The sequence below is a fragment of the Pygocentrus nattereri genome, chromosome 24 (genome assembly GCF_015220715.1).
Source record: "Pygocentrus nattereri isolate fPygNat1 chromosome 24, fPygNat1.pri, whole genome shotgun sequence".
In the NCBI taxonomy this organism is placed as follows: domain Eukaryota; kingdom Metazoa; phylum Chordata; class Actinopteri; order Characiformes; family Serrasalmidae; genus Pygocentrus; species Pygocentrus nattereri.
In genome coordinates, this window is record NC_051234.1 from 29,034,397 (window position 1) to 29,103,736 (window position 69,340).

Consider the following 69,340-nt stretch of genomic DNA (forward strand, 5'->3'; position numbering starts at 1 on the left):
CCCCAAAATTGACCCCTGCACACATTATTTTAATCAGGTCCAACTGGTCTGACAACACATGCGGTTAAATAAAGCGCTCCAGTTAAAAGCAGCTCATTCATTTAAGTAAAACTAGTGGATTTATGTCAACAGAGCCATATCAGTATTAGGAAAAAGGGATCTATGAATATAACAGTGGCAGCCCTACTGGCCACTGGTCAGCCCTGTTACACGTGGCCTGGTAGTCAGAGCAGCCTACTAACCCACTAGCCATACAAGGACACTGTAACTGCTGCCCACACACACACACACACACACACACACACACACACACACACCACGGACACTGCCTCACAGGAAGTTTAGCTTTGGGGACGAGTGCACACAAAAGCTGATATACAAAAGGCATCATCACTGACAAACTGTCTATGTGAATGTATATTGAGGTCAACACAGCAGGCAAACAGAGAGGCAGGCTTGGTTTACACGGTCATACATTCATCACGCCGCTCCACACACGGACGCTCTCACTCTCTTCGGCCCAGGAAACCACATCTGGGCTCATCCCAAAGCCATGTTTTAATGTAAGGGCTTAAATAATGACCCAGCTAAGCTGGGGTGCAGCCCGCCCACCCTGAAGTCACAACACTCCAGCGATATCCCACCCAGCTGAACTCAAACCCACAGATGTGTGTTTTAACCACCGTTTGTCATAAGGACACGCATTATTTATGCTTCAGGCTTTTGAATTAAAGGGGAACTCCACCGATATTTCAAGATTTCTGCATAATTACACCATTAACATGTAAACAAAGTCATTCAGAGCGGTTTGCTGTGAAACGCTCCGTTCTAGCTAAACTTAAGAGTCCTATTTGTTCACAGTGGAGGTGATGGGAACCAAAGCTCCCTCACGGAAAGCTATTATAGCTACGAACACACTCCCCAGTGCCTGAAATACGGTTATACATCAGACTGAGAAGGTTTTGACCTAATATTTTAAAAATATACGCAGGCAAAGCATGTTTTCGGATTTACGAACATTTTACCACTATCAATATTAAACTCAGGAGATGCACGTAGTTTCACTGGTGGTTTTAGACAGTAAATAAAATGTTATATTTATGCTGCAAACATCACTTTCCTATCATAGCAATGTAAAGAAATAAAGTCGGTTAGGTAGGTTTCTCTATAATGCACGATTTCAGTGGAACCACTCAGTGACTTTATTCATCTCTCATTCACTGGATTAGTAAAAATGTCTGGAAAATCAGCGGAATTCTCCAACATACAACCGAATGCCAAACGCCTCTACACTGGGCACTGAAATCCCCTATTTTTATGGCAATGACTGCATTAATTACTATTTACAGTACCAAATATACTGAAAGTGCATGACGTGCATTACCAAATATCAATACCTCAGCAGTCAATGCCATCAGCATCGGTGAGCCAATCAGCATGCTCCGAAACCTAGACTGACTGAAGGACTACAGCACAGTCTGCATGCGGGTTATTATGGTCAGCGTATCTTGATTAGAGGACCACTGCAGTCAGGAAACACTCACATCCTGCATTTTACACACGTTTAGGGTTAAAGCCACACCCACTTCTGGTTTGCGATTTAAGGTAAGGTAGTAGTGTTAGTACCACCGAACAATTCACCACACCTCAGCTTAGATCTCACCATTTAAGACTGTTTAAAAGGCCCAAATCATGATAAAAACACTTTCAGCGTCAAAACCCCTTTCACTCCTTACCGCCCATCTACAGACACTAAACTGCAAAAACAGCTGCTTTGAATTTACAATTTTTATGAGGTCATAAATCTTCAGCCTACAGCCGCTAAGCCCCACCCATTCACACTACATCCGAAACACTAGGCGCTTTTATGTTGACATCGCAATTAAAAAGAGGGCAATTTTCAAACAGCAAAAGCCGCAATTTTAACGATAACCTACATTATCAACAGGCACTCAATAATCTGATCATTATCAGATTTCTGCAGTTATCTGATTATTCAAAGCGACACACTCCCATTTCTTAAATCCGAGTGAGGTCTAGAAATCTGACTGACAAATCTGATGGAGAGCTGGATTTCTGCTCAGTACGCAATGTAAACTGATTTCTTCACATGCACTGAGAAATCTGATTACGGAGCTAAATTCCAGCTCTCATTATCAGACCTGAAGCCAAACACCAGAACACACGCTTGACGAAATGAAGGATTTAAATATTCATCTTCTCGATGATGTGCGCTATATTTTCAGGCTTAAGTGGTGGAAGTCTAAAAATAAAAAAGTTTTACATTAAGTTTACGTCACGTCTCCTTCTGTGAGTTTATTGGCTGGTTGCAAAGCAGAAATCTGATCACTGTCCGACTCATATAGGCCCGGAGTTTCCCCATTATCTGATCACTCAAGCGCACATAAACGTGTCGATCGGATTACTGCCAAAACCTGATTTTCTGCAGTTATCGGATCATTATGTACATGCAAACGCACTCAATGTTGCCTTAATCAGGGAAAATCAACCCTGATATCAGAGCTTCTGAACTGCATGCAGATGAAGCAACCAAACACCTATACACTGTGACATCACAACCACAACCGACTGGCAGTCCGGCATGTTCAGCGTTCAAGCCTGAACAAGAATAAGTGGATGTTCTAGTCTTTGGGCCAAACTAACAGGCCTGGACTTCAGTTTACAGAAAATAATCACAGTCACAATATTGATCAGAAAAATCCCAATTAGATTTTCCCAAAATCAATCAGCCCTAATTCAGAGCTCACTTACACATCAGTCTTTAATGCTCAGTTAGAAAAACAACCTGTTTAATACTGAGAGAGACGTGAAAATGAACTGTGTGGTACTTAAAACAACTTGTTGTTAAGGTGGCGCCACGGATAAGAAAAATGTAGGATTCAGACATTCAAAGGCTTATGGGTACACTAATATAAGACTGCCTTTATAAACACTTTATAAATGGTTTAAAACTAGTCGATTAGTTAGGTAATAAACACTTCATTAATTATTAATAAACATCATCGTTTATTTATATAGCGCCTTTCCTATGCTCAAGGACGCTTTACAGTCTATACACACACACACACACACACACACACACACACACACACACACACATATATATATATATATATATATATATAAAATAATGCTGACTGATGGCAAAAAGTGAGCATTAGCAGATATACTATGACTGTGGTTCTCTATTAGGTAGCCAACAGACCACCGTTGCCCTTTTTGTGTGTTGTAAATGTTTACCAATGATTATAAGGTCTTTCAGGCCTAATTAATAACAATTAGTACATTTGTTTTAAGCCATTCGCGAACGCTTTATAAAGGCGGTCTTATTTTAAAGTGGTACAGCACCATTTAAAGTAAAACCCGAGTCAGTGAACAAACACTAAGGTGAGTTCTGATATCCGTCTCTCCAAATGACCACTCCCATCCTGACTCAAAACCTGACCCACTTTCTGCATGCGCTGTAAGCTCACACTTCATGCCCAGCAGCAGCGACACTGTGAGCAAGTGCAAGAGCTTAAAGACAGGACAATGCAACAGAAGAAGAGGAGGAGGAAAAAGGATTCCCAGAATGGAGCTGGGGTATTGCATAACTAGCACCCCCCCCCCTACCACACACACACACACACACACACACACACCCCTACACAAACGGAACATGACACCGCCTTGAAGACTAGGAGCCGGGAGCATCTAAACCAGGTCAAACCGTTCCTGAATCACTCTCTCCAATCAAAACACACGGGACAGTATCGGGATCCCCCCGGAGCAAATCAATCACTCACGCACTCCAGCATGGCGTGGAGCTCTCAGAGAGGAATGAGGGGACGCAGCAGGTGGAGTTTGAGGAGGGGGGGGGGGGGGGGTTGCGAGGGGGGCTGGCCTGGAAAAGAGGGAAGTCGATGACATCACTAGTCAGTTCTGTGGAAAACTCCGAACAGACTATTTATATTATGGCGTTAAACTTCAGTTCATTATTTAGTTACGGTACTTGTTTATTCCGAACACCAACAAAAATGAGCTGAAGAAATAAAAAATTCCGCATCACATTTTGAACATTTAGAGAAGTATTTCCACAGCATTTTCATGCTATGTATGTTTCTTTTCCTCTCTCAGGTCCGCTTATGATGTTTGTGCACCTTTATGAACCAAAAGCAGTCTTGATTAATTTTTACATGACCATTTTCCAAACTCTTGATCCCTTAAAATTAAACTGGCTATTTTTGTTACTGTGCCTTTAAGACATATATGTAAATAAGCTGTTCTGACTGGATGCCCTGCACTGCACCTTTTTTTTTTTAAAAACAACTCGAAACACTGCTTATAACGTCGGCGTGAATAAGAGCTAAACAGTCTCAGGCTAAAGAGGCGAATGTGTGTAAATAAATAGCTTTTTTTTTTAATGACATCACAAATGCACTCTAACTAAAAACAGGCCGTTTTTCCAGCTTAGCCTCGATAGTAGACTATACAGACTCAGAAGTGAAGAGTATAAGGCTTTACAACATTTACCCACTACATCAAACTCTAATTACAAAATATTTGGTTTTCCATGATGCATGTGCCCTTTAAATTGTTTCCCTGGATTCGTGATGTATCGTCAAGCTCCAAGTAATGAAGTATAACGCCATATAGATTTCAGATCACCTCCTTTAAGTAACTACAATCAATATTTTGTTAACTACTGTGAAACTACTCTGGAGGTTAAGAGGAGTTAAGGCGAAGTCTGCAGACAGACCCGTCTGAATTCTGTCCGTTTCACAGAGCAGCCATGCTCACTCCTAATTAAGCAAAGGCCAACATCCAAAAAGCTCTCCGAGGAGAGGAGAGGGCAAAAACACCTCGGCCATGCGACACGTCTACATGCAGAGAAGCACACAGCGCAAACACCCCCCTTCCCGCTCCTCCCCTCTCTCTCCTTAAAAAGGTCAACAGGTCAAATTCCTCATCCTCATTCGGGCCTCAGCTGCATTTTACACACCAGTAAACTGGCTCTGGGTGGGTGGGTGGGTGGGTCGGTGGGTATGTGTACCCAGGGGGAGTTCTTCCCCAGCGGTGGCTGCAGTGTTTGGAGAGGACAGTATTTTAAGGGGCAAAAGTACTGCAGTTGAAGAAAATGACACCAGGGAGTGCAAAAAAGCAAAAAACGGGAACCGAAAGGCGGCCTACTGAGTTTGTCAATAAGAACTGGAGTGTCATGCAGGCTTATTTTGGTCGTAACCCAAACAGTTTGACAAAAATCTAAGCTTAATTCCACAGAACAAAACCTCGCATCTCCAAAACGGTAACTTCACAGGAGAAGGAAAAAAGCTGCTTTGCTTTTAATGCAAGTCAATGGAACCAGACTTTTTTCTGAGTCATTTTGGGCCGTTTCTTTTAGTCCATTCATCATGACATTTACACACAGTGTAAAGGACAACAGCTACTTTCAAACTACCACAAAAACTGAAAAACGACAAAAATGGAGATACAAGGTTTTCTTCCGAAAGCAGCGATATGTTGTGCTACAGGCCAGCCGTGCTTGCATTTGCCTGAATGCACAAGAGAAAATTTTGCATGCAAAAAATATATTAATTCCAGTAGAACTCGCTGTAATGTGCAGATTTGCATCCCAAACGTTTGGGGCAAATATATTTAGCGTGAAAACAGAAGAAATGTTTAACAGCGCTTAAGCACAAAGCTTAAACATTTCACTCCTCCTGGCTACATATGAACACATGACAGAGGGACTGTATTATTATCATCTTTACTTCTTTGGTGAACGAGTTAGTCAGCTTACTAACTGCTATGTTAGCTGCTTGGCCAGCTGCAGCTGCACACTAGCCACCTGTTGCTGTCAACCTTGCCAGTTACCTCAATCAGAGAGACTGTACTCTCGCGAGTATATAAGTGGGCACGATGGCAAAAATTGAACTGCATGATACTTCAAGACATTGCGTACTGACAATGTGCACAATATTTAGGGTTTGAGATTTAATAAGTGGAGACAGACGAAGCAGAATCTACAATGACGTTTATCCAATGCTTTCCGAACTGCACTAAATCTAAACAGGTCTAATTATGCTCACCTCATTAGTCAGTGGGCTCAGAAAAGCAAATTGTGACATAATTTATCACAACAATAGTGTCGCATTGCCCACCGCGAGTCTATGATATGATTTTGTTTTCTTTTGTGTCGTTAGTGTTTATGGTTAGCAGGTTAGCTGCCATGCTAACCACACAAACATGGAAGGTTTATCCTCATTGCTGATCTTCCAGTCCGAGACCCAAGGCAAACTGAAAATACCTGAATATTTAGGCGACAAATCGTTGAAAAGAAAAAAAAAATTAACCTAATGCTTGGCGAAAAAATACAATATCACTAAATTACTTACACACAGCAGTTCAATGCGTCTCACTCGTTTCTAATCACGTGGTCAAAGAAAGTATCAAACAGGTCCACCTGCAGGAAACACTGACAATTTACACTCATAACAACTCAAAGCCCACCCCCCCCCCTCCCCACCACCACCCACACACACTCTCCTCTTTCGATGCACTATCTGGAACGTCGCTGCTAATACAGTGTTTACTCTCTGTTTACTCCAGCACTGCGTATATCCTGCCTCAGGAACTGCTGTTCTCACGTACGCTATCTGACAGCGTCTACTCACAGATCACGGCATGTCAAATAATCTTTGCACCTTATTTCACAACCAGCCTCGCGCTCAGAAACGCTGCGTCGGCGCTACACCGTCCCGTCTCTTTACTGTGTCCAATGTTGGTTTTATTTATATTTATTGGTTTGTTTACAGTCTGATTGTTCCACACTTACGTCTGCACGTTGCACTTCGTACTGCTTGTGTACAAAGACGGAATGACAAAAGCCTCGACTTCATTTCCACGGATTTAAAACTTTTCTTTCAAAACAATCTGAAACGTTCCGCAGGCGAGCTAAAAACGGGACCACGCAAGAGAGACGCCACACAAAGCTCACCATCTTTCAAATCTACAGACAAACCGAACAACATGAAGTACCATATATCAGTACAGACAACGTTACAGCGCTGCGGTGCATTTCTCGTCGTATGCCATCAGGGTCGGACAAACACCTGTAGAAAGGACAACAGTCTCAAAGCTATGTTACACACCTGGCTGCAGCAGCTGCAAATAACACACTACGACTGAAAAAAGCACATCAACAGGTCGGCAGCATTAGCCATCCAATATGTCAACGATCCGACTTCATTTTTTCTGATGGAAGGTGCACATGCTAAATTATAGGGTCCATGCAGGCTTGTTTACACGTCCCAGGACATCGAATGACAACCAGTGCTGGCACATGTTAAAGGATGCTGTTTGACTTCAGGCTTATTTGAAATGCTGCAAAACTACTGTCCTGGCAGAAGAAAGCAAAATGACACAGCATGTTCGCCTGATAGAGCGCGAGTCTCGTTTACCTGTTTACTTAGCCATTATTCCCGGTGTTGAATGGGCTGCTGACCTTAATCTGACTCCTCTGCACCAGTTTCTGTACTCATACAAAAGGTTTTTCCACTCATTAGACCAGCTATTTAGACTTGTATTCTATTGAGAATAAATCTAACATGCCTATGATCCCCAAAAAGGCAATATATGAGCTCAAACGAAGACAAATATAACAGCAAAGCGACTGTTGACTCAATGCCAGCGGCTCGATTTAAGGCGCGCTCTGAAAAGGCTCATTAACAGGTGAGAAATGGGCCGTCTGCTCCAGCCACTTCCGGAATATTCAGAGCTGATCTGAGGCGACTCTGTCTGATCGTCTGAAGAGCTCACGGGCAGTTCATGCTCCACTGGTGCCGCTTTATGGGCACATAATTAGGACATGTTTACCGAATCCTGTTAATTAGGTCTTAAACCTTGTTAATGACCGGTCGCATCAACATCACCACAGCAATGATACGGCAACGCACCAACCTTCAAAAGGCCTGTTTTTTTAAAGAGGAAGGTAAGGATGATCTTAATTTAGATAAACGCCCTGGTCAAAATCCATAAGCTCTCCCTAAATTCTCCCCAAATGTACCATCAGGTTCTCATAAGGTAAAGTCTTCTAAAGCCGTGGAAGTGTGCCTTCGGGGCGACTGGCATTTACACTAACTTGGCACAACCTGCCCCGTAATATCAACAAAGGCAACAAAGGCAGCTCAGCAGACACTTAAAATCTCTCTCAGGAATTGATGGAGACAGATAGGGGGTCAACACCTGACCTTCCCTTGCCATCAGCAAAAAAAAACAGCCTCGGATGTCTACGCCCGCTGCTCGGGGATAACATCAACGCTTTTCAAAGAGGAATCCCTGAATAAAGACTCCAGCCTCAGGGAGGAGAAAAGAGGGGGAAACGACTGCCGCGAACCAGGTGGAAAACAGACGACATTCCGGGACGAGGAAAGCCACGACCACTTGGGCTGCAGTAACAGAGCAAAGCCTGTCCAGCACCAGTAAAGGCTGTGCTGGGATAGTTTTGGCATCTGATACACGGAGTTCTGTAAGGACATCTGGGCCTAACCGGGTCCAATCGCTCCAATCAGCAGTCAACAGAAAGTCTGGCCTACACAAAGACGGTCCGCGGCGAGACGCACTACCTTCAGGTAAGGCATTGTAAAATGGATATTAAAGGGAATTTGGCAAACACAACAGTATGAATTCTGTTCGAATTCCCACCTCGTTTTCTGAACACGCCCTTCATGGCTGTGATTTGCTAGAGAAAAATTACAGACCACCCCTAAAAACAGGGTCCAACTCCTTCCACAGCAGTGGCTACATGAATATCACCGGATAATATTATATCACCTGGAATCCAGGGTCACATGCTCCACTAACCTGGATGCAATAAAGCAGCTCCGGTGCAGGAAAGCCTTGCTCCAGCACGGTTTAATGATTTCCCTACCTATAGCTTTAGTTGGTGCGTTTGCGTATGGAAATCATCAAAGTGCTGAACCCAAAGCAAGCAGAAAAAAAAAAATCCTTCACCTTATCTACATGTGGCTGCTGCACTAACTTTGTGGCCAAACAATTCAACCGCAAAGCAAATCTGCAGTTAAAAATAGCCGCCCGAGGTGCACCCCAAGGAGAGCGGCGTGTTATTATCAGATTTGGATAGCGGAGGCAGAGAACGCCGCTGCTGAAGATTGCCACAGGCTTCGCATTCTTTCAGCACTCAGGTCAGGGGCCCTGGGGCTGAAGCTGAGGTGGTTCGGCGCAGGGAAGGGTTTGGAGGGGGGTGAACTAGGTGCAGATGGAAGATACGTCTTGGCTGCTTGTTCAACGGCTCAACTCTGCGTGTCCTTGACGTGTGACGACACAGAATTAGACAATAAAACATTTCACATCTGCTCCAGCCCTGAAGACAAACAGCAGCCGGTATCATTCCGGAGAACGGAATGAAGGCGAGTGCTGAGGAAAACTAGAGATCAATTCCTCCAAAAATAAAAATAAAGTCATCACATAAATGCATCACTGCTGACTTGGGGTGGCAAAGGGGAACTCCATCGATTTTTCTAAATTACTGCACAACTCATCGGCTGAGATTTAATCAAAGGCATTCCGAGTGGTTTGAAGCGAAATGGATCATTTGCAGAGAAACACACCGACTGATATCTTTACAGCGGCGGCGATAAGAACCAGGGACGCCACTGTCTAGGACATAAATACAGCCAATTTATTCACCGTCCAGACTCATCAGCGAACCTACTTGCGTCTTCCGAGTTTACATATGCAATGCAGAGCGGATTAAAACACATTTCACACCAAGAACCACCACAGCAGCACCGCAAAGCAATGTTTCAGGCATTATGCCGAGTATTCATAACCACTTCATGCAGTAACTTTCTGTGAGGGAAGGATTTAGAGGTGGACGTCTGGTTCCCATCACCACCACTGTAAACGACCCTGACCATGTAAGATTCTCCAGAACAGAGCGTTTCACACCAAACCCCTACGACTACGACTGGTGTTAACCATTTCGTTATTTTTGAAAGGAAATTTTGAAAAGGCGGAGGAGCTCCCCTTTAAGCTGCAGGGGCCACGGCGCAAACCCAGAGGAAAAGTGGCGCTTTCTACACCTCAGCGTTGGCTCTGGAATGCCGTGTGACGTCATGTGTTTGGGATCAGATTTCCTCTGCTGTGGAAAAAAAAAACTTAACAGAAAAAGTGTAAGAGCGACTCCACGGTCGGATATTGTCACTTTTATCGTTCACGCACATTAACACGTACCAAACGCGTGCGGCTGCGGCCGGACGCGAATAGCCCGTATCGGCGAAAGCCTGATAAATCGACTGATATCGACACGTCTGTCTTCGAAGCAGCATCACTCCTGAACTCACTGGCTGGCTGAACTGAACCCTCCGGCTCTGGCTTTTAGCTCGGTGGCTAACTGGCTCCGTTCGGCCGAAGTTTTACGAGGCTTAAGTTCGTTTCCGAGTCGAATTTTCCCGTTCCACCTTAAATGGTGCCGCAGTTACATAAAATAAGCGAACATGCGCATTTTACCTCATGAACGAGTTCGTTGGCTCCAACACGAGCAGCTTTTTTACGGCTAAATTCGCCTCGCTCGCCAGAATAAACGTAACTGCTGCACCATTTAAGGTGGAACGGGGAGATTCCAACGAGAAGCTAGCGTATAGGTAGCCAACTTCCAGCCTCGTCGAAGTTTTGGAGCTTTCCGTTTGCTGGCATGACTTCATCTCTCCGCTATCTGCCTGTGATTTGACGTGTCACCTTAAAAAAAACACATTTTTAATTTTCTTTAGCTTATATTTAACGCCACAAACTGGGGCGACTTTAAACCGAAAGCGTTAAAACGCCTCGAGGCCCGTCGGTTTCGTGTTCCAGAACTTTCCTTGAGCCTCGAGTCCAAAACAGAAAGCTGGCTTCCTATTCACCAGCTTTTTTTTCCCGAATTCACCAGTCCACCTTAAACAGCGCGCCAGCTCCATTCTAGAGCGAGAGCAGGCGGCAGAATTGAACTGCCGTAACGCTACCTTTTTAAGGTGGAACGGAAAATTAAAGTGAGAAGCTGGCGAATACGAAGCTAACTTCTGCTGTGTAAATGGGACAGTGTTTCAACGTGGAAAGGGGCATTCGAGGGAATAATAACTGGACCAAACGAGTGAAGTCAGGCTAATAAAAGGTTTAAAACCGTGGACACGACACAGACGACGCGGAGCACAAAGCAGCGTGAAGCGTAAGGTTAAGTTAAGTCTCGCTTAAAAGAAACGGGAACGAACGCGCTCGTCAAAGCGTTTAAGTTTCGTTTCTCATTCAGTTCCAGACTTCCTTTTGCCATCAGCAGCCCAGACGGACAGCCGGCGTCTCCTCCTGCTTTTCTGCAGCTCTTTCTAACTTGGCCAGATGTTCCTCACATCTCCAAACCCCTCGTGTAAAGGACGGCGTCCTTTCTTCGACTGTAGGCGAAAACAAGGTTTACTCACGTTGGTGTTCTGTGAATCCCGCTAATCCACGTTTTAAGTCCTCCGTGCCTGAATTTTAAAGGCTCGCCATCCCCGAGCTGCTGCTACGTCCACAGTGGAGCGGAATGTGGGATTCCGCCATGTCAATTATGTGGCAGTGAATGAGGGGGGGGGCGGCCGGGTCTTACCGTAAAACACCGAGAAGCTGCATACGTGGGAGCAAAACTTTCCGCTTTACCGTAACACATCAAAAGCTGCGCAGAGGGATGTATGCTCCACCAATGGCTGTGTTTACATGCAAAGATTTTTGCCAATCCGATTGAATACAACAGAGATTAACAGAGGTGGACGAAGTACACAAATCATGTACTTGAGTTAAAGTAGAGACCCCCAAGGTAAAATATTACTCCAGTAAAAGTAGAAGTTCCTCCCTTTAGACCTCCACTTGAGTAAAAGTACTAAAGTATTTACCTTCAAATGTACTTAAGTATAAAGTAAAAGTACTAAAAGAGTAATTCTGGCTCTGATGTCCTGTTATCATTTTTATAACCAGACTGGCTTCATGAACTCATTTCAGGTGAAAGTCCTCCAGCGTCTCTCTTGGTAAACCAGTCTTTTAATAGAATGTCATTAATTAGTGACGCTGACGTCTATTAAAATGATCAGAAGCACAAAACACTGAAGGTAAACAGTTTCCATCAGGGAGAACCGAGTGGCTCTGAAATCACTTTTTACACACAAGCAAAGTTTCAGTTTCAGATTTATTTACAACTTAGTTCCAAGTTTAAGTTGAATAAAAACTGGCTTTAAACTCAGGATCACAGATGAGCTCCTTTACTATGTTGATCTGTAGGCGTCTGTTCATAAACATAAACCAGCCCAAACTCATTTACTATAAAATGAAATGGTGTTTGTAGAAATTCAGAAAAAAGCCGCGTCAGTCTCGACTGCATATGTGGACATATTTCTATATTGTGCTCTATTTACACAAAGTTAGGTTAGTTCATCATTTATGTTGAACAGACTCTCCCAAAGTTATACGCTGCTGCGCTGAGAACGCAGCTCTAATTATTTAGAGGTTCACCCACCTCTTTCAATCAGATAGAAATTGTATTCCGAATGGCCTCAATCGGATTAGTCTATTCCGATTGAGGTGTTTACATGGACGTATTCTATTCCGATTGAGCTATTAGTCGGATTATTTGCGGATTATCAGGCTGCATGTAAACGTGGCTAGTGTGTCAGAATTTCTGCATTTTTCACTCCTTGAGGTGTAAACAGAGCCATTCAGACTGATTTGACATGCAATGCTTCATTGTACACTCTTTAAAAGACGGTTCTTTAGTAGAGGCAATGGTTCTATTTAGAACCATGAGTTCTAACATTTCATGCTTAAATGGTTCTTTGCATGGTGAAACTGTTCTTCAGATTGGTGGCGAATGTGTTGCATATGGGTTCTGCTGTTGTTCCATTGTCAAGCGTACATCATATAGACCCTTTCGGATGCTATATAGAATCATTTTCGAAAAGGTTCTATGTAGAACCATGTACAACACATTTATGCGTGAAATGGTTCCATACAGAACGAAACTGAACCGTCCCCAGTCTTTTTTAAGAGTGTAGTTTGCAAGTTGTCGGCCTCTGCTGACATTATTTGCGTGGTGGTTACAGCAGTGACATTGATCTGGAACTGACAGGGAAGTGTGATCAGTGTCACTGTTAGGCTGAGAGTGGTCCACAACCCTAAAATGTCCTGCCAAGAGTGGATCTGTGGTCAGAAACTGACCCTCAGTGAAGGGCTATAGGATGGTTAACACAAGCTGTGCATTAGCAGCCAAGGGTTTAAGCCTTACGGTTAAATTGGGTGAATCGTCAGCACGATTAAATATTGTCTTTGGAGTCTGACAGTTTAGTCCAGGCTTAAAGATCCTGCAGGACAGATATAACAAGAAGCCATAAATTATGAAAGCCTTTTATGTCTTCAGGCGTTTCCAGACATCTGAATAAAATATGCTGTCGAATGTAATACGGCTTGGCCACCAGGTATCATCCGATGGGAGCATGTGACCTCTCTTATCGCCCCGTCACACTCAGATCCTTTGATGGTGAGTACAGAAGGGAATCCATGATTCAATTGTGGCTGTGTCTTTTCTTTAATCTGCTTTGATCTAAATGTTAAGATTATTGCATGACACAGTTTCCCTTGGCAGCCGTTCTGCAGATCCCCCGGGCAGAACAATCACTTTAACTCTACAGAACAGGAGGAAATCTGCAGGGATCTTTTTCAGCCTCTCCAAAGTTCAGTCTTAGAAGCTGGTTGATGATTTTCTGAAGTGATCAAACACATTCAGTGGTGTTGAGGTCTGGACTCTGGGGTGGTCTGGGGTGGTCAGTCCAATTTTCAGCTTCTTTGTTTGATGTGTCCGTCTCCTTTTCTCAGTGAGGTTCTTCTTGATCAGCTACACATACTTTCAGTTTTTCTTTGACTTTCCTTTTCAGTATATCTGATAGATAATCTCCTCAGAAATACTGCCTAAAAATAAAAATGAATGGCTGGAAATTGAATAAATGGAGGGTGCTCTCATACTTGTGCGATGTACTTATAAATGAGTATAATGAAACATAATGTGATAATATGGCATATATATGAGTGTCCATCAGGCGCTTATTGTAAGAGAGCCCAGTAAGGGAACAAATTCACTGAGGGTAAATTTGAATAGAGTTTAAATATTATTTTTGACTGATTGAGTTTTGTTTAGTGTGACGGCAAAAGACTAAATAACATCTGCCATTCAGAACAAACAGTATCCATAAGCAGGGCAACATTTCTCAGACTGACTTAATAAGAGATCACCTTTTGTCTTTAAAGGGCCCAAATTATTGAAAAAAAAACATAAATCTACATTTACCTTTTAATAATAATAATAATAATAAGTTCAATTTATATAGCACCTTTCACAAACCCAAGGACGCTTTACATCATCATAAAAAAAATGTAAAAATAAAAGAGTAGTTTGAAGCAATACAAATGGTAAATTGAAGTGAAATGATCTTAAATGTAGTTGATATACAGTAGATAGATAGATAGATAGATAGATAGATAGATAGATAGATAGATAGACAGGCAGACAGACAGATACATAGATAGATAGATAGATAGATAGATAGATAGATAGATAGATAGATAGACAGACAGACAGACAGACAGACAGATAGATAGATAGATAGATAGATAGATGAGAGAAGTTTACTCAATAAAATCACTTCTAGATATTAGGTAAATAATCTTAAATGAATCTTATAACAATGTCACCAGGAGAAATATTAGATTTATTGACCATATTTAAGGTCATTGTACTTGACAGGGTATCATTTTTTGCCACGTATGTCAACATTGTTCACTCACCTGCAAACACAGTCCACACACAGGAGTGAAGCTGCATCGTCTTTTTGAAGTCAAGGTTTTTGTGATGCCATGAAGACCAAAACATTTACATACACACTGGTCAGGCATAACATTCTGACCACCTCCTTGTTTCTCCGCTCATTGTCCATCTTATCAGCTCCACTTACTGTATAGCTGCACTCTGTAGTTCTACAGTTACAGACTGTAGTCCATCTGTTTCTCTGATACTCTGTTACCCTGTTCTTCAGTGGTCAGGACCCCCATGGACCCTCACAGAGCAGGTACTACTTGGGTAGTGGATCATTCTCAGCACTACAGTGAAAGGGTGGTGGTGTGTTAGTGTGTGTTGTGCTGGTCTGAGTAGATCAGACACAGAAGTGCTGCTGGGAGTAAAAGTGCTGTATAAGGGCCTTTAACCGAGTTATAGGTAAGAACAAAAGAATGTTGCTTTTTGCTTAGTGGCCTACTGGGAAAGCTGCTGACCCATATGCAGTCATATGAAAACATTTGGATGGATTCTCAGTCAAATTACATGTTTTGTTGATTTTCTAAAAGAAATGAAGTAAATCCTCTACAGACAACACATGTAAATCTGCCCTTCCTCTGCAAGTTTTAGTGCCCATTTCTGTTTACTTGCTGAGTTTAAAGGGAAAGTTCACAGATTGTTCTGTATGTCTCCATAAATGAAATGGTTGAGATGTGAACAGAGGCATTCAGAGCGGTTTGGTGTGAAACACTCTGTTCTAGAGAGACTTACACAGTCAGAGCTGTTCACAGTGGTGGTGATAGGAACCAGACGTCCACCTCTAAAAGCTGCATCACAGAAAGTGGTTTGGAATGGTTATGAATACTCAGCCTGATGACTGATACATTGTCTTATTATAGATTTATAAACTCCTCTCCTTAAAATCCTCTCATGGCAAAGGGGCATACGCAGGGTATTGTGAGGCAAAATAGTCCCCAAAAAAATCATATTTTTTCAGCTTTACCACTATTTTACCATCATTAGCATCACATGTAAGACATGTATAGGTTCATCTAAGCACATTTTTAACAATGTACCTCAGCAGTGAGCTTATCACAATATACATTAGAATAAATTCATATTCATAATTCAAATAAACATAAAAACAATAAAAAGTAACAAGAATTTCTTGCATCCATATTTTTCTATGACACCTTCACAGCCGCCACAGAGACTCGTTAATATCATCAATTACATCATGAGCTCAATTTACTGAAGCACTGATTCAAACCAGGAGCTGCTTTTTAACTACATATAATACTGGGCTTCCTCGAGGAGAGGCTTGGAGATGGGTAAACAAACACACCAACATCCAGAAAATCACTAATTATCATATATATACGTGTGTGTGTGTGTATAATCATTTTTAATTAACATTCTATAAACTTTGTTTATTCAAATATTAACACTTTTCTCAGCAAATTGTAACGTGGAGCGATGAGGCGGACGCATGCTCTGAGATAAGCAAGATTTATTCTGGGCAAATCACTGAAAATGAAAATGAAAATGACACAAAACACTGAATTCCAAACAGCACAAACAATACATACAATACAATCAGCACATCAAACACAGTCAAACCAAGACCAACACAGACCAGGGCAAACACGGGGCTTATATGTCACAGGGATGACGAGGGACAGGTGGGAAACAGGTGGAAACAATCAGGGGCGGAGTAGCAAAACAAGGGGACAGGACATCAAAGAATCAAAACAAAGAGACACGTGGACGACCAGAAACAGAAAGCACATGGAGGACTGGGAGGAGCCTATCATGAGACAAATAAACACAAACTACACAAATAAATAGATTTTGAGAATGTGTCTTGGGTGCCTAAGACTTTGCACGGTACTGTATGTATATATATATATAGATAGATAGATAGATATTATATATTATATATATATATATATATATATATATATTATAAATATATTTTTTTGTCTTTCCTATTAAAGTAATTCATTTAAATGAGGACTGAAATAAACAATAAGCACTTTCTGCAATTTCACACCAAACCACTCTGAATGACTTTGTTTACATTGCAGCCATTGAATTACTGTCACGATAGGCCCCTCTCAGTCCTGTCCATGTGTTTGTGTTGTTTTGGTCTAGTCCACATGCTTTTTGTTTTGATCACCTGTCTGGCCCCTTGTTTTGTGACTCCGCCCCTGATTATTCCCACCTGTGTTTTCCCCTGAGTCCTGTTATCCCTTGTTAGCTTTCTTGTATTTAGCCCTGTGTTGTTGCAGGTCTTTTTTTTGTTGATGCTTGTACTGTTTGAAGTTTTACGTTTTGGCCCTGTTTGGATTCTGTGTTTCTGTTCGTCATGTCAGACTTTCGATCTCTCCGTGTCATGACCACGACCCTGGATTTGCCCTTATTAAAAGTCGCTTATCTCCGCATATTCGTCCGCCTCCTTGCTCCATGTTACAATTACACAGAACTGTTTGGAAGAGAAGCAGCATTTCCCTTTAACATACGAAAAAAAGTAGAATGTAAAATAATAAATGCTTTTTAATAATAAATTACTTTTGCACAGGCCACATTTCTGTTTGTTTTTCCCAACAGTAATTATTCTCTACAGTGTCCGCCTCTCGACTCAGCACATGGATTTGTTTTCACTTCATGTATTTAACAATATGTAAGCACTGTAAGGCCTTTTAATGCACTCCTGACTCTTCTGATTGAAGGCTATTGAGTCCTGTGAAGGAACAGCTCAGGCTGACCGCTCACGGTTTCCGTCATCAAGTATTAATCCGCTCTCCCTGGTCTTATCCATCAATCAGACATGTGGAAAAACAGAGGTGATTTAAAGGCAGGTCTTGAGACGAAAGCAGACAAGACAGCTCACGTCCCTCACGCTCCGGGCCTGGAGTGGAAACCCTCACAGATACACACACACACACACACACACACACACACACACACACACACACACACACACACACACACACACACAAACATTTGTGGTGTCTGCCCTACTTTCCATGCAGCTGCATTTAGGCGTCATGTCTACACAGATGTGCATGGCCGCAGTTCGAGGAGGAGCCCTTGAGCAAAAAGGAAAAAAATCCTAGTGCATCTCAATCATTTGTTGAAAATTTACCTCCAACGAATGCAGTCCATGAAATATTAAAGGGCCCATATCATTTAAAAAGAATTTTTACCCCTTTTACGAAATAAGAGTTCAATGTTATGAAAACACGTTTCATTTTGAAGACATGCCATTCATTCCACCCATATAGAAAGTAGAAATTGTTGCTTTTGTGATGTCACAAAAAACAACTCACTTACATTTTGCTGCTGTCAGCAGAAAACCTCTTATCTCCATTTTTGTTGTTTTTCAGTTTTTGAGATCATTTGAAAATACCTGTTGTCCTATATAATTGTTGTACATTGTGTATAAATTTCATGACCAATGGAACAACAGAAACGGTCCAAAATGATTTGGAAAAGCCTCTGGTTCCATTGACTTACATTACAAGTAAAGTAGGTGTTTTCCTTCTCCTGTAACGTTACCATTTCAGAGATATGAGGTTTTCTTCTGATAACAGCGATATATCCACCTATTCAGACCACGGCAGTTCAGTGCTGCTCATTCTCAATGTAGTTGTAGGAGCCTGAACTGCTTTGTTAATAAGACACGATGTAGGACAGCCAATGAGAACCCGTGTTATTTCCATACATCAGTCTTTAAGGCATAATAACCAAAAACAGTCCATTTAGTTCTAATGGTTAAAGAGAAGTTGGAAAATGATCGAGTAAAAGTGATTTGATGCTCTATTTAGTACTTAAAATGGTACAAATGTCAAGTATAAATAATACACAAAAGGTGGGCTATGGGCCCTTTAAAATAACACAGCTTTTAAAATAAGCAGAATTAGTGTTTTACTTGATGTTTTATTGTGTTTATTTGTGTTTTATTGGTTATAAAACCATAAAGAGAGACACAGAATGGTGCTTGATTTAGTGACTACTGATATATATTTTTAAACTGAAAGACTATTGCCAAAAATGACAAACATATAAATAAATCCCTTTATTAATACCTCAAACTGACGCAGTTCTTTCCCCCTCACAGTAACATAAACCCTCTTTTTTACTTTATTCTCAAAAGATCAGATCTCAATAGTTTCAAGCTGTCCAATCAAGCTGTTCTAATCAACCCCAGCCTGGGTGGGTTTCATTAGGAGGAGAGCAGCGTCCCCTGCTGACTCCCCTCTGTCACCACAGCTCCCGGTGTTAAACTGAGGATTCAAACAGCGCTTTAAACTGAACACTACAGCGTCTTTCACAACCCTTATGTTGGTTTCAGGGTCTTTTATTAAACTTCTACAGCTACTATACTTTATATATATATATATATATATATATATATATATATATATATATATATATATATATATATATATATATATATATTCATACATTCACATTTTATATGTATGTGTATATATATATATATATATATATATATATATATATATATATATATATATATATATACACTCAGATACTCCGATCATAACATTCTGACCACCTCCTTGTTTCTCCGCTCATTGTCCACTTTATCAGCTCCACTTACTGTATGGCTGCACTTTGTAGTTCTACAGTTACAGACTGTAGTCCATCTGTTTCTCTGATACTCTGTTACCCCCTTTTACCCTGTTCTTCAGTGGTTAGGACCCCCATGGACCCTCACAGAGCAGGTACTATTTGGACACTGTTGGCTGGATATTTTTGGTTGGTGGACTATTCTCAGTCCAGCAGCGACACTGAGGTGATTAAAAACTCCAGCAGCACTGCTGTGTCTGATCCACTCAGACCAGCGCAACACACACTAACACACAACCCCCATGTCAGTGTCACTGCAGTGCTGAGAATGATCCACCACCCAAATAATACCTGCTTTGTGAGGGTCCATGGGGGTCCTGACCACTGAAGAACAGCATAGATGCATAGAAACAAGGAGGTGGTCATAATGTAACGCCTGATCAGCGTATTATGCATATATGTCCAATATTTCACCTTCATATATGCATAGATACACATATATTTTGACAAATATGTATTTCAGTATTCAAACGTCTATGTGTATCATGTGTATTTAACAATGAAGAAGAAAGAATATTTTTCATACATGGACGGTGTATCTTACTCATATCTGCAAGCTTCGGGTTTATGTGTTATGTATCTTGAGCATACTTCCAAATAAAGTAAAAATGAGTATAACAGTTACATAACAAATCTCTAAAAACATGCACAGTGTAAGCAAAGCATTAGAATCATTCAAACATGAAATAAGCTAATTTGTGACATTCAATAATTTAACATAGAAAGATATTATATAAGGTAAACAATCCATGTGTTGTGTTTCTATGTGTTCACATTGCTTGAAAGTTGGCGGACCTTTTATCATTTTAAGAATCACTACAAAAATTTTACCTAAAATGTGATCACAATTTTATTTAGTTCAAAACATGGCAAGCACTAATATATGTGGTAAAGACCAGACTATGATGGTGAAGACTCTGCTTGCCATCTAATCGATTGAACCTTCTGACCCGAATTAGCACTTACACCAAACTGATGGCTCTTGAGGTTCACATCCTTTTGCCAACAAAGACTTTTCATACTGGATCACTTCAATAAATTGACGAAAAACTCGAAATTCTTAATGCTGTTTGTTTTATTGGGTTTTCTTATCTTTTGTTATGGGGTAAATGAAGATTTTAGCTCACATTTATGAGAAAGAGTTCACACTTTTAAGCAGCACTGCATCAGACATACAACCTTGTTTCCACAGGACATGTTTTCACTTCTTCTCAGTCCATCTTAAATGAGCTTGGGCCCAGAGAAGGCGGCAGCGTTTCTGGACCCCGTTTATATAAGGTTTCTTCTTTACGTGGTAGATGCAGTGACAAACTAATTTCACAGACAAAGGTTTTCAGAAGTGTTCTTGAGCCCCTGCAGTGATTTCCACTATATAATTGTGTCTGTTTTTAATGCATTGCCACCTGAGGGCCCAAAGATCATGACCATCCAGTATTGTTTTTTCTGTTTTTTCTGATTTCTCCAGATTCTCTTAAACTTTTAATGATATTATGTACTGAAGACGATGAAATCCTCCCAATTCTTTGCCATTTTCCATTGAAAAACATTATTTTTTGCACTATTTGATGGTGCAGTCTTTCACAGAGTGGTGAACCCCTCCCCATCTTTACTTCTGAAAGACTCTCTGAGATGCTCTTCTAATACCCAGCTGTGCTACTGACCTATTGTCAATTAATCTAATTATTTGTGAGATGTTTCACCAGGTTTTTTTTTATTATTATTTTTAACATTACACAACTTTACCACTCTTTGTTTTTGTCCCTGTCCCAGCTTTTTTGAAATGTGCTGCCAGCATCAAATTAAAAAAGGACATGTATTTTTCAAAAAACAATAAAAATTCAGTTTGAACATTTAATATGCTATTTTCAGTTACGTACAGGGTTTAAATGGTTTGCACATCATTGCATTCGGTTCTTATTTACATTTTGAACAGCGTCCCAACGTTTTTTTGGAAACTGGGTTGTATAGGTATGATCCATATATTACACATTTATGACACTTACACATATACATATAACGTATATGTACATACATTCTGAAATATCTGCCTGACTCTTAAAGATATCTGCACGTATATGGCTGTATAGCAGTTCTGCAGTTGGGACGATGACCTAAGAAAAGTCAGTGGGACTTTTATTTTGAAAATGTCCCGCAATTTCATAATCCCTGTCATCTGAGCAGCAGCACGGCAGTAAAGCGTAGCTGGGAATGAGGGGCAGCGCTCGGAGGGGCTCTGCGCCTTCAGGCTGCTCGTGGTGGAGGTGATGATGAGGTCAGCTGTGCTCGGCGCGGTCCTGCTGGCAGCGGCCACGTCCTATTACATCTACCTGCCGCTGCCCAGCGCTGTGGCCGAGCCGTGGAAGCTCATGCTGCTGGACGCGGTGTTCAGGGCGATGATGCATGTGGTGAGTCAGAGCGAGTACCGAGGGTCATGTTGGGGAGTTTGGGCTCATTTTCACTGTTTCTGTGGCAGGAGGCAGATGAGAGTCATACACGAGTAAGAGTATATATGGAAAATGTTTTGTTTATTTACTGTTAAAATACATTTCTTAAACAGATATGTTTGTTCAGACGGAGCCCCCTGATGACATCTTGTTTAAATAAAAATAATGCGTGGCCACGCCGTATTTCACGTGGGAACGAGATCCTAATGCATGGTCGACTTCGTGAGATCTTCATGTGTGGTCACGACTTACTCAGACGTGGGGACAAGATAGTGAAGTCATGGCCACGACTTAGTGGACTTGGGAATGAGATCAGGCGGAGCTCAAAGCTTAATTATCTTGTTCCCATGCCTTACTAAGTTGTGGCCATAACTTCATTTGTTCACATATGTTTGTTGATAACGCTGATGACGTTCTGTATACATAAAAATATTATTCACCATGCCGTATTAACGTGTGGGAACGAGATCTTAGTAAGGAAACTTAGTCATGGGAACGAGATAATTAAGTCATGGCCATGACTTAATAAAGTGTCAGAACTAGATCTTAATGCATGTTCACAACTTAATAAGGCATGGGAATGAGATAAATAAGTGGTGGCCACGATGTCGTAAGTCATGGGAATGAGATTGTTAAGTCGTGGTCACAAAGTAATAAGTTGTGGGCCATGATGTAATAAGGCATGGGAATGAGATCTTAATGCATGGCCACCACTTAATAATGTTTGGGAACGAGATGAAGTCAAGGCCACGACTGAGTAAGTAGTGGGAACGAGATAATTATGCCACGGTCACAACTTAGTAGGGCATGGGAACAAGATCAAGCATTATTAAGCTGTGCTCAATGCTTAATTATCTCATTCTAGCACCTTAGACAGGAAAATCCCAAATCCATAGGTCTGAAATCCGATGGCTGTGTATGCACATATACCATAAACAATTAGGCATATATTTCAATATATGTTGTGTATATATATTTATTAATCAAATACTGGAAATATATGCATAATCTATGGTTTATACATACATGCCAACATCATTTTAATCACAGTTTTATTTATTATTACATTATTTAAATGTGCAGGGGGACAATATTTTCATTACTTAATGTTTTAAGAGTTTATTATTTCAGCTTTTAGAGTTTAGTTATGAAGCTGTTATGTTCATTGTAAAGCTTGCATATATGAGTAATATATGTTGTCTGTGTGTGAATGAACCTTTCTATCATATAGTGTTAAATATATGTGTTGCGTGTATATGATTATATACGTTAATTGGCCTAAATACTATACAGCCCATGTTTGGAAAATTGCCAATTTCAAATAAATTGGCATATACAGTTTATCACGGATGTGTTCATGTGTGACAAACTGGAAATGAGACGCATCCTTATGCGCTGTTATATCATATATATCAGATATCATATATTCAGAATCCAGAATTTCATACAGGAAAATGCTTTGAATTGAGTAAAATGTGTTACATCAAATCAGCTGCTGTTAAGTTTCCTTCCTTCGGTAGTAATTGTGGTGGTAACATTTTATTCAGTGTCAGTATTTAACATTATGATTTATCACATATGATAAATATCACATCGTAACCATATAATATTATATTCATTTAGTTATTGTAGTTTTTATAACATTTATGAGGATAGTAGCCCTGTTGGTTACCGAGTCCTTTATCAGTTCAGGTCACCAACGCTGGAATCCTATTTTGTTTAGTTTTTTTAGGGTTGGAGATTTTTTTTCAGCCTAAGTTTTATATAAACAACAGCTCCAGTTACATCTGTGAAGAATTAAACATACATATTTATATCAACACTGTTCAATTGACAGGGAAATACATATGTCCACTCCTTAACAAAGTAAAATATAATTAAGATTGAGATCAATTTAAATAATAATGATAATAATAATAATAAATCAGATCAGTATATGAAGTTGTACCTAAAGCCATATAGGCTATGCTACTCAGTGCAGGGCTTTAATATTAACAGAAGGAATGTCTTTTTTGTTCTGCTGTGTTTGTAATATGGAATTGTAAAAAAATTCCAGATCATTGCCAGAAATTCCTAAAACTAGGAACCGGTGCTGCAACTCGGGCTTTTGCGCAATTGGAATTGTGTTTCTAGGACAGCAGACATTCCCTCAGAGAGGAAACTGCAGTGAGGAGCGAAATGCTCTGCACTTCATGAACGACTGGGCCGTTTTACACCCCACTTATCACGTTTACCTGTTTGTTTTTCACTTTAATGTGTCAAGGTGTGTGTGTGTGTGTGTGTGTGTGTGTGGTGTGTGTGTGTATATATATATATATATATATATATATATATATATATATATATGTATGTATGTATATGTATATGAATATGTCATGCATGAATGTGTATGTATATGAATACTACAATATCTAACATAATAACATGATATGGTCGATATATATATATATATATATATATATATATGTACAACCTTGTATCTCTAAAATACTAACTTTACAGTTACATGTCAGTGAAACCAGAATTTTTTCCAGGTCATACAACGTAAACGTATTCCGACAGCAGTGATATATAAGTATGATATGTTATATTTTATATTATCATATATATATATATATATATATTTTTTTTTTTTTTTTTTTTTAATCTTCTCAGTGGGGTTAAAACAAAACTGTCTTTAAATAAATCTTCCTTCTTGTATCGATATCTCAGAGGAAGAAAGACCAGCTCGGAGACGTGCAGTTAGTGGGAATATGTTTCTGAACAGTGAGTAAATTGCGTCAGTGCTGTCACGGTCAGTGGTGTCCGCCGCTGTCCTGATGTGGTTCAGTGAAGGCGGCTGAGTTGTGCGCTCTCTGTGAGTGTAGTACAGCTGTGGTCTGTGTGTAGAGGTTTAATTTATGGAGTCTGATGTTGGAAACGTGAAGCATGATGTAACACAGCTGTGCTGCAGATGGCCTGGATCTGCCGTGATGCTGTGCCATCTTCCTTTTTTTTTACTCATCATAAGTGTCTGTGAGTTTGCCATGTCCAGTTTAGTGTCATTTGTGTGTGCAGAGCTCCACCCGGCGCTCTAAAACATTTCATTTTTAAAATAAACCAGATCCGTTTGTCACATTCAACCCTCACACAATACGTCTCTCGCAGTCTCCGCTGTCACTTTGACACACTTCATTTTCTTAATGTTGCTTAACATTAGAAACGGGCCTGTTGCTCTCCAGAACAAGCAGCAGAAACAGAGCGTTCCCTGCATGAAGTTCAGCACAAAGGAAAAGAAAAATCTCAGTATGTAGAGCATGAAAGACAGCCTGCCACTGCAGCGACTTCACAGATGCTGCCGTGATATTTTTACATGAAACAATAACTTTTATTCTTGTTTTTTTAGTTTAAACTGTAAAAACATAAAAACATTGTCTACTCTATGTTAAAGTCATCTAAAATCTATAAAAAAATAGTTATTTATTAAATTATACAATATATATTTAATATAGTTATTTATTATAGAACTTTACATAACACATACTTTATTTAAATAATACATCTTTTTTTACCAGTACTTTCAGAAGAATATCAAATGTCTTTATAAAAATATATCAATTATAAAGTACACTCTTAAAAATATGGTTCTCCAAGGGTTCTTCAGTAAAGACAGTGATTTTATGTAGAACCGTGACCACTCATAAAATATGCCAACGGTTTTTTGCTGGGTGATATTGATGGAGAATGTGCTGTATATGGTTTTATATAGAACCTTTTGGAAAGGGTTCTATATAGCACCAAATAGGGAATCGATATGGAGCTTGTAGCAATAGAAGAAACCTTTTTAGTGCTATATAGAGCAGTTTTCAAATGGGTTCTATATGAAACCATATATAACACTTTGTCCATCAATCTGAGGAGCCATACCTCCATGCAAAGAGCCATTTAAGCATGAAATGGTTCTATATAGAACTCATGGTTCTATATAGAAGCATTGGCTTTACTGAAGAACCCTTTTTGAACCATCTTTTTAAGTGTGTAGGATATAGAATGTTTATAATTATGTTGTTATATGTATGTTATAATTATAATGCTGGGTCGGGGATGAGCTCTTGCCTCAAGTGGAGGAGTTCAAGTATCTCGGGGTCTTGTTCACGAGTGATGGTACAAGGGAGCGGGAGATTGACAGGCGGATTGGTGCTGGGTCAGCAGTGATGCGGGCTCTTTACCGGTCTGTTGTGGTAAAGAAAGAGCTGAGCCATAAGGCAAGGCTCTCGATTTACTGGTCGATCTACGTTCCCACCCTCACCTATGGTCATGAGCTTTGGGTAATGACCGAAAGAACAAGATCGCGAATCAAGCGGCCGAAATGAGTTTCCTCCGCAGGGTGGCTGGACTCTCCCTTAGAGATAGGGTGAGAAGTTCAGTCATCCGGGAGGGACTCGGAGCAGAGCCGCTGCTTCTTCACGTCGAGAGGAGCCAGCTGAGGTGGTTCGGGCATCTGGTTAGGATGCCTCCTGGACGCCTCCCTCGGGAGGTGTCATAGGCGAGTCCACCGGGGAGGAGACCCCGGGGAAGACCCAGGACACGCTGGCGTGACTATATCACCCAGCTGGGCTGGAAGCGCCTCGGAATCCCCCTTGGAGAGCTGGTGGAAGTGGCTGGGGAAAGGGAGGTCTGGGCTTCATTGCTTAGGATGCTGCCCCCGCGACCCGAACCCCGGAGAAGCGGAAGATGATGGATGGATGGATGGATGGATGGATATACAATGCATATTTTAAATGGTATAGATATCTCAAAAGAAGGACAGGTTCTCGGTTAGTGGCAGTGGAAGACAGTCTTTCAAACTTTACCGATATTGTTCAGGGTAACCGAGTATGTTTTGTATTTGAATTACTATCAACATTTCTCTGCTTTCGGAATAAAACCTCGTATCTTCGTTTTTGCCGTTTTTCAGATTTTTGCAGGATTTGAAAATGCATGTTGATCCTTACATTGTGCGTAAATTTCATGATGAACGGACCAAAAGAAACGGCGCAAAATGACTTGCAAAAAAGTCTGGTTCCATTGACTTGCATTAACACTGAAGTAGGTTTTTTCCTTCTCCTGTAAAGTTACTATTTTTGTTCTGAAAGCACTGATTTGTATCAAATTTGCCACCACAATAGTAAAGTGACACTGTCACACCCACACCTTTCTTTTTTTGCCTTTCATTTCTGTTTATATTTGGCAATAATTGTGTTGATGTAATATTATCATTGGTGTGGAGATCTTGTGTATGTATCTTGTGAAATGGCCCGATGTGTTTAGCATCTGCTCATTCTTGTCTTGCAGTGTAATTTGGCCCAGGATCTCGGTCTGGCTCACAACACCCGTGTCCTGAACTACATGGTGACACTTGTCGAGGTTCGGGGGCCGCAGTCCAGCGAGTCCGTGCGGGTGACTGATACTTCCTTTGAGGGGGTGCAGGCCCGGGTGTTTGAGTCCACTTTACCCGGCCCGAGACGCCTGAAACGAGGGGTGGTCTATTTCCACGGAGGAGGGTGGGCCCTGGGAAGTGGACGTGAGTGGACGTATTTGTTTTTGCTTAGAATTTTAATTTAGAAATTGGTGACACTTTATTTTGAGTGTCCTTTTTGAGTGAAACAAACACTCAATAGAGTCTCAGTAACATCAAAAACACATGAGAGTTAGGATTAGGATTAGGGCCAGAGTGAGAGTTAGGATTAGGATTAGGGCCAGAGTGAGGGTTAGGATTAGGATTTGGGTTGAGAAAAGGTCATTGTTAGAATGAGGGTGAGGGTTAGGATTAGGTTTTGGGTTGAGGTTAAGGTCATTGATAGAATTAGGGCGAAGGTGACGGTCAGGGTTAGTGTTTTGGGTTATCAACAGAATCAACAGAACATGTACAAGATATTTACATCAGTGTATTTAGATGCTTCACTACTGCTACTTCAGTGACATGCTGTTGATGTGTTACTGATAATCTGTTTAGAGTTTATTAATCATATTAATCATAAAGAACACAGTTGAGTGCATCATGAAATTCACCATCACTTGATTATACTGGGCTGTTTTATATATATATATATATATATATATATATATATATATATATACACACACACACATACAGATTCGTTGTCGTTTCTCCAGGGTAATGAAAGATGTGAGGGAAAGTTCAGGGGTGTTTACAGCTCATGTGTACCGCAGCACTCGGCATACTTGGCTGTTCACAAACTCCCTCAAGCGGCCAGACTTGAAAATGTCACAGAAATGCTCCTCGAGTCATTAGAGAGCGCAGCAGTAGGTGTGGGTAAATATACAAGCCCTAGAAGCCCTAAACAATGGTAGAAATTCCAAGGCAGAGTTTCATGACTGTGCATGACTTTGTTTTTCATAATAAATCAAACAAACTTATGTACTTCTGTGCTTAAATGTGGCTTAGAGTTTTAGAAAGCATTCTGGGGCCCGCGTTAGAGTTAGTTTATGAACGCTTAGTAATTAGGTCCTAAAAACATTAAGAAACAGTTGTCACACCAGTAAAAAGTGCAACAGTGACCTGTTTCTTGCCAAATCATGAGCCCACTGTTAAACCTCTCTGGTTGTTTATGTCACTTTGTCTTCAGTCAGCATTGAACTACTTAATCAGATATTCATGTCCATATATGACAGATCAATTTAGTCTTTGTTATATATTATGGCTGTTTATTAATTATCATCATGTGTATAGAACATAATTAAAAACGTTAATAAATTCATTTTAAACCATTTAAAACCTTCATGAGGGTAGTCTTAATTTTACGCCATATACTCACCTCCAGTATTTGTAAACTCGTTAATTTTTTGTTGCACTCCGTGCTTCCCCCCACCTTCATTCCACCCAGGAATGCGATCCTATGACCTCTTGTGCAGGAGGATGGCTGAGGATTTGGATGCAGTCATTATATCTGTGGAGTAAGTATTACTTTAAGTTAAATGGGAGCTTCTTTAACCCCTTAAAAGCCGGGATCTGCTGGTGGGTCCAGACTTTTACTCCTGAATCCTGTAACTTAAGAATGACTCATCCAGTTTGCACTGTTTTCTATGTAGTTATTGAAGTCTTGGGATATAATAAGCATGTAAATGTGAATAACTGAAGAGACTCAAATGTAAAAATAAAAGATTTTTATGTGATTAATTTTAGCAAACCTGACTTTCCACCACTGATACCTTTCATATTGTTGGCGTTGACCTTTTGAAATCACTAAAATCTGCCACCAGAGTAACAGCCTGCATGCCCGTCCTCATCTGCTGTAGTGAACTCTATCAGCATCTATCATGTGGAATTGGAGCTGCATGTGACTATGTTTCCTATCAGTAGCCACGTTTACATGCAGCCTGATAATAATCTGACTAACAGCTTAATCAGAATAGAATACATTCATTTAAACATCGCAAGAATAATAGACTAGTTCAATTAAGGGCAATCAATCAAATCCAATCAAACAAGGTGGGTAGTCCTGTAAATAATCCGTTAAATAGAAGAATAATATCTGTGTAAATGCCTGTATCCGATTACATTCCCTATCAGAAAGTTTAAGTCCGTTCTGCATGCGCGTCGTGAAAGTTTATAACGTTCAACATGGCGAAGCAGAAACTGGTCTGCAGAGGAGACGAAGTTTATGCTCTGATATTTAAAAGACGGCGGTGGGACGGACGTCCAGCTTATGTGTCTCAGAACACGACGTCTTCCTCTCGGCCTTCTTTAATAAGGACATGTGAAGGACGTTTTCCTGAGTCATCATTTTAAAGTAATTAAAAACACAAGCACTGCTCACTGCTGCTCATCTCACTCTGACTGGACTTGCATGATGCTGGTTGTCATGGTAACATCTACACTAAGCTCTTCTCTACGCATGCACATCGGCACGGTGGCGTGGTGGGTAGCGCTGTCGCCTCACAGCAAGGAGGGCCTGGGTTCGATTCCCCGGCTGGGCGACCGGGGTCCTCTCTGTGTGGAGTTTGCATGTTCTCCCCGTGTCTGCGTGGGTTTCCTCCGGGTTCTCCGGTTTCCTCCCACAGTCCAAAAGACATGCAGTTAGGCCATTTGTGTAAAATGATCAAATTGTAAGTCGCTCTGGATAAGAGCGTCAGCCAAATGCTGGTAATGTAATGTAATTTTGGATCGGATTACTTGTAGTGAGCATGTAAACAGAGATTTTCCATCAGATTGTAGAGTAGAGTGAGTATAAACACCTCAGTCTTCATCTATATTCAGAATGGATTAAATCTTTTTGCCAAAAATCTTTGCATGTAAACACAACCAGTGAGTAAAAGAAGCAGCGCTGCCTTTGTTACTGGATGCGGTGTGATGGTTTCTCAGCAGGCATGCGAACACGTTCAGAACAAAACTCAGATCGCTATGTATTAATAATTGGTTTAATTAAAGTAACAATATAAGCTGATGCACTCCTATTCGCATGTGTGACACAAAATAACAGTCTACAAATGATCAACTTTGTTAGATCACATACTGTACTGAAGTAAATAAATACAACAGCACTGATAAATCATGTATTATTGTTATTAATAAAATAAATACAATTTATTTTATTAGAGGGCCAGAGGTTTTTTGGTCACTTTATAATTCAGTACTGTTTCAACTTCAGGATTTCTCTAAAATGCAGGAAATATTAATACAGAAGACTTTGCTCTGTAATCTTATGTGCGTATGCTGAAGAGTGGTGACTCCTGCATTTCCAGTTACAGACTTGCCCCTGAAGTTCATTTCCCGGAGCCGTATAATGATGCTCTGCGGGCCTGCAGGCACATCCTGACAGCGGAGGTGCTGGCGCTGTTCTCTGTGGACCCGGAGAGGGTGGCTGTGTCGGGTGACAGCGCCGGAGGGAACCTGGCTGCTGCTGTGGCTCAACAGGTACTGAGATCAGATCAGTAAGAAAGCCCTGCAGCTGTTCACCCTCAGGGAGCGTAAGGCGAAACCATGCTTATATATATATATATACACAGTACTGTGAAAAATCTTAGGCAGCCAAAAAATCTATTTGTCTCATCGTTAAAGGGGAACTCCACCAATTTATCAAACTGTCTGCATAATTAGATGGTTGAGATGTATACAAAGTCAGGGTGGTTTGGTGTGAAACTGAAGAAACTCAGAATTGTTCACAGTGGTGGTGATAGGAACCAGGCATCCACCTCTAAAAGCTCCCTCACAGAAAGTCATTATATGGTTACAGATATGCTGCCTGACAAGTTTTTGAGTCTAAAATATATTTTTTTTAAAGACACTCAAGGTAGAGATACTTGTAGGGTGATACAAGGCAAAATATTCCCAAAGAAAACTTTGTTTCAGATCTTCCACTATTTTACCATCATCAACATTACATAGAAGACTTCACTGTTATATTTGTGTTGTAGGCATGGCGACCCCTGGTACCTCTCACCACCACTGTAAACAAAATCTTAATCTCCTTACAAAAGTTTCCCTACAATGATCTACTTCACATAAAACCACTCAGAATAGCCTTGTTCACATCTCAATGATCTATGTAGAAATTTTTAAAAGTTGGTGGAATTCCCCTTAAGTGAACAGTGAAAACACTATATAGCTTAATGGTTAAGCTAACACACACCTATAAAATCATGATTATTGTGTTGTTTGTTTATATGTATTTATTATAATTATTCTAATGTTTTTAATCAAATCAAAACTCACTGGCCGGATGTCGTCACACATCATTTTTTTAGATGCCTAGTGGGCAGATTTACTAATATTCTGCAGTGTCACAAACTCTATATTGGCATTAAAAAGTGTCACGGTAGCTAAACAGATGCAACCGTACTTTATAATAAATTGAATGGTGGTCGCTGCTCTTTAGCGCTTGAGCCTGACTGCCTATGCGTTTCTAGGAGTTTCCATCTCAATGCGCAAAAAACTATAAGGCCCTTATTATAATGAAGCTTCCATTCACCAGGACTGATAGTAAATACTGACTGTGCGCAATTTAATTTCTTTGATGCTGATGTGACTGCAATTGTTTATACGCTGACAGAAAAGGGAGATTTTTTAAAACATTTATTTATTTTCAACAGAAAAAAGACTTGCAAACAGTAGGGCTGCTCGATTATAGCAAAAATCATATTATTTATTATCAATATTGTGCTGTAGAGTCTGGCTGTAGACAGGCACTCTCAGACAGACGCACTCTCAGCCCCAGTGACGTCATGTGCACATGCACTCTGCCATAATGCCAGAAGCAGCTAAACAGCACGTTAACTTTTGGCTGCTGCTGCTTGGTGATATCATCACTTAAAACGGCTAGAGAGTTACATTCAATGCACCTCCCTGTTGAAAAAAGTCTTAGAACTTAGTAAAAGTGAATGTCGGTTCCTGGTAGTTTTCGCTAATGGTGTTTTCCTCGCAGTGTAAAGGATTCAAATCAGGTGTTTTGGACTGATTCCAGATACGTTTGTTTGTTTCCTAATGGTCTCTAATGGCAACCATTAAGCCAATTCCCGTTAGGAAACAAAACCATCCGTTTTTTTCCTAATAGTTCTAATCGTCTTCAGCATGGCTTTCATGAGTTTCAGCTGTAGCCTGTTTGTTTTTTCCTGCGAGTACGCCCGACATTCATGTCTTGTCGTCGTGGTCCATTTTATTTTGAAAATTTACGTATGAAATTACCTTAATTTCAGTGTGACAGTGTTAATATGTGTTCAGTGTATCTCTTGTTGCCCAGCAGTGCTGTCATGACAGAGCAGCGGTGATGTCATTAATAGGCCGGCTGTGCATGTCAGGCTGCAGAGTCCATGTCTGCAGCTAGACCCTTCTCCACTTTTGAGATAAGGATTGCTTAACACGACTCCTCACTGACTTTGGAAACTTTGTGCATTTATTAAACTTTTTTAACCTTTTTAACGGGTGATAATCAAATATGAAGTAATTAAACTAATTGGTCGTAGTGCCTTGATATGCAGACCCCACCGTGTAATAAACCATGCGCAGGCCTTATTGTTGTTCGTTGGATTTCTTTAAAAAATGTTTCCAAACAGCTGAATTGATTTTACGTTGCTTTTTGACCACAGACACGCTTTCATCTTGACTCGAGCTGAACTAAACAAGCCACTGCCTGGCTGAGAGTGAAAGAGTTTGGGCTTTTAGGGAGGGGCGAAAGAGCACTGCTGTGTAGGAAAGGGTCGAGCCGGATTTATAACCCAAGACAAATTGGCAAATGCTAATTGAAAATATGCAATATTGTAATATGATATCATTTTTATTGACACAGTGTGATTTGTTTATTGACTCAGCTGGCCTTGGACAACAGCGTCTCTACCAAGTTCAAGGTACAGGCCCTTATCTACCCTGTGCTCCAGGCCCTGGACTTCAACACACCTTCTTACCAGCAGAATGGCAACGTACCCATCCTCTACCGCCCCCTCATGGCCCGCTTTTGGCTCGAGTACCTGAATGGGGACCTGAAGCTTGTTCCTTCCCTGCTGGCTAACAACCACACAGCCGTGAATCAGGGCCAGGAAGCAGTGGTGGCAGCTAAGGCTAAGATGAACTGGACCAACCTCTTAGCACCTGCCTTCCAGAAGCACTATAAGCCGGTGGCTCCTTGTCTTGGCACCCCTGGGCTCCTAGAACAGCTGCCTGGCCTGCTGGACGTTCGGGCAGCTCCTTTGTTGGCCGAGAGAGAGGTTCTAAAGCTGGTCCCGCCAGCCTACATCATGACCTGTGAGCATGACGTACTGCGGGACGACGGCCTCATGTACGCACGCCGCCTGGAGGAGGCCGGAGTGGCCGTCACCAGTGATCATTATGCAGAGGGTTTCCACGGTTGCATGGTCTTTGGCTTCTGGCCTGCACGTTTCACAGTGGGGATGCAGAGTATGAGGAACTACATCCACTGGTTACAGCAGAACCTCTAAGCTCCTGTAGAACCTGCAGGCTCTAGAAGAACCTGTAGTGTACTGTGCAACCTGTGAGTGTCCATAAAACCCACAGGCTCCTTTAGAACCTGTGGGCTCTAGTGGAACCTGTAGGCTCCTGTAGAATCTGCAGGCTCCTGAGGAACCTGTAGGCTCCTGCAGAGCCTTCAGGTTTCTGTAGAACATGAAGGCTCCTGTAGAATCTGCAGGTCACCAGTAAAGCAATGGTTACCAAAACTAGTCCTTGGGACCTGGAGAACCACTGTCCTGTCCAGTGTTTTCCCTGCTCTGATGCGACATTCATGATAACTGGGAATTTGGAAGTGTCATATTTAAAGCTTCCCACTTTATATTTAATTCGATTGTGAGTTACTACTCCTGTCCCAGCCTACAGTTTGCTGGCTAGCTATACCTTGATCCCGCAAATGCAGCTTTCCTAGGATGCCATAGTTTGCAGGACAGCTGGTCCTCTGCTACAGAACTCGCTCGCTTTAGGTAAGCTACAGCACTACTTTGTCGGACAGTCTACCTTCCTGGAGACCCTTTGGGCTGTGCTCAAACTAGGTCAGTTCTCTATGGCTACATTTTACTGGGAAATGGAGGACCTTGCATAGAGTCCGCAACTGTACTAGCCTCATTAACCTTGGCTAAGCTAAGGGTGCTATCAGCCAGCTGGCCGACCCTAGCCCCTTTGTGCTACATGAGCTAGTTCAGTGGCCCAGTGGCTACATTTCACACCATGAGCCCTGGCTGCCGTTATGGCTTTCAGCTATGCAGTACTTGAGTAGCCAAGCCCATCTGACTCAAACACCATGTGAGGTGAGCATGTTTTGTGTCCAGGCAATAGGTTAGCCAGAATATCCGTTTATGGAACAGGGCTAACAGGCTACAGGTTAATACTTCTGCATTATCTTAAGCCTGGCATAAAATGAAGAAATAAAGGCCTCTAGAGGCTCAAATAAAACTGCTAGCATCCTTTTTTGAGGTCGTAGTAATAATTTTCATGAAGTTGAATCGTAATTTTATATACTTGGCAATTTTTTTAATGATTTAAATTAGTCTGGGTGGTTAATAGCATGTTTTTTCTGTGATGTAGTAAATTCAGAATACATGTATTACTGATTTACACAGACTTTAAAGCATATCATATACAAATAGAAACCTGAGAAACTGATAAAAAGCTTAAAACTATCTTGTTCGTATTGTGCTGTACTGAGCGCCACCAACTCAGAGACGTTGGAACTCTTCTGAAGTTCCCACTTACAGAGCGGAAATTACTAGTTAAGTAGTAGTTTAGTGGATTTTTCATACTTTTACAGCTTCCCAGTTCCGTCTTAGTCATGAAGGCATCAGAACACATCCACTTCATCTCAGCAGGGGCTTGCTAACTAGCTAATTAGTTGCAGCAGGTCTGCTGGGAAAAGGAAAAGTGGGCACTCCAGGACTGGTGTTGGTAACCACTGCAGTAGAGCATTTGCGTGACTGCTCCAATGGTCATGCAACAGGTAAAATCTACAAAATATTTTATTAGCTGAGTCTGAAATGCTTGTAATACCTCTTTAGGATACAGCAATGCAACATGACAATGCAAAATCGTGAGCTCCGACAATGCTTAGAGAGTTCTTACTGTAGTTAAACATGCACTGGCAGGACTGGTGCCACTAAAGCTCTACCATAGAACACGTGCCGGACTGCATTCCTGGAGGGCGGCAGCACCGCAGGGTTTAGCGTTTGCCCTGCTTTAAGACTTGAAAGGAATATTCCTGTTTTTCAGCCTGATCTCTGTCTGGTGCATCTGTTTCAATTACCACAGACAATATTTTCAATTTCAATTCCTTACAAAAGAAGCCAAATGAATCTGCGAGTAAATGTAAATTCATGACTAAGCAACACAAAATCGAAACTTCAACCATCATATCAGCAGTGAGACACCCAAGCTGTTATATAGGTGTGTCCAGCTTTCATTTCACATGTAAAAACAGCCCTGATTACTTTCTCTCGCTTATTTGGTATTTATGCACAACAGGAAGGAGCATCCACACCACTACACTGGTCACAACTAGTCACGACCTCAACTAGTCTTGTCTCTGATAGCTACTCATGCAGATTTATAGTAAGCAGAATTTCTGGTCTTTTTTCAGTTCAGGGAAATGTCAGAATTATTATCTGTGCACTGCAGATGGACATGAGGCTGAAAATGACTGGAGTGTCCCAGTAAATTCATCGTATTATTCAGTCACTAATCCTGAGGCTTATTGTTCAGTAACTGCTGTGAATTAACATAATCTGTGTAGTTAGTGACCCATCAGCAGTGGAAAATGGAAATGGAAATGAGTGACTGCTGATGGGTCATTAAGGGTTTAAGGGGTTAACACACCTAAATCATCTCAGCAGCTCACTGTCAGGCCTTGATGAGTTAATCAGGTGAAAAGTGCTGTGGCTCTGGGGAATGCAGTCTGACAGACTGGTACACAGAAAGCTTTAAAATTGTATAACTCTATGAAACACATCATATATAATATATTTTATTGTGGTCTATACTTTATGTATAATCTTTAGTTAAATTTTAATTGTAACTATTCCAGAGATTTTTATGACTCCCAAAATATGAGAATATTTTATACTATATGTGTATGCTGACTTGTACAGGGCTAAAACACTGTTGTTTATTGAGTCTGATATACTTGAAAAACACTGCATAAAGAAGGTTAAAGGGGAATTCTGCAGATTTTTCAACACTTCTGCATAATTCAGTGGTTGAAATGTAAACAAAGTCATTGAGAATGGTTTGATGTGGAGAAATGTACTGATGTATGTCTTTACAATGTTAGTGACAAAAAACCAGACATTATAATGTCCACAACACAAACATAACCATGTTATTTTCTATCCAACAAAAGGTTTTGCACAGGTACTCAAGTAATCGTTTGAGGTGCCAGCAGGAAGATGGGGAAAATATACAGATCACTAGCCACGTTTACATGCAGCCTGTTAATCCATGAATTGTCCAACTAATAGCTCAATTGGAATAGAGTATGTTCATATAAACACCTCATTTGGAATAGTCTAATTGGATTGAAGCCATTCAGGAATACAATTTCTACCCGATTGAACAAGGTGGGTAAGGCCGTAAATAATCTGTTAAATAGAAGAATAATATCTGTGTAAACACCTGTATCCGATTACATTCCCTATCTGAAAGTTTAGTCTGTTCTGCATGTGCGTCGCATCATAGTGCCATTTATAACGTTCAACAAGGCGGAGCAGAAACTGGTCTGCAGAGGAAAGAAAGTTTATGCTCTGATCTTTAAAAATACGGCGGTGGGACGGACGTCCAGTTTATGTGTCTCAGAGCACGACGTCTTCCTCTCGCTCCTTCTTTAATAAGGACATGCGAAGGACGTTTTCCTGAGTCTGACGTAATTTTAAAGCAGTTAAAAACAGAAGCACTGCTCACTGCTGCTCATCTCACTGACTGGACTCATAGATAGATAGATAGATAGATAGATAGATAGATGGATGGATGGATGGATGGATGGATGGATGGATGGATGGATGGATGGATGGATGGATGGATAGATAGATAGATAGATAGATAGATAGATAGATAGATAGATAGATAGATAGATAGATAGATAAGGAAATTTAGCACATGCTCACATGATTTATCATGTGATGCTCGTTGTCTGGGTAACTTCTACACTAAGTGGTTCTCTATGCATGCACGTCATTTTGGATCTGATTTCTTGTAGTGAGCATGTAAACAGAGATGTTCATCAGATTATTGAGTACAGTGAGCATAAACACTTCAGTCTTAGTCTAAATGGAAGCAGAAATGTATTCTTCTGCAGCTCATGCTAAAATTTAGTGCAACACCAGTGCTGTCACCTACAAGTCTGTAAGCTTCATTAATCTCAGCCAAAATCAATTTTTTTCTTTTTGTTGCATTGTTTTTTTTTTCATTCTCCTCGGTCAACCAGATACCAATTTATACTTGAATATTCAAATATACAGAAATTCAAATATCAAGACTGATATCAAGATATCAAGTCAAACTGCACATCCCTAACCCAAAAATGATGAGTGTTTTGTGAGTTTTTTACATGCAAATCACTACATGGACTTGACTTTAAACTCACTCGTGTTGAGCAGATTGTAGATTCTCCACAAGAGGGTGCTATTGACACTCTAGTAACTTTTAGTGCTTCATAAGAGCAGCTTTTTTGCTATGAGTGTCCTATTTATATGTGATGTTATTAAAGATATAGTGGTGGTTTTCTTTGGGTACGGGGTTTCTCCCTGTACCTTTCCACCACGAATGGGTTGTAAAAATACATTTTTGGCCAAAATATGATCTCAGAACTATCAGAAAATGTCTCAGGGATCAGGCAGGGTATTTGTAAGCATTTCATGTAATAATTTTCTGTGAGCGAGCTTTAACAGCCAGACATCTGGTTCCTATCACCACCACTGTGAACGATTCTGACTCATTTTTGTAGAACAAAGCATTTCACACCAAACCACATTGAATAACTTTGTTTACATGATATAACTATGCAGAAATCTTGAAACATTGGTGGAGTTCCCCTTAACATAAGTGGTTCAGTGGTGAAAAACAAACTTAATGCTGTGTAGGACCTGCCAAATGTGTCAGGGGTCAAACAGTACTTGCTAAGATACAAATAATTTAATCATTTTTGTGGGTTTTTTTAAAGAACATGTTTATTGTTAAGAACGAAACAAGAGAAAAGTGAACCTTAAGTTTAGGTTCAGCCCAGAGTCTGGAGTCATTTGTTGGACAGCGTTTCGTAAGCGCTGCTGTTGGCAGCGGAGAGGATGACAAAAGGGAATTTCCTAAACGGAGAGCAGTATGGAGGTTTAGAGGAAACATGAGAGGGGGAGTAGCTGTGGGAAGGCAGCCTGGCCCTCCAGCGCATGGGAAAGGCCGGGGGCTGTGGAGTCAGCGCTGTGGTATGCCAGCTCAATCTCACTTCACCTTCACCTGTGGAACCGGTGGCCTCAACGGCCACACCTCCAACCTCCACCGCTAGCGCTGTAGAACGTAAAGTAGAGGCAGTTAAACAGAAAGCAAATGTTTATGACAGGAAATCTACCTAGTGCACTGTGACGGTGCAGAGCTGTGGACGAAAACCAAGACGATTTGCAAAGTCAGATGCGGTTTTGGGCTGTTTTGCTTGTAAAACATTGTAAGTTTCATGTGTCTGTAGGCCTCCACACTACAACACACTGCCGTGTGGTAGGACTATATATGGTGCTGACCAAAAACCTTTCTTTTTCCTTTTTTTTTTAAATTCCCAGTGAGATGTGTTGTGTCTTTTTTTTCTTTTTAGGCCCTGATGGTTTTGACTCTTGGCTATATATGCTCTTGTTTTCTTTGGAACGTCTTTGGAGTAAACTCTGATTGCACAACTGTTCGATTGACTGCTGAATGTAGCTCTGTTGAATGTCTGTTTCGCTCAGTCCAGCAGGAGATGTCACCCTTGTGTTCTTCACTGTAGTGTAATTGCAACACACACCTCCTCCCATGAAATCAAGCATTACAGAGTTGATAGAAATCAACTGTTGTTTTCCTGTCTTGTGTCTTTTTTTGGCAGCCGTATCTCCTACGGATCATCTTTTGAGTCTTTTATTGTCAGTATCTCAGGGCTGAATCTCAAATGACTCCTTGCACCCTAAGTAGTGCACTACGTAGGCCGTGAAATAACTTTAGTTCCCAAACATTGCATGATATGTCCACATAAGAGACATTTCTGTTTGCTTATGAGCTGCACGCCTTGCTGTACAGCCTTCAGTGCACTGTTTGGGCTTGGAAGGTGCTTTTGCAGTGCACTTTATAGGGAGTGCGGAGCTGCTTGAGACTTAGCCTGAGAAAAGTCCATTTTTATTTACAGCCTGCAGGCACAGCGTAGCATGTCCTTCTAACTGGAATAACCTGTTGCTTCTCGTGCCCCGACAGAGAAACAGCTCTTGTGCGAAAGTCACTTATGCCAGGACACTGAATGGGTCACCTGATCCCCACCAAACAGCAGAAGGAAGAGGATGAGAAGTTGCCTTTTTCCCCAGCAGCTACAGAACCTGATACTTAGCTAAACTGTCAGCTTTCTAGTGTTAGATGTTACCCTCAGGAAGTCTTGTCATGCTATAGAGCTTTTGAGTTGCAGAAGCTTATTATTTTCTGCAGTGAAACTTGGAGTTAATTATTAATCCTGGAAAAAAAATACAGGCCCTCTCATTATTTCAAAGGAAAACAGAACCGAAGGAACTCGGCATGAATGTGAAAGTTCACATACCTAGCTTGCCAAAGAATGTTATCTTTCGACTAAGGTTCACATTGTTCATTACTTCCTGACTTTAAGGGGCAGCCGCTTGGTCAGAGCCAAGTTTGTCTTGGTGCTTTGTTTTTGCGGATCGTTAAAGGGCCCATATCTGTTTGAGGTTCACTTTTTAGGTTTGAAACATGGTCAGAATTAGTTTATAAATGACTGTTTGCCAAAGTTTAGCTTAGAATAAAAACACGACTGTACTTTTTAGGCTTATGTGTGACAGTGGCCTTTTGGATTTTTTATATAAAATAGGAATTGATGACTTCTGCATTTAATCAAGTAACATTTTACAGAAGTCATCACTACTTTCATTCAGTTATAAAAGCTGTAAGCGCTGTTCAGTACAAGCCAGTGATAAAATAAATATTTATAACATTTAATTTAATTAAAAAATGATGCCACTGGATGTGTATATTTGTATTTATATGTTTTGTTTCAACTAAAAGCTCCAATTATTTCCAGACGTTGCTTCATTCTTTGAAATTAGCTTTGTAATGCTGTGCAAACTACCCCCATAATGTGTGCCAACCATCCCCATGTCAGGGCTGGATGGCATAATTCACTTTCGCATGACCATTTTCTAAACCTCAGCTTACAATTACAGTCTATGGTGCTGCACTGTTAAGACTGATATATGCAAATGACCTCTGTTCTGACTGGCTGGCCTGCATTGTGCCTCGTTCATTAAAATTCGGAACTTCAAATTATTATCGTGACCCTCACATCAGAGCAGGCCATGTAGATTTGGTGGCTTTTTCATTTTGGCCAGGTACAATATTTGGACATGACTTGTATTTGCATATTTGTTGAAGTCAGTTAAATAAATTTTATTTTATTAAATAAGTTTTATTGACAAAATGGGCCACAATGCACCATAATTTGTATGTTAAAATCACTAAAATTAAAAAAAAAAATGAATATACTAAAATTAAGTAGCAATGCAGGGGACTGGACTCTGGTCTCAGCTTTCTCACCGCTCATGAGTTTTCATGTGTGGGTCGTTCTCCATATGGAGTGGAGATGAGAACGATCCAGAGAGAACTGAAGACAGCTATCAAGGAGGCGAAGAACAAATATAGGAGGAAGCTGGAGTGGAGGGAGGTCTGGAACAACAGAGGAGTAGAGGTCAGTGTGGACGGGGCCAACAAGCTAAATCTGTTCTTTAACAGATTTGACACTGCACCATTCCACCCAGCCCCCCTCCCCCTCCTGATAGCCTGCCCCCCTCCTGTGACAGCCCATCTCACACCTCCATTCCTCCCCTACCCGTCACCTCTACAGTGTGTCTCACTGCTGACCAGGTGAGAAGACAACTGAAGAGACTCCACACAAACAAGGCTGCAGGCCCTGATGGGGTTCCCCCCAGGGTGCTTAAAGCCTGTGCCGCCCAGCTTTCTGGAGTACTTCAACATGTCTTCAACATGAGCCTGAGTCTCCAGAGGGTCCCTATGATGTGGAAGACATCCTGCATTGTTCCTGTTCCAAAGACGCCACAACCCAGTGACGCCAAGGACTACAGACCAGTGGCACTGATGTTCCATGTCATGAAGACCATGGAGAGGCTCGTCTTGGATCAGGTCCAACCCAAAGTCCAGCCTTTTGTAGACCCCCTCCAGTTTGCCCATCAGCCCCGCCTGGGAGTTGAAGACGCCATCATCTACCTGCTCAACCGAGTTTATGCTCACCTGGATAAGCCAGCCAGCTCTGTGAGGGTCATGTTTTTTTACTTCTCCAGCACATTTAACACCATCTGGCCAGCTCTTCTGGGTGATAAGCTCACAGTGATGCAAGTAGATGCCCCCCTTGTGTCCTGGATTGTTGACTACCTGACTGGCAGACCACAGTACGTACGCCTGCAGCACTGTGTGTCAGACAGAGTGGTCAGCAACATTGGTGTCCCACAAGGAACTGTCCTCTCTCCCTTCCTCTTCACCCTCTACACCACGGACCTCAGCTACTGCACAGAGACTTGCCACCTTCAGAACTTTTCTGATGACTCTGCAATGGTTGGATGTATCAGCAGGAGTGATGAGGATGAGTACAGGGCGACGGTGAAGGACTTTGTCGCATGGTGCGAGCAGAACCACCTGCAGCTCAACGTGACAAAGACAAAGGAACTGGTGGTGGACCTGAGGAGGGACAAGGCACCGGTGACCGCTGTGTCCATCAGGGGGGTCAGTGTGGACACTGTGGAGGATTACAAATATCTGGGTGTGTATATTGACAATAAACTGGACTGGGCTGAGAACGTCCTCTACAGGAAGGGCCAAGGTCGTCTCTATTTTCTGAAGCACCTGAGGTCCTTCAACATCTGCAGGACTATGCTCAGGATCTTCTATAAGTCTGTGGTGGCGAGTGTTATCCTCTATGCTGTTGCATGCTGGGGAAGCAGGCTGAGGGTGGCAGACGCCAACAGACTCAACAAACTGATCCACAAGGCCGGTGATGTTGCCGGTGTGGAGCTGGACTCGCTGACAGCTGTGTTGGAGAGGAGGATGCTGTCTAAGCTGCAGGCCATTATGGACAATGACTCCCACTCACTCTATGACACGGTGATGAGGCACAGGAGCTCATTCAGTGCAAGACTCATTCTACCGAAATGACCACAGCGCCACAGGAGGTCATTCTTACCTGTGGCCATCAAACTCTGTAACTCCACCCTCAGTGTGTTTCATCTGTGCAAAATTCAATACCTAACAGTTCATATGTGTAATAATAACAATTGTGTGTGCAATAACTCAGAGGGACAATAATTTCAATAATTTGAACTGCTTTATACTAGATGTTTCATATTCATCAGTCACCGCCACTTTACTGTATTCAAGTACTTAAATCTCATGTAAATATTGCAAATTTCTCTTTATCTTTGTTTTAAATTATTAAAGTGTTTATTCTTTCACATAAATGGTTGTAACTGTAACAACTCTCCAATAAGCAGTCCAGGTTGAAATGTTGTTTTTTGTGCCGGTTTTTGTGACATCACAAAAACAATGAATTGAAAACAGGCTATTTTTGCAGCTTAGTTTCTACACGTGGAGAATTGAAATGTCAAAACTTTAACAATGTCAACATACTACATCATTTATTTCATTGGGTTTTCTATGATATGGGCCTTTTAAGAACCACTCTGCTCAGATGACACAGACCACAGCTGGCCACTGCTGAATCGCTGCTTTTCTTCAAGGGCCTCATGCTCAATTTATTAGGGAGTTTCCTGAAAAAATAAAAAAAGATTATGTGAGAGTTATTGGCTTAATTTCCTCCTGAAACATGGTTCCTCAGACGCTCGCGTCAGCATTCGGGGTTATTGTTCAGCGGCATTTATAATCGTTTCGCCCCACTGCAGACCAGAAATCTGACAACGTGTAATGCAGCTCTATGGTGACGTAATATCCCAAAATCTGCAACAGAGCAAAAGCACAAAACAAAGCAGTGGCTTTTCATTTTCAGCTCCTTCCTTATGCAAGTGGGTGATCTTATGTATATATATAATATGTATACTATATATATATGTATCTACTCAGAAACGCCTATTGAAAAGTTTAAAAACATACTTAAAGGGCCCATATCGTGGAATATTTCGAAAAAAGGACTTTGAAATAATGAGTAAACATTATCAAAGTTTCTAAACACACCATTCACTGCCCAATAGCTGAGGTACTATATGATATACTACACACTCATATACCTTTTGAATTAACTTTTTCTGTGATGTCACAAAAAACAACCAACCAAATGTGCCAATCAGACTAATTCTAAGGGATAGACAGAGGCTGGAAAAAGATCATGTAAAATGAATTATGACCATTTTTGGCACTTAAAATAAAAAATACAAATCAATTGGTAGAATATGGGCCTTAAAGGCTGTTTTGATCAAAAATGTCCAGAAAGGCTGGTTTCTGACCTCTGCATAGCCCCGTCACGGCAAAAATGCAGCCTCATGACACTTCAGGAAGTTACGTGATGTGTTTTTTTCTCACACTTGATATGTTGGGAGAGACGATGTGTTCCACATTTAAAAAGTGCTGTCAAAAATGAGTTTTCAGCATTTCACACCCTGCGCTGCTCTAAATCCAGTACAACAGGACTACTGGTGCTTTGTAATCAAACATGCAGTTTGGAAGTGTTTAAGTAACAGCAAATCCAATATACTCAGAGAAGCATACTGTGATGCATTGTGACAAAATTTATCACTAGTGATATCACACATGACCTGCCCTAATTAATTATGGTTTTTTTTACAAAATATGAATCAATGACTACTACATTTAATCGAGTAACATTTGCAAGGGTATCTGCTTTCACTCGGCTACAGGAGCTGTACCCTTTGTCCATCACTGGCCAGATAAAATAAATGAAGATTCTTAAAATGTAATTGATTCAAAAATGTCATTCTATGCTTGGTTTTATGTCTTGTTTAATCTAAAAGCTCTGATTATTTCTGTGTTGCTTCATTCTTTGAAATGATAGTCTTTTAATGCTGTCAACTCCCCCCTTAACATGTGCCAACTATCCCTGTAACATGTGCCTGCTATCCTTATGTGTGCCAACTATACTTCCTTAACGTGTGCCAACCATTTCTGTTTTCCAACTATCCCCATAACATATGCCAACTTGCCTGTAACATGTGCCATATATCCCCATAATGTGTGCCAACTATCCCCAAAACATGTGCCAACCATCCCAGTAATGTGTACCAATTATCCCCTTAATGTGTGCCAACCATCCCCACCACTGCAAAACATGAGTTTCTTTGTGAAAGCACTTATTCCAGGAAACATTTTCTCCCAGTATAGCTGAGATAAAGTCTTGTGCAAAGGTTCTGGCAGCCCGGTCACATGACGTTTTGCTGAGATTAAAGTGTTTTTAAGTGAAAATGAGTAACACATTTTGATGCACATTTCATGTTTATTTGCTTTTTTTTTAACGTATTGGCAGAAAGAAAACAAAATATGGCTTATGCAGAAGTTATTGTACATTTTATAATTTATACAGTTTTTTTCCCCAATATGTTACACTGAACAAATAAATCGAATTTGTGCCCCAAAACATTTCAGTGTTCTCTGTAGCAGATGTGCTATCTTATTTTTTTACTTAGGGAATCAACAAAGTGTTCAAACAGCCTGAATACGACTGCATACAGCATGGAGTGAGAATCAGACCGGAAAAAAGACATAAATACTCTGACATTGATTCTGATTAGTGACACAGACTCCTAATTAAACACATCTGAATCACTTCATCCATAATCTGAATGGGCGAATCAGATGGATGTCATTAAATCTGCAGTAAAACTGCGGGAGAGGCACCAGGAGCAGAGCTAATGCAGAACCAGTTAGCCACACGCTGTTCCTGCAGACCTCGAGTCTTTGTTCTGCGTTAATAGGTTTATTTTTTACCAACTCAGTGATGCTTCCAAACTTTCAGGCCTGCACTATAAGAAGCTGGAAGAGCTTAGTGAGAGATGCTCCGTATAAAACAAGTCTTTTCTTGTTCACGGTTTAGCCGCCTGCCTCTCTGACCGCTGTGATTTGTGAGGCAGCGCTGCTAACATGGAGTTTGAGTCCATCAATCACTCCCCACCCTAGGATGACCACTTGGCTTCTCGCAGTCTTTCCGGCCAAATAGGGAGAGATAGCCGACCCTAAAAAAAGGCGGCTATCTGCTGCACATTTTTATCTGCACAGATCAGCGAGAAGGCGGGGAGTTTTCCCTTCTTCACAGCTCATAGTTTATGCAGTCTCCAGTGGAGATCTGATGGTCACAGTACCCCAGACTACCATTTAAAAGACAGATTCATAACAGCATTGGGTCATCGCAGCACTACATCATTAGTAAGGAAAAACCCCTCCGTGTCCCCAAGGGAGGCCTTCCGCCCGCATGGTGACACCGTGATCAGTGTGGATCCGCTTGCTTGGGCCTGAGGAGGAAAGCTGGGAATCTCCCCTTTCATATCCTGCTCATGGTCACGAGTGATATCATGCACTGCCCGGCAAAAGTTTAGGGACATTTTAGCTTCTCAAAATGCTTTTAATGCATGTTCTGTCTGGTAGTCTGCTGTAATTTAACAGATTAAAGGTTAAGCTCAAATTCTAAACTCATGTAAACGGTCACTAAAGTTCGTGAAGTAAAGTAAAGTAAAGAGCTCATGTCACCCCTGTTAAGAAGCTGCACTGATCATTTAGGAAAGATTTTAAAGTTCTGCTGCTAGTTTTTAAGGCTCTAAATGACCCTGTTTGTTTATGATCTTAGATCTGCAGGTACTGAACTTCTGCAAACACCTCTTGTAAAAAATGCAGCTCTTTAAGTCAGTTTTTAGTTTAAACTCTACGTCTCTTTTGTATTTATCTTTTAAATTTCACCATCATTGCCTTCTATGATTTTAAGTTATTATTCATAGTATCTTCTTTTACTTTTAAGCTTTTTAAGCTTCCACCAGTATGAAATGCTTTATAAATATATTGATAGATACTATTATTATTATTAGGAGTAGTAGTATTAGTGTTAGTAGTAGTAGTAATAGTATTAGTGTTAGTAGTAAGCCTAATAGTAGTCATATTAGTAGTAGGCCTAGTAGTAGTAGTAGTAGTATTAGTGTTAGTAGTAGTGTTAGTAGTACTAGTAATAGTATTAGTGTTAGTAGTAAGCCTAATAGTAGTCATATTAGTAGTAGGCCTAGTAGTAGTAGTAGTAGTAGTATTAGTGTTAGTAGTAGTGTTAGTAGTAGTAGTAATAGTATTAGTGTTAGTAGTAAGCCTAATAGTAGTCATATTAGTAGTAGGCCTAGTAGTAGTAGTAGTATTAGTGTTAGTAGTAGTGTTAATAGTAGTAGTAGTAATAGTATTAATGTTAGTAGTAAGCCTAGTAGTAGTCATATGAGTAGTAGGCCTAAGAGTAGTAGTAGTAGTAGTAATAGTAGAAGTAAGCCTAGTAGTAGTATTAGTATTAGGAGTAGTATTAGTAGTAGTACTTCTACTAATACTACTTATATCCTGCTGATACCCAGTAATAGAATCGGTATTGATACATCCCTTGTTATTTGAGTATTATATCCTTTAAGTATTTTATTTAAAAATTAACTGAAAAAATCAAACATTAATCATGAAGCAATGCATCACTGAAGCGCTGACAACCTGTAATGCTCTCGCCATGCATAGTTCCATTGCTTATCCAGGTCAAGGGTATCGCTACAGTCTTAGTATCTTTCTCTTTCTTTTTCTCCCTAATCTCTTGCATTCCTCCTTCTATCACACTTGTTCTCACTTTATTTTCTTCCTTTACTCCTCCTACTTCATCTCTCCCCTCTTTTCCTCTCGTCCTTCTTGCTTGGCCTTCTGCCGTCTGATTCAAATAGACTTTCTTTCCTTCTTTCCTTGCAGTAAAGTAGGGCCTCTCGAAGTTGGGGGCCTCATCTGCAGCCAAATTCTTGATTCCCCAAGTGCAATGAGGCATTGAGTCAAGGCTCCAGAGCTCACCATACGCTCACTATGCTCCCCTAACAGATATGATAGCTTAGTCATCAACAAAAATGACATCTTCATTAACTTGCCTTTGAGGGTTCAGTGTTGCGACATGAACATTCAGACTGTTGAACTGACAATAGGCCAATTCTCATCATTCACACTCTACCTGCTGTAAAATATGGACACGAGTTTCCAAGCGTGACGTACCATTTCCCAGAGCAGCCTGTCTGTGCGCACACACACACACACACACACACACACACACACACACACACACACACATGTTTTATGTATTATGTATATGTTGGCTTTTCTGAAAGGCTTTATGATTTCTGTAAAATAAAAACATAAAAACACAGAATTTTCTGTTTATTTATATTTAATTTTATCATCAGGTTTTATGTATTTTAACCCCCCTTAAATGGCCAGGACCCACTGGTGGGCTCAAACTTTTCTCTTCTATAATTCAAGAATAGCTCAGCCAGTTTGCACTGAAGTGAATATTTTGCCTTGTTTTGCCCTGGACAGCGCCGATATACACACACACATTTTATAAGCCACTACTCCCTCAGTGTCACGGGGGGTGCTGGAGCCTACCCCAGCTGTCATTGGGCGGAAAGCAGGATACACCCTGGACAGGTCGCCAGTCCATCGCAGGGCAGACAGTCAGACATACACATTCACTCACACCTAGGGGCAATGTAGCATGTCCAATTGGCCTGACTGCATGTCTTTGGAATGTGGGAGGAAACCGGAGAACCCGGAGGAAACCCACGCAGACATGGGGAGAACATGCAAACTCCACACAGAGAAGACCCTGATCACCCAGCCGGGGAATCGAACCCAGGCCCCAGCAGTCATTGGGCGGACGGCAGCGCTGATATATTGGTAGGTAAATCCTTGTTTTATCCTGGACAGTGATGATTTATTGGTATTTAAATATGTATGTAGCCTAAGACCACCCTTAACTTCAGAAGCCACCAAGAAATAATTTTGTCCTTTCAATTTAAAAATGAAACATGTAAACACTCTTTACTTTTACAGAATCTGTCTGTTTTCCTACACAGATCCAGCAGCACAAATTACTTTGCTTCTTTATGATATCTTGGAAGATTTGTAATTTACAGGAGTATTTTAAACTACAATTATAATTTGAAGTAAATCTGAAGTTGTTTTTATTAAACCATCCCTCCAAATTCATACTGGTGTAAAATGAAACTGGCGTAGCTGTGACAATCCGTGAGAGTTAATTTGGCGCCATATACCACACACCACACCCCACGCCACCATACCACATCACCACACAACGCATCACTACCACAGCACACACCACACCCCACGCCACCATACCACATCACCACACAACGCATCACTACCACAGCACACACCACACCCCACGCCACCATACCACATCACCACACAACGCATCACTACCACAGCACACACCACACCCCACGCCACCATACCACATCACCACACAACGCATCACTACCACAGCACACACCACACCCCACGCCACCATACCACATCACCACACAACGCATCACTACCACAGCACACACCACACCCCACGCCACCATACCACATCACCACACAACGCATCACTACCACAGCACACACCACACCCCACGCCACCATACCACATCACCACACAACGCATCACTACCACAGCACACACCACACCCCACGCCACCATACCACATCACCACACAACGCATCACTACCACAGCACACACCACACCCCACGCCACCATACCACATCACCACACAACGCATCACTACCACAGCACACACCACACCCCACGCCACCATACCACATCACCACACAACGCATCACTACCACAACACACACCACATCCCACGCCACCATACCACATCACCACACAACACATCACTACCACAGCACACACCACATCACCGCACCACACATCACTACCACAGCACACACCACACCCCACGCCACCATACCACATCACCACACAACGCATCACTACCACAGCACACACCACACCCCACGCCACCATACCACATCACCACACAACGCATCACTACCACAGCACACACCACACCCCACGCCACCATACCACATCACCACACAACGCATCACTACCACAGCACACACCACACCCCACGCCACCATACCACATCACCACATAACGCATCACTACCACAGCACACACCACATCACCGCACCACACATCACTACCACAGCACACACCACACCCCACGCCACCATACCACATCACCACACAACACATCACTACCACAGCACACACCACACCCCACGCCACCATACCACATCACCACACAACACATCACTACCACAGCACACACCACATCACCGCACCACACATCACTACCACAGCACACACCACACACTGCACCATACAAAGAAGGCTTTTAACTTTTTAGATTTGTATACTTGTTTCAGTGCAGACGCCGTTTGACCTGTGGAACACAGTGTTCTTTGTAATATGTAACTAGATTTGAAGTCAGACACCCTGACTGTGTTCTGGTCAGTGCAGAAAAGGACATGAGATTGTCAAGGAAGCAAAATGTGAAAATAATGAAGTGGAAGGGAGGATCTACTCTATGACACAAGCCATTAAGCCAGTGAGTTCAGTGCTAGGCTCAAGCTGTCTCCTGGGTTAAAAGACTCCCCCATGCCCAGACACACACACACAGAGGTTTGTTTTCATACATTGTCAGGACATGGGGTCAAACATACCCTTACTGGCCACTTTATTAGGGACACCTTGCTAGTAAAAGGCTGGACCCCCTTTTGCCTTCAGAACTGCCTTAATTCTTCGTGCCACACTTTCAACAAGGTGTTGGAAACGTTCCTCAGAGATTTTGGTTGGTTATTTGAGTTCCTGTTGCCTTTCTATCATCTGGAACCAGTCTGCCCATTCTCCTCTGACCTCTCACATCAACAAGGCATTTTCATCCACACAACTGACCGCTCACTGGATATTTCCTCTTTTTCGGACCGTTCTCTGTAAACCCTAGAGATGGTTGTGCGTGAAAATCCCAGCAGATCAGCAGTTTCTGAAATACTCAGACCAGCCCGTCTGGCACCAACAACCACGCCACGTTCAAAGACACTTAAATCCCCTTTCGTCCCCGTTCTGATGCTCGATCTGCACTTCAGCAAGTTGTCTTGACCACCTTTACATGCCTATATGCATTGAGTTGTGGCCATTTGATTGGCTGATCAGCAAGCAAGCAAGCAAAATTTATTTATATAGCGCTTTTTACAACAGGTGTTGTCACAAAGCAGCTTTACAGAACAATCAGTATTACAGAGAGAAGAGAAAAGAAGAAAGAAATTCCAGGTCCGAGCCCCCATGAGCAAGCCAGCGGCGACGGTGGCAAGGAAAAACTCCCTAAAAGAGGAAGAAACCTTGAGAGGAACCAAGACTCAGAAGGGGAACCCATCCTCCTCTGGTCAACACCGGATAGCAAACATTATTAGTATGAAGTATTATAGTAAAGTGGGAAAAGAAAGATCTGAGTGTGAGGACTGCACAGCGCTGTACAGCAAGAAGCTCAGTGGTGGTCAAACCGGTCCAGAAGGCTGGTGAGCAGCGGCCCAATCAAGGCAGTAGAGGCAACAGCATCAGACGCACAGGATGGGCAGCTGATCAGCTCGGCAGAGAAAGGAAAGAAAAAAGTTCGTTCTGAGTCAGTTCTGTAAAGAGTGGCTGACCACAGATTACAGTAAAACAGAGCAGCAGAGACTCCAGCAGGTCTAGACCTGACAGGGAAGACTAGTCACCAAATGCTTGACTGTACAAGTAAGTTTTTAGCGTAGACTTAAAGATTGAGGCTGTGTCTGATTCCCGAACATTAGCAGGAAGATTATTCCAGAGCTGGGGGGCTTTGTATGAGAAAGCTCTCCCCCCTGATGTAGCTTTATTAATTCTAGGTACCAGTAGTGAGCAGCACCTTGTGATCTAAGTAGGCGTGATGGTTCACAGTAGGAGAGAAGTTCACTCAGGTGCTGAGGGGCGAGTCCATTTAGAGCTTTATATGTCAGTAATATAGTTTTATAATCAATGCGAAATTTAACTGGTAACCAGTGCAGGTTTGATAAAACTGGACTAATATGGTCAAACTTCCTAGTTCTTGTGAGACTCTGGCTGCAGCGTTCTGGACTAGCTGAAGCTTGTTAAGGCTTTTGCTGGGACATCCAGACAGCAGGGCATTACAATAATCTAGCCTTGAAGTGATAAATGCATGAACTAGCTTTTCTGCGTCCTGTAGAGATAATGCATTTCTTAATTTAACAATATTGTGAAGATGCAGGACGGCTGTTCTAGTGATATTAGTTATATGTGTGTCGAAGGAGAGATCAGCGTCTATCATGACACCAAGATTTTTAACAGATAAGCTTGATGAAACTGAGAGATTGTTAAGTTTTAGTGTTGAGTTAGACAGTCTGTTTCTGGCTAATTTTGAACCAAGAAGCAGGACCTCTGTTTTATCTGAGTTAAGTAGCAGAAAATTATTTGACATCCAATCTTTTATGTCTTTTATACAGTCCTCAATCTTGCCAAGTTTAATTTTATCATCCGGTTTGCTTGATATATATAACTGGGTGTCATCGGCATAACAGTGGAAATTTATGCCGTGTTTACTGATAATGGTGCCTAGTGGTAGCATATATATTGTAAATAATATAGGTCCTAAAACAGAGCCTTGTGGAACACCATACATTACTTTTGCATGAACAGATGATTCACCCTTTACAGTAACAAACTGATATCAATCAGTGAGGTAGGACCTGAACCAGGAAAGAGCTGTTCCTGTTACCCCTACAAGGTTTTCTAGTCTATCTAGTAGGATAGAGTGGTCTATTGTGTCAAATGCTGCACTAAGGTCAAGGAGGACTAACGACGACACATTTCCTTGGTCCGTGAATAATAGAAGATCATTTATAATTTTTACTAATGCTGTTTCTGTACTATGATGTGGCCTAAAACCAGACTGAAATTTTTCATGTAGATTATTCCTATGCAAATAAGGGCTTAATTGTTTTGCTACCACTTTTTCCAGGATCTTAGATATAAAGGGGAGATTTGTGATAGGTCTATAGTTTGATAGTTCACAGGGATCGAGGTTAGCTTTCTTAATCAGCGGTATAATTACTGCAAGTTTAAAAGTTTTTGGGATATATCCGAGGCTAAGAGAGGAGTTTATTATTGACAGAATAGGCTTAGTTATTTCTGGTAAGATTTCCTTGAGTAGACCTGTAGGAATTGGGTCCAGAATACAGGTCGATGGTTTTGCGGAAGAGACTATTTTGACTAGTTCATTTTCTTGAAGTAAGGTAAACGATTCCAGCCTATCTGGAGTGACTCTAATATTCTCAGGGTCTAGACTGGAATTATAAGCCACCAGGTTTGTGGAGTTTAACTGTGTTTTCAGAATTTTCTGTCTAATTTTTTCAATTTTATCACTAAAGAAATTCATAAAATCATTGCTGCTATAGGCTGATGGCATCTGGGGTTCAGTGACTCTTTTGTTCTCTGTTAGTTTAGAAATTGTGCTAAATAGTAGTCTGGGATTGTTCTTATTGTTTTCTATGAGAGAGGAGAGATAGGCTGAACGTGCTGCAGTAAGGGCTCTTCTATAGTCTATAAGGCTCTCCTTCCAGGCGGACTGGAACACTTCTAATTTAGTCAGACGCCATTTTCGCTCTAGTTGCCTGGCCGTCTGTCTTAAAGTTCGAGTGTGATCATTATACCACGGGGCGAGTTTTTTCTGCCGTACTATTTTGCTTTTTAATGGAGCTACACTGTCTAACGTAGATCGAAGAGTATCCTCTAAGAATTTGGTCATAGTATCTAACTCAGTAGGATCAGATGGACAGCTGACTGAAGCTGATAACTGAGGAAGGTTTCTGATGAAGCTGCCAGCTGTGGAGGAAGTTATAGTCCTCTTAACCTGATAGCATGGTGATGAGCGCATATTACCACTAAACTGGATTTTGTATGTGATTAAGTAGTGGTCTGAGACGGCTGTGCTCTGGGGGAGAATGGCTAAGTTATCTATGTCTACACCAAAGGTCAGTATTAAGTCTAGAGTGTGGTTGAGGTGGTGTGTGGGCCCTTTTATAATTTGGGTGAATCCCATGGAGTCTATGATAGATATGAATGCCTTACTTAGTGTGTCGTGAGGATTGTCGATGTGGATATTAAAATCTCTGACAATTATTATTTTACTTGAAAACGTTATTAGGCTTGATAGAAACTCAGAGAATTCCTGTAAGAATTGAGAATACGGACCAGGTGGCCTGTAAATTGTGATTAATAGAAATGAATGTTTATTTGTTCCTTGCTCAAGTATATTAAGTACAAGAACTTCAAAAAGAGAAAATGTAGGTCCTGCTTTCTGGTTCACGCCTAAAGCTTTAGCATGGATGGTTGCTATACCTCCACCCCGACCGCTTAAACGAGGGCTGTGTGCATAGCTGTAGCCTGTGGGGGTGGCTTCATTTAGACTAAGGTACTCATCGGGTCTAATCCACGTTTCTGTCAGGCACAGAGCATCAAAATCATGATCTGTAATAATTTCATTTACAATAATGGCTTTAGATGCCAGGGATCTAATGTTAAGCAGTCCTAGTTTTAGACCAAAGGTGCGGTCGTAGTAAACTGGTGTAACTGGTCTGATATGAATGAGGTTACTAAGGCAAACTTTTCGAGGCTTTTTGATGTGTTGTTTTATTCGGGGAACAGACACAGTCTCAATTGTATTTACACAATAAGCATTTGTAGAAGTGCTAGCAATCGGCTTATTTCTAGCAGTAACACTAGCATGGTGAGCAGTAACATTTCTATTTTTCAGCTATTTGTGTTAACAAGCAATTGAACAGTGTACCTAATAAAGTGGCTGGTGAGTGTATACTTCATATCATTGCTGTTGGAACAAATCCTCGTATCTCCATTTTTGTTGTTTTTCAGTTTTTGACATTATCTGAAAGTGCCTGTTGTAATTTACATTATGCGTACATTTCATGATGAGTAAGCTAGGCTTTTTCTTCTCCAGTAAAGTTAACATTTCTGGAGACACGGTTTTGATCCGACAGCAGTGATATGTCACGTATCACAGCTGTCCAAAAAAGGTTTTTCTTGAGCAGCTGTCGTTTACATTATGTGAAAATTTTATAATAGAAGAATGAATAGAAATGCTTCAAAATTGCTTGGAATAAAATCTCTTTTCATTCAATTTTTGTCAAAAGGAATGTTTTTGCCTTATTAGAATTTTTTGAGAAATATTCCATTTTTTATTATATAGTATGTGTGTGTGTATATATATGTATATATATATATACACATACATACACACACACACATAAATATGTATGTATATATACTTACACCGAAAAACTCCAGCAGTCAACCACAACACACACTATCACACCGCCACCATGTCAGTATTACTGCAGTGCTGAGAATGATCCACCACCCAAATAGTACCTGCTCTGTGAGGGTTCATGGGGATCCTGACCACTGAAGAACAGGGTAACAGAGTATCAGAGAAACAGATGGACTACAGTCTGTAACTGTAGAACTACAGAGTGCAGCTATACAGTAAGTGGAGCTGATAAAATGAACAATGAGTGGAGAAACAAGGGGGTGGTCAGAATGTTAAGCCTGATTGTATGTATATCACGGCATGCAAACACTTTTTATGGCCAGATTGGAGTTTTCTTGTCTTGTTTTAGGAATTTTTCTTCCTTGTGGAATGCTTGTAGTTCTGCAGTATTCTTGGGCTTCCATGAACAGCATGTTGGGGATCTACCCTCCACAGATTTTCAATAATGTTCAAGTCAGTTCACTATGAGGGCATTCCAGAAAAAGCTATACTATCACATTTGCTTCAGAAATTTGCTGATTTGTAGTGGAATACATTCTTCTGTGTACCTGAGCAATGTTTCCTGTGCCACTGGCTGCCACACAACCCCAAAGCACCACAGGTCTACCCCCATGCTTAACAGCTTGCACGGTGTTCTTTTCATCATATGCTGCTCTTTTGATCTCCAAATGAAGCTTTTGTGCTTTTGTTCCATTTCACTTCATCATTCCACAGAACTTGTTTCCAAAATGCCTCTGGCTGATCTACATGATGCTTTGCATACTCCAGATGCTGATTTGAGGTTACAGGTTGAGGATTCTTCCATTCTTCCAACCAACACTGCACAGTAGAACGATGCACCAGTAAGTGTCCCTATATAATAACACATGGATAAGATTTATAGAACCTTAGCAAAAAATTCACTCAACATCAAGAGACGAGGTTTAGTCAAAATATGTACATTTAGAGTTGAAAGGTCACACTGAGTGTTTACATGCACTCAAAAATCCAATCATAATTGTAATTTTTAACTTTTTTGACTTTTTTACTATTGTTTTTAGTGTTATTCTTATATTTTCTATTATTTCTAAGATTATATTTGGTGAATGGAGGAACAGCAAAGTAAGAATTTCACTGTACAGTGTAACTGCCTGTTCTGCTGTACATATGACAATAAAACTCTTGAAACTTGAATCTTGAATTCTGCAGTTTGCTGCTTATTGAAACGGTTGGGTAAACAGCGGAGTAAAGTCTAGAAATCTGATTCAGAGGTCTGATAAAGAGGCTGGATTTCAGCTGAGTAATCAGATTTCTCAGTGCATGTGAGCTCTTACTCTGATTTCTTTCCGACGAGACGCGGCACAACACATTCGGAGTGACCATGAAACCAAATACGTGCTTGACAAAATGAAGGATTTAAAAATTCCTCATCTTCCAGTATGTATGTTCATATTTTCAGGTGTGATTTAAAAAAAAAGACGCTGCCATTTTTCCCATTATCTGACTATTCAAGTGCATGTAAAGTGATGATCGGATTACTGGCAAAGTCTGATTTTCTGCAGTTACTGGAGTCTTAAGTGTGTGTAAACACACACAGTGTTACAGGATGCTGTTTTTTTTATCCACGTGTCCATGTGTAAAAATAACACATTACAAAAAAACACCTTACAAAAGCACTTTTAGACTTTATACAATGTCACGGACAATTTGTGGTTAATTTTTGTCCATGAAGCCAAACACACACACATACACACACACACACACACACAAACAGACACACACACACAAACAGACATATACACACACACACATACACACACACACACACAAACAGACTTTGTAAGACTCTGAATCATGTAGAATCATGCCTGCTCACTTCTACATGAGGCCACCTCAAGCGATCAGTTAGCGATTCTCTCCACTGGAGTTTTTCCTGGCATCAGCAAAATCAAACCAAGCCAAAACTTAACCCTGCGCTGCTGCGCTACTGCTGGAAAAAGCAGAGTTTCCGGCCCGGCCATTGGTCGCCTGGTTGTTTTTCTTTTCCTTTTTCTCCCTCCCCTTCTTTTCTTTGTGTTACTCCTCCTCCCTGTGCAGCGCCTGTGTGCCAGATATGCGCCGGCCTGTTTGCGGCATTGTTTAGGTTGCCTGCCATTCGGAGCAGGTCATGTCAACATTGCGGCCTAGAGAGCCTGCAGTTAAGCACAGCTGGCTGATTGAGATAGAGCAAGAGAACGGAGGAGGAGGAGTGGGACAGAATGGAGGGAGGCTGGAAAGACAAAGAGAATAAGTCAATGTGAAAAAGGAGGCTCTAAAAAGCACAAGGCGGGTTTTTGCGTCCATTGTTCTGCCCGTGAGGGCTTTGTTTCATATATAGTTGGTATTGTTCACATTAATATAGCAAACGATCTACATTCGGCAGATAAATAAACAGTGTCGATGACTCAGCATGGTCACTAACCAACAAACCCTGGGGAAAACTTGTCTTTTCTTGGAATTTTTCAAGTAGGATTTCATTTTCACTCTTAGTTTCGAGGTGACCTGTCCATGCTCCACCCACAAGCTTTACAGTACAGAAAGTTGGCAAAGCTCCCATTAATGTCTTGAACCATTTCAATGATATTTATTTAGCGTGTGTTTGAAAGGCCACACTGCTGTGATGGATTGGTTTTGTCATGTAATTTGTGTTTGGATGGTGCCAAACTTGTGGTTTCCAACCTGCCAAGTTTCAATTAGTTACAATTCTTAAGGCTTTAAGCTCTGAGCTAAATTTACTACAGTGAATGTTTTATCAGTGACCTGTAATGTTACCTTGCAACAGATGCTGTGTAAAGATGCATTTGTGGGCGGAGCATGGATGTGTCAGTTATATATGGAAAAATACCTGCAAAGTAGGCCTGCAATTACTCATCGTCTTAAACATCATGCATTTACTGAACTTTTTAAATTTGTTTTATTAAAAGTGGGGTTTTTTACCTTCATGTCTAATTTATCTTTAAGATAGGTAAAAATGTCAAATAAATAAATAAATAATGCATAATATGTAAATATACATGTTTAAATAAATAATATGCAATTAAAAAATAAAAATAAATTAGTTCAACTATGGGCGGCACGGTGGCGTGGTGGGTAGCGCTGTCGCCTCACAGCGAGGAGGGCCTGGGTTCGATTCCCTGGCCGGGCGACCAGGGTCCTCTCTGTGTGGAGTTTGCATGTTCTCCCCGTGTCTGCGTGGGTTTCCTCCGGGTTCTCCGGTTTCCTCCCACAGTCCAAAGACATGCAGTCAGGCCAAATGGACGTGTTAAATTGCCCCTAGGTGTGAGTGTGTGAGTGTGTGAGTGTCTGTCTGTGTCTGTCTGTCTGCCCTGCGATGGACTGGCGACCTGTCCAGGGTGTATCCTGCCTTCCGCCCGAAGACTGCTGGGATAGGCTCCAGCACCCCCCCGCGACCCTGACGGAGAAGCGGCTTAGAAAATGGATGGATGGATGGATAGTTCAACTATGATGAAAACTATCATAGTTGATATCATATAAAAATAATAGATAAAAAAAATAAGCTGGGCTTTTAGGGAGGGATGCAAAAAAGGATTTATGAATCCTTGGATTTATAACACAAGAAAAAAACGAGGCCATCATTGTAAAATGGAACACAGCAATATCTGTCTGTCTGTCTGTCCGTTTATCTATCTATCTATCTATCTATCTATCTATCTATCTATCTATCTATCTAACTATATTTGTCTGGCTGTCTGTCTGTCTATCTGTCTAACTATTTATCTGTCTGTCTGTCTGTCTGTCTGTCTGTCTATCTATCTATGTATCTGTCTGTCTGCCTGTCTGCCTATCTATCTATCTATCTATCTATCTATCTATCTATCTATCTATCTATCTATCTATCTATGTATCTGTCTGTCTGCCTGTCTGCCTATCTATCTATCTATGTATCTGTCTGTCTGCCTGTCTGCCTATCTATCTATCTATGTATCTGTCTGTCTGCCTGTCTGCCTATCTATCTATCTATCTATGTATCTGTCTGTCTGCCTGTCTGCCTATCTATCTATCTATCTATGTATCTGTCTGTCTGCCTGTCTGCCTATCTATCTATCTATGTATCTGTCTGTCTGTCTGCCTGTCTATCTATCTATCTATCTATCTATCTATCTATCTATCTATCTATCTATCTATCTATCTATCTATCTATCTACCTACCTACCTACCTACCTACCTATCTGTCTGTCTGTCTGTCTGTCTGTCTAACTATATTTGTCTGTCTATCTATCTATCTATCTATCTATCTATCTATCTATCTATCTATCTATCTATCTACCTACCTACCTACCTACCTATCTATCTGTCTGTCTGTCTGTCTGTCTGTCTATCTATCTAATTATTTTCATAATCATTGGAATCATTGTAACTAATAATAAAATTTGATTAATCATCCAGGAAGAAAAAGTTGATTCTCCATTTTTGACATTTTTCAATTTTGACATCATTTGAAAACGCCTGTTACCCTTTACATTCTATGCAAATTTCATGATGAATAGACTGAAAGAAACGACCTGAAATGAGTTGCAAAAAAATGACTTACATTAAAAGTAAAGTGGGTTTGTTCCTTCTCCTGTAAAATGACCTTTTTGGAAGGTTTTCTTCCAACAACACTGATATGATCTTGTTTTCCACTAAGCAAACCTGCTCAGTCTGTAACATGTTGTTACAGCAAACTCTGTATGTAAACCTGCTAACTGACCGATCTATGCTCCGCCCACAAACGCATCCTTTCATAGCTACAGTTGTGAGTTTGGATAAATTTACATTATGAAAAATCCCACCTAATCCCATTTCACACTGAACACGCAACGTTATGATGACTGTAAACACAGTTTTTATTTCTCAAAGGCTTCATTTTGTGTTAAAAGCAAAGTGTCTGACCTGCAGTGTATGCTCCTCATTGTGCTGTTATTGATGAATCATCTTCTGCAGCTGCAGTGCTCCTCCGTCTGAACTCTGGTACGGAGGGCCATTTCTGTTCGCTTTATGCTGACTACCTGTGTTTTACAGGAAGTCCCCGAGTGACTGTCCCATGAGAGTTCTGGTCATTTCTCCTCATCTGCTGTTTATTAGGGGTTGCTGATTTAATCTGGCCGTGACACATGTGGTGAAAAACAAGGCAGAGAAAAGAGCTTAGTGGGCAAAAAGTTTCTCGCTTATGAGACAGAACCAGCAAGCAGACTGAAACCCACTCACACCTTGCATCTGCTGACAGGCGTCTGTAAAAGACAGGACTAGGAGAGGGTGACATGACATTGTTTTCACCAAAAAAACCCCATTGCCAAAAAAAGTCGGGACGCTGTGCAGAACGTGAATAAAAATAGGATGCAATGATGTGCAAATCGTGTAAACCATATTTTTAAAGGAAAATACTACAAAGGCAACAAATCAAATGTTGAAACTGAGAAATTTTTGGAAAAAAAAAGTCCATTTTGAATTTAAAGCCAACATCATGTTCCAAAAAAGTTGGGACGGGGGCCTGTTTACCACTGCCTTTCATCACGTCGTCTTTTCACAAGCTACAGATTTGAAAGAGAAATGTTTTCCCATTTTCACTTGATATAGGATTTCCGTGGCTCAACAGTTCAGAGGCTCATTTATTGTATTTTTCATTTCATAATGCGCGAAATGTTTTCAGTGGTGACAGATCTGAACTGCAGGCAGGTCAGTTTAGCTCCTGGACTCTTTTAATACAGAGCAATGCTGCTGTAATACATGCAGAATGTGGTTTGACATTTGCTGAAATAATCAAGGCCTTCCCTGAAAAAGACGTCGTCTGGAAGGCAGCAGATGTGGCCAAAGCATGTATACATCATTCAGCATTAATGGTGCCTTCACAGATGTGCACGTCAACCATGCCATAGGCACTAATGCCCCCCTATATCATCATGAATACTGGCTTTTAAACTGTGCACTGATGACAAGCTGAGTGGTCTTTAGCCCAGAGGACACAGTGTCCATGATTTCCAAAAACAAATTCAAATGTTGATTTATCGGACCAGAGGACACTTTTCCACTTCCCCTCAGTCCATTTTAAATGATATTATGTTCCGTAGATGATGAAAAGAAGTTCTTTGCTTTTATGTTGAGAGACGTTCTTCTTGAATTGTTGCACTATGTGATGGTGCAGGTCCTTCACAGAGTGGTGAACCCCTCCTCATCTTCACTTCTGAAAGACTCCGCCTCTCTGAGATGCTGTTTTATACTCAATCATATTACTGGCCTGTTGCCAATTAATCACCAGGTGTTTTTTAGCCTTACACAACTTTACCAGCCTGTTGTTGCCCCTGTGCCAACTTTTTTGGAATGTGTCGCTGACATGAAATTCAAAATGGGCATTTATTTTTTCAAAAACAATAAAAATTCTCAGTTTCACATTTGATTGGTTGTCTTTGTACTATTTTCAGTTAAATATAGGGTTTGAATGATTTGCACATTACATCGTTTTCATTTTAATTTTGCACCGTGTCCCAACTTTTTTGACAATGGGGTTGTACATCATAGGCTACAGCATAGTACTGCTTTTTGAGGGTACTGTGTTCTCCAAGTTAGAACACCAACTGCATATTCTAATAAAAAGCCACTGAAAAGCCTTCAGCTGTCTAAGATTTCTGTCCATCATTAAGACATCTGATTCCTGATGATGCTGAAAGTCCAAGACAGTATAATAGGCCTTGCCTAACTGGACGCAGTGCAGTGCTGCATCACTGTTGCATCTGTTCCAACTTATTAAACCACTAAAAAAAGAAATATCACGATTGTAAAAATGTCTTTAAGTATCGCGATATATTTTTGCTGTATTGCCCAAAACTACACTCCTAAAAAGGATGGTTCTTCAAGGGTTCTTTAGTAAAGTGAACAACCATGAACACTCAAAGAACCATTTGCATGTTTAAAGGGATGCATGTTGTGTGGTGAAATGGTTCTTCAGTGGTAACAAGCTTGACATCCCAACATCAGTCTTTTTGGTGCTATAGAGAACACATTCTCCATCAATCTGAAGAACCGTTTCTCCATGCAAGGAACAATATAAGCATGCAAATGGTTCTTTGAGTGTTCATGGCTCTATATAACTGCTGTCTTTACTAAAGAACGCTTGCAGAACGTAGTGTACATGGCCAAAGCCAAAGCCAACCACCCATTTAAAGAACTACCCTGCGAATGGTTTAGAGTGTTCATGGTTGTTGTCTTTACTAAAGAACCCTTGCAGAACCACCTTATTTAATGGAATACATGGCCATGGCCAAAGGCCAAAGCCAAAGCTGACCAGCCATTTAAGGAACCACCATACAAAGAACCATGTAATCAGTTCAGAGTGTTCATGGTTGTTGTCTTTACTAAAGAAACCTTGAAGAACTATGTTTTTAGGAATATAGGGTTGGGCAATTAATAGCATACATGACCAAAGCCAAAGCCAAGGCCACAGGCAAAACCAAGGCCGAAGCCAACCACCCATTGGGCTGCAACGTGACTCCAAATTCAAGTAAAATATGTTTTGTTGGAAGCAACACATTCTCTGAAGAGCAGCACACAATCGCTCATTATGTATTTAAGTATAACAGAGGCGCATCGGAACCATATAGAAGCAGCACTGTTCTCCGCGTCAAATCAAATCACGGCGAAGGCCTTATGAAGCCATATGGTTTGAATAGAATCACTCGGGGGGGGGGGGTGCTGCCTGGAAACCATTCGCAATGGGACTAAGCAGGTTTCAGAGGCGGTAATCGAATAGCAAGTTAACCTGATTGTTCACCGACCAAAAAACACCTTTCGTTTTCTTTTTCCGGCCTGGCTCGAGAGCAGAACGTCTGTTTCGAGGGGGCCCCGCCAGGACCCGCCATCCGAGGCCGACAAGGGAGACTAAAGCTCAATAAATCATGAGTGAAACCTCCATCCCCTGCAGAACACCACACTGAAGAACAACACTCCCCAGAAAGCTCCTAAGAGGCTCGATTGCAACCACATGTTAGCCGAGCACGCTCCCCAGAACAATGGGAACGGCCAGCGAGTCGAAAACAAGGGCTCTGACTTCATCGGCCTCACGTCTACACAGATACGATGAAGAAGCAGCATCCAGCTGTCAGCCTGCTTTGATTTCTGGCAGATGACCAGGGTGCAATCCAGGAAAGCGAGAGAGGCCTGGGTGAGGTTGGGGAGAAAAGGCAGCCTGCATGTTCCTCTTAGTGTTTCCTTGATAGTCAGCCCTGCTCCGCCTCCACGGAGTGTGTCTAAGTGTGTGTGTGTGTTTCATATGTAGTGAGGGGAAAGAATTCAGCTCCAGCTTTTGTCTCGGGCTGCTGCACTGCACGCAACGAATCAGCATGACAAGCTCACATACGATGCAGTACATCGGGCTCCTGCTGCTGGCTGCCATCCTGCTGCAGACGATCGCCGTGGCCGTCACCTTCATATACTTCAGCAACGTTTTGACGACGGTAAGGATCCATGTTGGAACTTTTTTCGTGCAGCAGCGGCGCTGAGCGTCTACAGGCACGGGGAACTGCAGTGGGGAGCGTTTGGAGGAGGCTGAGTGTGTGAGAGTGTGTTGGAGAAAATAAAGTTGCTTTGCTTTTTGTGCTCAGCTCTTCGATTGCTCGCTTGTCTGGACGCCCTCCAACAGGTCGCCCAGTGGAGCCTGTCCGCGGTTTAAAGGGAAACTCCACCGACTTTTCCCAAATTTTAAAAAAATCCTACATAATTAAACAGTTAAGATGTAAACAAAGCCATGTCGAGCAGTTTGGCGTGAAATGCTCAGTTCTAGAGAAAGTTGAGTCAGATTTGTTTTACAGTGGTGGTGATAGGAACCAGACGTCCACCTCTAACAGCTCGCTTATCACATGAAATGGTTATGAATATGATCTGCCCGAAAGGGTTCTTTAGTAAAGGCAGTGCTTCTGTTTAGAACCATGAGTTCTCGAAACACTTGCATGCCCAATAGTTCTGTGCATGGTACAGCGCCAAAAAAGGGTTCTATTGTTACCAGCTTCACATAAAAGAACATAAACCTTTTGGCTGCTGTGTTGATACCATCAGACTGAAGAACCATTTCAGTATACAGAGAACCATTTAAGCACGGAATGGGTTACTTGAATGCTCATGGTTCTATGTAGAACCACGTATCTTTTTGGTGCTATACAGAACACGTTCTCCATCAGACTGAAGAACCATTTCAATATTCAGAGAACCATTTAAGCATGGGAAGGGCTACATGAATGTTCATGCTTCTACATAGAACCACTGTCTTTATCTTTTTGGTGCTATACAGAACAGTCTGAAGAACCATTTCACCATGCAAAGAACCATGTAACAAGGGTTACGTGAGCGCTCAAGGTTCTATACAGAACCACTGTCTTTACTAAAGAACACTGTCTTTATCTTTTTGGTGCTATACAGAACACGTTCTCCATCAGTCTTTAGAACCAGTCCACCATAAAGAGAACCATTTAAGCATGGAAAGGGCTACTTGAATGCTCATGGTTCTTATCTTTTTGGTGCTATGCAGAACACGTTCTCCATCAGTCGGAAGAACCATTTCACCATGCAAAGAACCATGTAACAAGGGTGGTTCTAATTAGAACCTAGGAGCGTGAACCAAACGCGAGCAGATTTAGGGGTAAACCGTGAACCGGCTGCTTGTGCGGTTAAACCGAGCCGTTTCCACTGAACGCCGTGTTTCTCCCTCGTTCACAGATGAAGGAGACGTTCTCCAAGAGCAGCGTGTCCTGCCTGATGCGCGCCAACATCAGGTCCATTAAGGGTTTGGATGTCGGCGCTGCGGATGGAAAAGACGACCCCTGCTGGCAAGTCACGCAACAGCTCCACTTTCTCATAGAAAAGGTATCAGCTTCGGAGGGGCCAGGACGCAGACACAATGAGCCCATTTATGGCCGAGATACCTTTACCCCTTTTAATTACTTAAGGAATTTAACAGGCTGGACAGACGACATATGAAATCAAACTGCCCTGCTGAGAAAAACGTGGAACCCACTAAGTGTTTCTGTTGGTTCCTGATAGTTTGTAATGTGTTTACGCGTTTATATTGGGCGGATATCACACCGTAAAGGGCTCTAATCAAATTCAAATGAAATCAAATCATGTTTATTGTCACATCACATTTACACAAGTGAGTGATAATATATAATCTAATATATCTATTTTTGTCATTTTTCAGTTTTTGACACAGTCTGAAATGTCACCTTTTACACTGTGTGTTACACTGTGTGTTACACTGTGTGTTACATGGTGATTGGACCAAAAGAAACGGGCCAACATGACTCGGAAATCCGTCTGGTTCCATTGACGTACATTAACAGTAGAGTAGGTTTTTTCCTTCTCCTGTAAAGTTACTATTTTGGAGATACGATGTTTTCTTCCAACAACAGTGATATACACACACACACACACACACACACACATATATGTATATATCACTGTTGTCACAACAAAACCTCATATCTCCAAAATGATGACTTTACAGGAGAAGGAAAAAAACTGCTCTACTGTTAATGTACGTCAATGGAACCAGACGGTTTTCCAAGTACTGTTAGGTCATTTCTGTTGGTCCATTCATCGTGAAATTTACCCCCAATATATAGGACCACAGGTACTTTTAAGTCATGTAAAAACCTGAAAAATGAGAAAAATGGAGATTTTATCTGACAGCAGTGATGTATTACTGTACAAAACCTATATAAGTTTTAAAATAAAAGCTGTAACGTGTACAGTTGTTTACATTTCCATATATGGAACCACATGGTGTAACAGGTGACCAGTGGCTGGTTCTTAGTGCATTTGATGGTTTCCTAATAGGATCTAAAGGTGTTCCACAGGAAACCGGCAGTCTGTTTTGGGAAACATCAAGCCAATCTCCCTTAGAAAGCAAAACCTTTAGGTTTTCATCCTAATGTCCTTTTTCAGCAGGATGAGCAAAAACTCAGTCAGTTAGCCAGTTAGTTTTTTCCGTCAAAGTGGGCTAAATCACCTTGATCTGCTTTTTGATCTTCTTTTCTTTAAATATGTAATTCATTTTATTTCATATGATCTATTCTAGTGGTTGTTCTTGATCTGTTACTGTTTAAATCATCATGTGTTTGGCTTGTTTTTAGCATTTTATAGTTACTATTACTGTTACTAGTATTTTCTGTTCTCACTCTGCTCAGTAGTTTTATTTGTTTACTTTTATTACTGTTTTTTTATCTGTTCAATAGTTTTAATTGGTTGTCCTGATTTCATTTTTATTTTTCCATACTTTTAATCATACTATAATAATAATCATCATCATCATTTTTTTTATTTGTTTATTTGACAGGGACAATACAGACAAACATTTTTACACAGAATGCAACACATATAATGTATATGTGGCTTCTAACGTAAGCTAATTTGCAGCCCCAGTCCCTGGTTATGGAAAATATGTTACAATAAAAAAGTAATACTAAATAACCAAAGCAAAATAAGACAAAAGTTCATAGCACAACATTATGGAATAAACACAAAATACAGAAAACATGCACACCTAGTTGTATGATTTGGTTTGTGCATCTTTGTCTGTATATCAACTAAAACTTTAAATTTCTTAATAAATAATGTCTGCAGGTGATTTCTTGGTCCTATTTTAATCTCTCGGCTGCACTTTTATGTTTACTCTTTTCAATCCTTCTTGTAGAAAAAATGCTCCCATAGTGTAAAAGGTGCTTGAACGACTTTAATCACGAATGTCTGTTCTGTTTTTCTTTGAACAGTCGATGTCTAATCGATACCAGAAAGAAATCTCCTCCGCCGTCAAAGGTACGTGTGAAAGTAGTTCTTCTTTGGGTTTGATTCATGCGCTAAAGAGAGAGATTCACGAGAGGCTAAACTGCTGGACTCTTTGCAGACGAAGTCTCCAGAGTCCTCCCCTCCTTGGTGGTCCAAGACCAAGACGCTCCCCCTCGGCCCAAAGTCGCTGCTCATGTTACAGGCAGCTATATACCAGATGCGGACAAAGATGGTGGAGGTACGTCTTGTACAAATATTTTGCGTTGTTTTAACCCTTTTGGGACCTGGTAGGACACTTCTCAGACACATGGAGAGCTGAAGAAGTAAAGCCAGATATGAAAATGAAATCTGTGACTTATTAATACAGCCAGTGTTTTTGCTGATGGACTATAAAGTCTGTTTTATGGATCATTGCATTGACTGTCTGGGGGCAAAGTCCAGACCAACTTGGATCTTTATTGCACACAAACTGTCCCGAGATGTCTTGGCCTGTAAATACTGACGCCAGCTCTCATTTCTGTTCAGATTTTAATTTCAACACTTGGAGCATTTCTCGTTTTTATTGACAGATGATTGTATAATATGAAACCCCCCTCCCTCGCTTCAGAAACAAAAGGATTGTTTTCCGTTTAACTGCATTGCGCTTGTTGACCAAAACCAAAAAAGCTGGTGTGTAATTTGAGCCCAGTCTTTGAAACAGGAATCCTTTTTCCTCTGTGCTGCCAAACGTTGGAACAATGGCGCTTTTCTGACAGACCCAACCCAATAATCTTTCTTTCTGGCCTCGTTGCTACAGGTCCCTCTAACAGGAAGGTCTACGGCCAGAAGATCCAGTCCTGGGAGTCTGAGAAGGGCCTGGCCTTTCTCCAGAACGTGGAGCTAAGTGACGGGGAGCTGGTGGTGCCGCAACCCGGGCTTTACTACATCTACTCCCAGACGTACTTCAGACACACACTCATACAGGAGGACGAGGTAGAGCGAGAAGACGAAGGTGCCTCAGCAGAGACGGCGAGGGGAAAACCCATGCTGCAATACGTTTATAAAAAAGTAAGTTCCTACCCAGTGCCTATTCTTCTGATGAAGAATGCTCGGACCACCTGTTGGTCCAAGGATGCGGAGTACGGACTGTACTCCATCTATCAGGCAGGCTTGTTCCAGCTAGTAGGCGGTGACAGGCTGTTCGTCACTGTCAGTAACGTGAGCACTATCGACATGGACGAGAAGTCGAGCTTCTTTGGTGCTTTCCTGGTCAGCTAGACGGGACGATGGGACAAGAAGGTTTTATTTAACGTTCGGACTGCAGCAGTTCCTCTCTGTTCAGGCAAGCGACAGGACTCAGCTTGCTTGGTATGTTTTCTGAGCTCCCTTTGAAAAGCTGCCAAGGATCTGAAAACCATCTGTATATGTGTGCTGGGATACTCTGTCTCAAGCCAGAGCTGTTTACCCAGATTGATGAGATCGTAAAAGGGGGGTGCATTCGGCTCGATGGGTCTGGGGCAACGCAACAGAGGATCAGTGGATCGAGGGCCTTGAGAAAACCAAAGGTGTAGCTCATAACATCTGCTCAGAAGGCAGGAACTCTATGTAAGGGGCTCGCCAAGACGTTTGGTAGCAGGTTGATTGGTCACCCAAATGGTGGAACCCAAGTGCATGACCTTATGAGCCGAAAGAAAACATTGCACAGGTAAATAGGAGATTAAGATTCCTGTAATGTGACATCAAAGACTGACGTGGCATGCCAAAGTAACCTGAAACAAGTTGAGAACTACCACTAGGTTTCTGTATTTGCTCTGTTGTCCTTGGAAAGTGTTATTATGTAGCATTTTTAACAATGTTTCATTTTTGTAAAACAGAAGTTATGAGAAGTGACGCTATTGCGGAGGAGTTGAACTGTTTTAGGCTCCAGTTTCTTACTTATCTTTTGTGATTTTGTACATTTTTTTCACTGAAAAATGAATGTCACCTTCATCACTACTTCACTGTGTTGTCCGTGTTTTAAAGCAAGCCGAAATGATCGTGAAACTTTGTCTTTGAGGGAGAGAAAGGGAATTCTCATCAGCTCTGTAAGATCACTGTGACACTGTAAAATGGTAAATTGCCTAGTATCTGATATCACGGCTGTGTAAATTCACTAGTGTTTTACTGAAACTACATAACTACATACATTTGCCAGTGTAACACTACAGAGCACTGAATAAAGTCTGCCCACATCGGCTATGGGTTTTCACTTATACTACACGTTTTGGGATCAAGGCTTACTTTGTCAGTTTAGGAAAAAACTGAAAAGTGTTTTAGGGCAGAGGTTCTCAAACTTGTCCACGTCAAGGCCCACCTGTTCACCACAAGAAAGCATGAAGGCACACAAGAAAACAAAACAAAGACTTAATAATGTCATTTATGGGAAATTTTAAACGTGGGGGCCTACTCCTGCGATATGTGATGTGTGTCAGCGAAGATGAAATATCAGCAGAATATCAGAGTGAGTGGACAATGGAAAGGTCAGGTGTTTCT

General features: G+C 41.3%; 4 protein-coding genes and 1 long non-coding RNA gene across 6 annotated transcripts in view; 3 read left to right on the plus strand and 2 right to left on the minus strand.

The window, feature by feature from the left end:
- Positions 1-11,592, minus strand: part of fndc3bb (fibronectin type III domain containing 3Bb) — a 93,801-nt gene extending 82,209 nt beyond the window's left edge. Inside the window, exon 1 of the mRNA XM_037533791.1 lies at positions 11,472-11,592. The gene's annotated coding sequence lies outside the window, so the exon portion shown is untranslated. The remainder of the gene's footprint in view (positions 1-11,471) is intronic.
- Positions 11,593-21,698: 10,106 nt separating this feature from the next.
- Positions 21,699-37,213, plus strand: LOC108434972 (neutral cholesterol ester hydrolase 1). The gene is made up of 5 exons (XM_017710453.2): positions 21,699-21,903; positions 27,256-27,484; positions 28,809-28,878; positions 30,667-30,838; positions 33,229-37,213. The coding sequence occupies exons 1-5, from the start codon at positions 21,763-21,765 to the stop codon at positions 33,850-33,852; spliced, it is 1,236 nt and encodes a 411-aa protein (XP_017565942.1). The 5' UTR covers positions 21,699-21,762; the 3' UTR covers positions 33,853-37,213.
- A 1,528-nt stretch (positions 37,214-38,741) lies between these two features.
- On the plus strand, positions 38,742-49,816 carry LOC119262348 (histidine-rich glycoprotein-like). The gene is made up of 2 exons (XM_037533811.1): positions 38,742-38,823; positions 48,906-49,816. The coding sequence occupies exons 1-2, from the start codon at positions 38,742-38,744 to the stop codon at positions 49,814-49,816; spliced, it is 993 nt and encodes a 330-aa protein (XP_037389708.1).
- Positions 49,817-55,245: 5,429 nt separating this feature from the next.
- LOC119262400 lies at positions 55,246-60,315 on the minus strand. The gene is made up of 3 exons (XR_005129608.1): positions 59,954-60,315; positions 56,898-57,290; positions 55,246-55,894 (listed from the first exon to the last, which is right to left on the minus strand). It is a non-coding gene; the product is annotated as an uncharacterized LOC119262400 (long non-coding RNA).
- Positions 60,316-62,742: 2,427 nt separating this feature from the next.
- On the plus strand, positions 62,743-69,067 carry tnfsf10 (TNF superfamily member 10). Of its 2 annotated transcripts, XM_017710452.2 has the most exons (6): positions 62,743-63,215; positions 63,330-63,507; positions 64,763-64,909; positions 66,814-66,859; positions 66,948-67,067; positions 67,626-69,067. In XM_017710452.2, the coding sequence occupies exons 2-6, from the start codon at positions 63,394-63,396 to the stop codon at positions 68,084-68,086; spliced, it is 888 nt and encodes a 295-aa protein (XP_017565941.1). In that variant the 5' UTR covers positions 62,743-63,215; positions 63,330-63,393; the 3' UTR covers positions 68,087-69,067. The 2 variants fall into 2 exon arrangements, with proteins under 2 accessions (XP_017565941.1, XP_017565940.1); XM_017710451.2 differs by having other exon boundaries at positions 62,743-63,507.
- Positions 69,068-69,340: the final 273 nt, after the last annotated feature.

Coding starts and splice junctions, on each gene's coding strand:
- LOC108434972 (XM_017710453.2), top strand. CDS start 21,763: ATGATGAGGTCAGCTGTGCTCGGCGCGGTCCTGCTGGCAGCGGCCACG. Junction 28,879..30,666: donor GCAGTCATTATATCTGTGGA/GTAAGTATTACT, acceptor CTGCATTTCCAG/TTACAGACTTGCCCCTGAAG. Junction 30,839..33,228: donor CTGCTGCTGTGGCTCAACAG/GTACTGAGATCA, acceptor TTATTGACTCAG/CTGGCCTTGGACAACAGCGT.
- LOC119262348 (XM_037533811.1), top strand. CDS start 38,742: ATGAGAGGGGGAGTAGCTGTGGGAAGGCAGCCTGGCCCTCCAGCGCAT. Junction 38,824..48,905: donor GCTGTGGAGTCAGCGCTGTG/GTATGCCAGCTC, acceptor AATCCGTGAGAG/TTAATTTGGCGCCATATACC.
- tnfsf10 (XM_017710451.2), top strand. CDS start 63,394: ATGACAAGCTCACATACGATGCAGTACATCGGGCTCCTGCTGCTGGCT. Junction 66,860..66,947: donor AATCTCCTCCGCCGTCAAAG/GTACGTGTGAAA, acceptor GACTCTTTGCAG/ACGAAGTCTCCAGAGTCCTC. Junction 67,068..67,625: donor TGCGGACAAAGATGGTGGAG/GTACGTCTTGTA, acceptor TCGTTGCTACAG/GTCCCTCTAACAGGAAGGTC.